At 35.4% G+C, this 72089-nt stretch overlaps 1 protein-coding gene across 4 annotated transcripts; it reads left to right on the forward strand.

Moving 5' to 3' along the window:
• Window positions 1–6876: 6876 nt before the first annotated feature.
• CDH9 (cadherin 9) lies at window positions 6877–59768 on the forward strand. 4 transcript variants are annotated; one of them, XM_059691872.1, is made up of 11 exons: window positions 6877–7145; window positions 34022–34316; window positions 38894–39013; window positions 39574–39741; window positions 42083–42270; window positions 43501–43754; window positions 51583–51719; window positions 52195–52328; window positions 54104–54221; window positions 54321–54572; window positions 59235–59768. In XM_059691872.1, the coding sequence occupies exons 1-11, from the start codon at window positions 6918–6920 to the stop codon at window positions 59720–59722; spliced, it is 2382 nt and encodes a 793-aa protein (XP_059547855.1). In that variant the 5' UTR covers window positions 6877–6917; the 3' UTR covers window positions 59723–59768. The 4 variants fall into 4 exon arrangements, with proteins under 4 accessions (XP_059547855.1, XP_059547856.1, XP_059547857.1 ...); XM_059691873.1 differs by having other exon boundaries at window positions 52195–52316; XM_059691874.1 differs by having other exon boundaries at window positions 52195–52316; window positions 59241–59768.
• Window positions 59769–72089: the final 12321 nt, after the last annotated feature.

Below are 72089 nucleotides of genomic sequence, written 5' to 3' on the forward strand. Positions count from 1 at the left end.
TGTTGGCGATTAAACTCTTATCGGTGATATAGTTTGTTTCCTTTGCTGTGCAAAAGCTTTTTATTTTGATGTAGTCCCATTTATTTATTTTATCTTTAGTTTCCATTGCCCTACGAGCAGTATCAGAGAAGAAATTCCTTCAGCATATGTTTGCGATTTCGCTGCCTGTGGATTCCTCTAGTATTTTTATGGTTTCCCGTCTTACGTTTAAGTCTTTTGTCCATTTTGAGTTTATTTTTGTGTATGGTGTGAGTTGGTGGTCTAATTTCATCTTTTTGCATGTATCTGTCCAATTTTCCCAACATCATTTATTGAAGATATTGTCTTGACTCCATTGTATGCTCTTGCCTCCTTTGTCAAATATTAATTGGGCATAGTGGTTTGGGTCGATTTCTGGGTTCCCTATTCTATTCCATTGATCTATATGTCTGTTCTTGTGCCAGTACCATTTGACAAAATCCAACACCCTTTCTTGATAAAAACACTCAGCAATGTAGGAATAGAAGGATCATACCTCAACATAATAAAAGCAATATATGACAAACCCACAGCCAACATCATAATCAATGGGCAAAAACTAAAACCAATCCCCCTAAAAACAGGAACAAGACAGGGATGCCCCCTCTCACCACTCCTGTTCAACATAGTACTGGAAGTACTAGCCATTGCAATCAGACAAGAAGAATAAATAAAAGGCATCCAGATTGGAAAAGAAGAAGTAAAACTGTCCTTATTTGCAGATGACATGATACTGTACATAGAGAACCCTAAAGACTCCATCAAAAAATTATTAGACTTAATAAATGAATTCGGCAATGTAGCAGGATACAAAATTAATGCCAAGAAATCTATGGCATTTCTTTACACCAATAGTGAACTTACAGAAAGTGAGACTGAAAAAGCAATCCCATTTACCCTCGCACCAAAAAAAAATTAAGATATCTAGGAATAAATTTAACTAAGGAGGTAAAAGACTTATATGGTAAAAACTACAGGACACTGAAAAAAGAGATAGAGGAAGACATAAACAGATGGAAGAACATACCGTGTTCATGGATTGGTAGAATCAATATCATCAAAATGTCCATAATACCCAAAGCAATCTATACATTCAATGCAATCCCCATTAAATTACCAATGGTATATTTCACAGATCTAGAACGAACGCTCCAAAAATTCATCTGGAATAAAAAAAAAAGACCTCGAATAGCTGCAGCAATCCTGAGAAAGAAGAACAAAGTAGGTGGAATCTCAACACCAGATATCAAGCTGTATTACAAAGCCACTGTTCTTAAAACAGCATGGTGCTGGCACAAGAACAGACATATAGATCAATAAGAGCATTCTTTTAAAAGGCACATTTCCTACAAGTTCAACTCTTTCCCTATCTCTATCAACTGTTTATGGAATAGTATATTAAATCAATGTATGTGATCCTAGGGTCAAGTTTGGGGTTATCCATTTTATGCATGAATCACTAACCAATTAATTTTACAAATACATGTTAAGTACCTACTGAATGTCAATAACTATTCTATACAGGACACGATCATTTACCAAATATCTCACCACCATAAAAGTTACATTATAATAAGGGGAATGAGTCAATAAATTTATAATCTACTAAATGAAAGAATTAAAATCATGGTAAATAATATGAAGAAAATAAATCTGTGGTATGACTGAAATGGGGTAAGCTATTTTTGAAAAAGTTGTTTAGAAGACTTCTCCAAAAAGCAGAATATTATATAGAGACTGAATATAATGAGAAAGAGATGGCTATGGATGACCCACATAGATAGTTGTAGGGGAGATTGTGAGTCAAGACAAAGACCTTGAGCTGGGAAAGCATTTGAAGCCCATGAAAGAGGCCTCCAGGTGAGCACCTGTTGTAATGTACCCCACGAATCACAGAGGGACGCCTCAAGAAGTCGAATTAAAGAGTCACATGTATTGCAATCCGGGACTATGATGAGGGGCCATTCCCCAAATCTCATAGTAATAAGATGGTCGAAAAACCAGACTTATATAGGCAAAGATCACAAAGGTATTGATTACATCCCAAGTTTTGGAATGAGGAACCTGGTTTGCAAAAAAGCAGTTTACAGAAGCAGAATTAAGCATGTTAATTACAGTTTTGGGTCTCCGGATCACTGAGTTGATAGAAACACATAATCTGGGACCGCTGGGTTGATAGGAACACATTATCTAGAGACCTCGGGTCTTGAGACCACTGAGTTGCCAGGAATTCGTTATCTAGAGCCATCGAGGCAATTTAGAGTAATTGCACTGTCCTGGTCTTGGGACCACTGAGTCAACTGGAATGCATTATCTGTGGCCACTAAGACAATTTAGGATAATTGTGCTGTCCTATTTCCCAGGTACAGAAGAAAGTGCTTCGATAACCAGTAAGATCACAATCAATGGGATAGTCACGTTACAATCAATAAGGCATTCAATCAAATGGGATGATTTGTACAATTCAGAAAATCAAAGTAACTTTTCTATTGTTACACAGAAGCCAAACAGCAGGGTTAGAGTTAAACTACAGTTTCTACCTGAGATGGTTGCTACCATACCTCATACCTATGGAGCAATGTTACTTAGCAGCAGTATAATTACTATATGCATTGTCATCAGTAACACAGAATTCAAATCCTCAGTTCCTTCTTTTTTCCACAGGCGCCTACCACCTTGTGATATTAGTAAGTTACTTCAATAAGAAAAGCCTTAATTTAATCCTCTAACATGGCCCTTCCCTCTTTGTAATATTACTGAGCTGAAAGTTAAAATTGTTTGAGGAAAGAGTCAGCAAATTGCCTAGAACACAGAAGGCAAGTTAGAATAAATGCTGGTTGCCAGCATCCAGCATCATAGAAGTTAGAAGGGTAAGCCCAAGTGCAATGGCATACCAAGATTAATTCTCAGTTCTTCTATCTGGCCAATCTTTGAACCTCTTTGAACCTCAGTTCCCTCATAAGAATATGAGGAGGAGTTGTCCTAGCTGGTTTGGCTCAGTGGATAGAGTGTCAGCATGCAGACTGAAGGGTCCCAGGTTCGACTCTGATCAAGGGCACATGTCAGGGTTACAGACCTAATTCCCAGTAGCGGACATGTGGGAGGCAGCCAATCAATGATTATCTCTCACCATTGATGTTTCTATCTCTTTCCCCCTCTCCATTCTTCTTTGAAATCAATAAAAATATGTTAAAAAAAGAATATGAGGAAATATAGAAGACTCTACTTTAAAAGGCTATCAGCCTATATAATAAAAGACTAATATGCAAATAGACCGAACAGAGGAATGACTGTTTGCTATGACACGCACTGACCACCAGGGGGAAGACACTCTACGCAGGAGCTGCACCCAGTGTTCAGTCCACTCCCAGAGGGGGAGTTCCACTCAGCCAGAAGCCTGAGCCGGGCTCATGGCTGGTGGCCTAAGCCATCAGTTGGACATCCCCCGAGAGCTTCCGGACTGCAAGAGGGTGCAGGCCGGGCTGAGGGACACCCCCGCCCCCCCAACCCCAAGTGCACAAATTTCATGCACCGGGCCTTTAGTAAATATATAAATTAAACGATGTAAAATCAGTAGAATAGTGAATTTTTCCTTCCTATTATTAATTATGCCAAAATGTTGTTAGCAATAGCAGTATAAAATTATTTATTTATTTTGAATAAAAATAACAAAAAACTTAATTCTTAATTTTTCTAACAGAACTGCTTTTCCACTCAATGAATGGCTCAGTTCACAAATTAAAAATCTAAAAATTATATTTCTTATTTTTTCCACTGCTATAATGACCAATACATGAGATGGTAGTATTTAATCTTGTAAATATACAGATTTTTATCTATGTCTTAGGTCTTGTTCTCCAGAAACAAACACTGAGGTGAGGATTTGTGTGCAAGTGATTGGCTAAAACATTGCTTCCAGACCAGAAAGCTAGGGAAAGAGTGGGGGGGGGGGGACAAGACAGGGTATAATCAAAATAAGTTCTAATGTTAGTCAAAGTTCCAACCCCAGCATGATTCTGCAGGGGAGCTCTGGGATGTATAGCACATGTAGGTTTTCATGTTTCTGCACCTGTTAGACAATGGCTCAGGGATTCTGTTGGAGATAATTGTCAAGTTGTAAGCACTTTAAGCTCCCTCTGCATATGGGCAAAGTGGCTCCAATAGCCAAAGAAGGTTCTCCAAAGAGAACTGCAGGTGCAAGCCATTAGAAGAAGCAAAACCATACAGAAACTGGAGTGTATGGTGTGTGTGTGTGTGTGTATATAATGTGTGCACGTGCCTTTCTGTGGGCATATTAAAATAGCTAAGGGAACCTCAACAGAGTATCATTCTCCACTTCAAACCATTTCTCTATATGCCATTGTCATCTCCTACTGGGCTAGAGTGATAGATTCTAACCGATCTCCCTTTAACCAAACCCTTTCCTACCCTCTAACTTATTTCAACTCTGTAGCCGGATTAACCTTTTATAAACATGCCATGTTAAAATATTCCAAATGCTTTCCAATGCACTGAAAATGAATGCAATATTGTATTCTAGCTTTAAGGACTAGGGGATCCTAGCCTCTGCCGAAGTCACTGGCTCCATCTAATACAATTGGACTTTTTTGCTTAAAGGCTTACATTCTATCCAAAGTGGGCATTGTAGTTAGAACAGACCTCAGGAAATGAAGAATGCTCTCCAATTTCTCTGGCAAGGGTTATCAAAAAAGACAATGGCCAAAGGAATCTCTCAGTGAGAAGAAATCACTGCCCTTGAGGCCCCACTGCCCTGCCCCCACCCACTGGTCATTCCAGTCATTCCAGAAGGTCATTTGAAAGGTTGTTCTGCTGTCCGGTCTAATTAGCATATTATCTCTTTATTATAGAGGATTGCATAGAATACTGTATACACACACACACACACACACACACACAGTGGGAGCAACCATGGTTGATGATGATATTAACATCTTGAGAATTCGTATACTAGCACTGTGTTAACTTCTTTACCTATATTATCTAAAAAATACTGTTTAAAGCCTTGGTTTTAAAACTATTTCTGACACTTATTTCCTATAAGATTTTTATCAAATTACTTATATTCTTAATGTGTATTTCCATAGATATATGTTGTTGTAAAAATAAGTCCTTGTACTACAAATGACTATTAAAAGTTCAACCAATATTAATGATAACTTGGGAATCAGGTATTAATTATATTCCTTTGATAGAAAGAGTAGTTAAGTCCTAGTAATGTGGGTAAATATCCCAAAGCCTCACAGATAATTAGGAATAAGCCACGCTAGAAGTTTATATTTGGTCTTTATGCCCTGATAAATGCAATTGAATTATAGGTGTACTAGAGGTCCGGTGCACAAAATTCATGCACTCAGGGGGGTCCCTCAGCCTGTGAGCCTGGCTTCTGGCTGAGCGGTGCTCCTCCTGTGGGACCACAGTGACCACCAGGGGGCAGCTCCTGAATTGAGCATCTGCCCCCTGGTGGTCAGTGTGTGAAATAGCGACCAGTCGTTATACCATTAAGTTGGTTTGCATATTAGCCTTTTACTATCTAGGATGTTCCAGCATTGAGCATTTGGGTTAAGCCAGGTAAATCTGAATCCATTACCAGGACTTTTCAAACAAGTTAGAAATAACTATTGGTTGTTTTCTGGATTGGAACATATTAAATCTGAACTCCATAAATTCCAATATTTCATCAGGTTGAGAAAGCTTGGTTCAAAGCAAGAAAGAGAAGAGAGACAGAATCAGAGACAGAGCATAGTACTCAAGTACTCAACCCCGCCGATTCTAGTTTTCATGAGCAGGAGATGCCCAGTAGCTCTTTACCTCTTTCATTCTTTCCTTTCCACACTTAATGTGATTGTATAATTCAATTAATTCTTCTTTTGCCTACCCTAGTTTGAGATGGGTTTCTATTGCTTACCAAATAATTATCATCATCATCAGCAGCAGCAGTATTATGATCTCACATCTACTAAATTAAATGCCTTATAAATTTAAACCAATATGCTAATAAATAAAATTAATTGAGATACCAATGAGTTACTGTTTTTACTTCAAGAAGATTCCACTTACTATCGCAACAGAGAGACATTCTTTGTTTCAAAAACTGGATCAAGGTATCCCACACCAAGTTTCACAGTACCCATCTGTGTGCTCTTCTTTCTTGTTAGGAAATGAATGTGTTGTTGTTTTTAAATTATTAGGTAAAATGTTTCCATTCAGAGCATGTTCAACTCATTCTCAAATAAATTTGAGTGACTCACTCATCTGATTGTCGGGGGGAATAATAGCTATCAATTGTAAAGATCAGCATGGTATGGCACTATGTATTGCAAGACACAATCCAAAGTATATTTGGTATCATTGAGTTTTCCTTGGGACACCATCTCAGCTTATTACAGAAGAACAAGAGGAGGTAGAAGAAAAACAAGAGGAGGAGAAAGAGAAGAAACAGCTAGTAAAATGTAGTAGATTGTGGGCAGAAAACAGTTTTCTGTAAAGTACATAGGTTCATATATATGCATATTTTAATAATATACTTACGGCCTCTATGATCTTTGATGTATTGTAGAGATTATTTTCTGAAAATATCTATTATTTTAAATTACAAGTATATTCACATTTATATGCTGCAATATAATTATATTTAAGTCAGTCATTAACTTCCTATATACTTTAATTGTGATATATATGTCTTCCGACTTGCCTATATAAGTTTTTAAGAATAGTTCACTGATGTAACATGGAAAATAATATAAATAACATTTAGAAAAGTTTTACAGTTTACAGATCATTTGAAAGTGAGACACAACCTAATAAAGCATTTTCTCCCCCTACTCCTCAGGGGAAATAGACGGTACATTGAATTTGATATCCTGCTGAAGCCGCAAATAATGAGGACTTACCATTGCCTACCACTATTCATCTGGACCTATATGTTTTATGCAGTTGATGCTATCCCATTACAAGAAAAAGCTAACAGTGATTTACCAAGTAAAAGGATGATGAGTTTGACAAAAGATGATGGTAAAATGCTACATCGCACCAAGCGTGGCTGGATGTGGAATCAGTTCTTTTTGTTGGAAGAGTACACAGGTACAGATACACAATATGTAGGCAAGGTAAGAATTTTTATATGATAATGTAGAGGCTGGAAGTGGTTTATATTTTACAGTGGCTTTTGACATCACTAATGATTATTCAAACAATATTTGACTCATTGCGGTGTGCAAAAGGCATGACATTTCAGTAGAGTATGGTAGGGAATGTGATTTGTTCAGGTAGCTCAGTGTAGGTCAGTATTCATAGTATGTCTCAAAATAAAATTAGTTATATGTAGAATTGATTCATTATTAATCAGGTAAGTATGATTTTAATTGTATGTGTATGCATCTAAAAGATTAAAAGTTTCTTTGAAATTTAATTTAAAGTCATGGGTAAATAATAACTAGTGTGCTATAGGAGGCAATACAAAGTACAATTATAATATGCCAAAAATTACTAAATTATGTTGGTCTCTACTAATGAATAATTTATTATAATTAAGAGTAGTATGATATGTATAAGAAAAAAATACTTCTAGATAGTCCTATTTCTTTTTAAAAAATATTTTTATTGATTTCAGAGAGGAAGGGAGAGGGAGAGAGATAGAAACATCAATGATGAGAGATAATTATTGATCGGCTGCCTCCTGCATGCCCCACACTGGGGATCAAGCCCACCACCCAGCATGTGTCCTGACCAGGAGTTGAACCATCACCTCCTGGTTCATAGGTGGACACTCAGCCACTGACCACTCCAAGTGGGCGCTTCTACTTCTTAATCTCAGTCAAACTGAACAACTTCCTGCCTACAATTCAGACCCACAGATTTGAGGAAAAAGAGAAAAAGAAGTAGAAGAAAGAAACTACCTTTAGAAAGCTTTAATAGCATTCTAGTAGCAGGATGATGTTGCTCATTCACCTGAAGTACTTTGTAGCTGCTGCTCATTAGCAGTTGGGAGCAAATGTCAATGGAAAATACTTAACACTTCTTGCATTCAATTTTCAGCAAACATTCATTCAACCTCTCTCCTTTCCTCTGTGTCACAGATTATGTGACATGATCTTTCTGATATCCAAAGTTTTCTACTTATCTATCTGCCCGTACCAATCTCATTTATGCTGTTTTATATACCAGCAAGTCCTATGTTCTCTGTGCTTTACCCCCCCCATTTATGCCCACTCATTTCAAATCATGAGAATAAAAAATAAACAATTATGAATACTAACATTGTCCATAGAAACGCATATATTTTTCTTGGTTCTTGGCATATGATACTAGAGGTGATTGCAATGAAATGAGTATTGTTTAGTTCACTGCAACATCAGTCAAATAAGAAGAGGCCAAAAATATAAACAAAAAGGTACCTGATATCACAAAAGTTATGCCTATTGCTTTTAAATCACATACATTTATCTGTGAAATTTCCAAAATCTTGACCAGATTCTTCTTTAGTGTGTGTGATATTATGTTTTTCCAAATGCAGCCTATTTTATCAAAAGCCTATTACTTTCACTTTCTTTGAAATATCTGTCCTCTGGTTCCATAGGTCATATGCATCTTGCCCCATACGGTTCACCTGATGACTCTTTTTTATCTCTTATTTCTCTTCAGGTTAGTCATATGGCATCCTACAGCATCCCTCACTTAACATCACTTTTCATTCCATAGTTAATAACTAACATCGTGATATTTCAAGTTCAACTGACAAATGTTTGTATCTAAGAACTTGAAATTGCTTTATGATTCTTTTTCTCAAGCTGTGTATAAAGGGCACATTCAGTTCATGGGGCCTTATATAAAAGGTTTCATCCTGGGAGATTCACAGATACAGAAGAATAACCACAGATAAAAAGAGATACTTGTAATCTTAAGGCAACCAAGGCTCCACTACAAGCATTTATTTTTGGCTGTAAACAAAAATTCTTTCTCATAAAAATTGAGTGTGTATTGATTGATTGACCACTATTACTGCATATACATTTTATTTTATTTTTTATTAAAATTATTGAGGTTACATTGATTAAAAGAACCATATAGGTTTCAAACATACATTTCTGTGCTACATGATCTGTATATTAGATTCTTTGTCCACCATAGATTCTTACACAGCCATAAGAAAAGATGAATTACTGATATTTACAACAACATGGATGGATGGACCTTGACAATATTATTCTGAAAATTTAAAACATACATATGCTTTAGATCTTTCCGTACCATTTTGAATTAGTTCTGTAATCTGTCAATGATAGCTACTAGCAGTGTGTATAGTTTTAACTACTTTTCATAAATTATTATCACTTCTCTTGAGAAAAAAAAAACAACTATTTTTTTTTAGCTATGGACAAGGTAAGGTGTTCAGTTTCCTGTGCCTATTTATTTTTGACATGAGTCAAGATGGAAAACCCATATATAGTATTCAGAAATTTTCTCAAATGAAGATAATCACATCAAATCTGCGTGTCCATTATTTTATAGTATTTATGGAAAACAATATGTATATGAAAGAGAACTTTTAATATAAACACCTGTACTACTTTCTGAAAAGCACACTTTCTCTGTTTTGCAATAGGATCTTGTCTTATATACGCCAACCCCACATATCTACTTCATTATAAAAGTGGGCTTCCAATTATTTTTAGCATTTCTTAAGTTCATAGGGTTTATAAACTCTCTCCTAACCTGCTCTCCTGGCTTTGACATTATTATTAATTAGTATACAGAGACTAGCTAGAATCTTGCCTCTGAACTTGGTTGAACATATGAATTGTAATGAGGATGGAACTGCTTGTACAATAACAGATTGTCTTTTTGATCACATTGTCCTGGCTGCTCTGTCTGAACACAAACCTAGTCTTCCCAGTTCTATTGCACTGGCAATATCCCATGTGAAATAAAGGCCTACCATATTTACCATATACTACCAGGACTGGGTAAAAATAGGTAGCTTCTAATGCAAAGAGATGTTCACAAATATTTTCTTAGTTTTACAGAAACTAGGAGTTCCAGAAAATAATGCCTATATTAATTTATAAGTGATATAGAATTTTATAATTTTATAAATTCAGAAAGGTATAATCCTTGAATGTAAAATCTAGGACTTAATTCTGAAATTAGAGGAAGCAGTTTTGAACAAATAAAGTAGTGCTAGAAATATTTTTTAAATATTTTTATTGAGTTCAGAGAGGAAGGGAGAGGGAGAGAGAGATAGAAACATCAATGATGAGAAAGAATCATTGATCGGCTGCCTCTTGCACACCCCCTACTGGGGATGCAGCCCACAACCTGGGCACGTGCCCTGACCCGGAATGGAACTGTAACCTCCTGGTTCATAGTTTGACACTCAACCACTGAGCGACACTGGCTGGGGAGTACTTGCCAGATTAATAAAATCTACATGTGCACAGACAAACATACAACTTACAAGGTTCAGTCCTGATTGCACCATTTAGTAATTATGAAGAAGTTAGAAGTCAATTAAACTTCACATACCTTACATTCTTGCCAGTTTAAATGAAATTATCATTAAAATTTCTTTAACTCCAAAGTTCAGATATTTTCTAAGAGTGTGAAGAAACCTGTCTGTGGGCAGGAGGGTCTAGTAAAAATGTAATAAAAATTTGCATGTGGATAATCCAAACAGGTAGAATTGCATATGACATGATAAAAGACACACACACACACACACACACACACACACACACACACACACACACACACGTCCAATGGGAAAAAGATAAGATCATTAATGTGAAAGGTCCAGAATACCATGCCGAGTTGTTTAGCACAGTCTAAGTTGACAAATTTGCTTTCATTGTCTGGATGGGATGGACTGGAAGAACAAGAAAATTAATCACAATGATATTTTCATAAGGAAAATTCTTTAGAATGTTTCCTTATGTCATTTTAGATGTTTGCAAGACAGGGAAGAAAAATCTGCAATGTTGAAATTAAGAGCAATTTTTGTTTTTCACAATGCCGTCTGAAATTTGGTTGCTCACTCTTGACAAAACTATCGGATATTTACCAATTCTGTTTTCTATATCAAGAGAAACCTTTGGTTCTTACAAAGAGGATTATAAAGTCACAGAAACTACTATGTAGTTTCCCTATAATTTGAATAGACACCTGTGATGAATTACTTATGAAATCTAGTAATACAGCACAAGAGAAGAATTAAAATATATTTGTTTTCTTTTAGTGAATTTTGGGTAATGCTGGTTAACAAAATTATACAGGTTTTAGGTGCACAATTCCACAATACAAAGAGCATAGCAAAGGCTTCTATTATTCTGTTAGAGAATCTTTATATGCATTTTATTTTTTGGATATTAGATCTAGATCTTGTGGAATCCCTAATGGTCAAGGATTAATAATTAACTGGTCATATGTCTATTAATATTGAGAATTAAGCATAATATAAATACTTTATTTTACTATCTGATTATTAAAACACATTTATTGTATGAAGAGTAGACAAACTTACAGGAGTAGTGTTTTTTTTTTTAAAGGAAAACATTAGTAGTCATAAAATAACTTTGACATATCAACTTAATTGACCATTATATTTTAATTCAAAGATATGTGTTTAGCACTCATTTTGCTTAGGGCAATCGACATAGTGTCCTAGAACTACGTATAAGTAGTCATTATCTAAATATAAAATATCATTTTGCAGACTTAGCTCTAAGTTTTTAATAGTTTTAATAAAGACATTTCATAGCTTAAATCATCATGAGTGTAATCATAGAATCCTAGAATGGGAGGGGATTTTAACATTTATTGGGCTCTTGGTTATAATTAGATACAATTAGTTTAGATGTTAACTAAAACAATGAAAATACAGATACCAACAGCAAAACAGATAGGAGTCTGGTTTATATTATATTGAGAAATCAATTTGTTGAGTAATTAAGCTTTTGCACTTATGTATGTTGACTTATGCCCTAAACATTGATATTTCCCCAAAACATACATAAAATAATGTATTTGGATAGGGAGTTTTCCCTTAGGCTTTAGGATATGGCAGTTTGAAGTATATAAACACAGAAATAAAGTCTCACATTTCCTGAGGATGTTTGATAAATTTTTATAGTGTTGCAGTGTTTTTCAGAACCAAAATAAATTACATTTATAAAGGTTTTATAATGTCATTACTTATGGTGCAGTACATGTAGCAGCTGCTTCTGATTTAAAAGCACATTGTATCCCAAAATTCTCTTTATAGGTTGTTTTTAAAAAAAAAAAAAAAAACTAGAAACACATGAGGAAAATATTAAGCATTAACCTAAGTCCTCAGGACAATGCACAAATACTTACTTCACACCGAGTTATTTAAAAGCCAGCTTTTATATTAGAGAGCTATTATTTTATTCTTACTGCCAGTACTGTATTATCACATCACTGCATGCTACACTAGCCTTTTACGTACTTTAATTCTCAAACCATACTACACACTGTTTCTTGAACAATACCAATATCTTGGCCAAAATGGCTATAGAAAAAATCAACAACCACCCTCAAATTTACTTAAATAGAAATCAAAGCATTCATTACCACTGTACATTCCAGCCTGTGTCCCCATAACTATGCAGCCTTAGCTCTAGGCATAATGAGACTTTTTTTCTTCCATATTCTTGACCTCTACTTTCATTATGTTCACAGGCCTTTTTTATAGGAAATTTCTAAGCACCCTTACCATAATGTCATCTCTTCTCCTTTGTTTTAAGTCTAATCTCAAATTAATCCTCTTACGTAAAGCCGATCTATCTCCATTCACCCCAGCTAGAATTCCCCATCAAAGTTATGTCACTTATCAAAATCTTACTTATGTCCAATTTTAATTAACATTGGTCTACTATCTAGAATCTGTGACCTTTGAATCCGTTTTGGGTTTCAGTTCTTCAAAATGTGTGACATCATATATTTACTCACAATTAGCATTCAGCTGCTCTCTTAAGAGAACTTTATTGAGCATATATAATCTGGGTCCTGAGAAACTGACATGATGAATCACACAGGAAGAGCAGATAAACTTTAAAATAAGTATATTCCCTTCTCCGGACACATGTTGCACCAAATTCAGTACTTTTCCTGTATTCCCATTATACTCAGTGCCCTGATTGCAACCAAGCCCCTCCCATTTTGTTCTATGCCCTTAAACAGCAGATATTTTAATTTCGCTTTCACTCCAAAATATGATATGTCCTTGATACAGATAATTAAAAAGAGGTATCCATGATTAAAAGATAGGATTAAACAAAGTCTGACTGAATATGAAATTGTAACTACTCCCAGAAACATTTGCATTTAAAATTTTAGAGAGCTTTCCCTGCCCCTCTGAAATATAAATAACTGTTAAACCATTCAAAAATGTAAGTGTGGTAGAAAATGTTCATTAGTATGATTACCAAATTATGTGTGATTTTTCCTGATGTCCTATTTCAGTGCTTTTGTACTATTTCAAATACTCCAACATTTTTTTCCTCTATTTCCAAACTTATAGAACATCAAGTCCACCCATACATACTCATCATTATTTTTAAAAAGTCACTTAGGTATCTAATTCCAGTGGCCTTTTTAAAAATTCATGTGTCTCTTTATGTTGTTCATGCATTTCTAGTCATTATGTTGACATTTTTGTTTATGTGGTAATATGAAGCTGCCTTAATTATTGAAGCAATATTTAATTTTTTAATCTAGTCATTTAAGTTCCCTAACTGTGTTCCTCTTCTTCAAGATCACTATGGATTTTGAGGCCTTTTGCATTTTCATAAATTTTTTAAAATTAGCTTTTCAGCCGAAACCGGTTTGGCTCAGTGGATAGAGCGTCGGCCTGCGGACTGAAAGGTCCCAGGTTCGATTCCGGTCGGGGGCATGTACCTGGGTTGCGGGCACAACCCCAGTAGGAGATGTGCAGGAGTCAGCTGATTGATGTTTCTCTCTCATAGATGTTTCTAACTCTTTATCTCTCTCCCTTCCTCTCTGTAAAAAACCAATAAAATATATTTTTAAAAAATTAGCTTTTCAATTTTCATTAGTCTCAGAAACTATTTCAGATTAAAGAGTTTAAAATGATGCCTCTGTAAGAAAAGATGTGATTCTGGATTAAATTCTGAATTTAAGTGGAAAGTTACCATAAAAATATTATTAGAATAATTGACATATTTAAAAATGGACTATATATATATATATAAAGCCAGCAACCAGAACACCATAAGGACCACAAAGACCTGTCACTATGATGCCCACTGTGGCCAATGGACAGGCCGATCAGGTGTGGAGCCGGCAGGCCAACCTCCCACAGCCCTTCTCCCCCAGCTGGCCCCACCCTGATGGGCCCCCATTACGCCAATAGGCCCACAGCCCCTCCCCCTGCTGGCCTGAGCCCTGATTGCCCCCCCTACCCTGATAGGGGGCGGGGATGGACAGTCAACCTTGTGAAGCCCCTCCCCATGGCTAGCCCCACCTTCAATGGGGCCCCACCACCCCAATCAGCCCACAGCTGCTCTCCCCGGTCTGCCCTGCACCTGATCGCCCACCCCCACTCTAATAGGGGGTGAAGCCGGCTGACCGACCTCCTACAGCCCCACCCCGCGATGGGTCCCCTACTCATTAGGGGGTGGGGCCAGCTGGCCCACCACCCATAGCCCCTCTCCATAGCTGACCCCACCCCTGATTAGCCCCCACCACCCCAATTGGCCTGCGGCCCCTCCCCCAGCCAGCTCCTCCACAGATCAATGGGGGGTGAGGCTGGCCAGTCAACCTCCCATTGCCCCTCCCTTGTCCGTTGACTCTCGATTGCCCCCCCACCCTGATTGGGGGTGGGGCCACTGGCCAATCATCCATGGCTCCTTCCCCCAGCCAGCCCAGCCCTGATCAGGGTAGGCTGGCAGGCTAACCTCCCACTGTTTCCTCCTCCTGACAGGCCCAGCCTTGATTTGCCCCGATTGGGGCCCGGTCGGCTGGACCCCACCCATGCACAAATTCGTGCACTGGGCCTCTGGTGTTATATATCATTATATTGTTATTTTTTTAATTTTGTGATTTTGCTATAATTATATTAGACAGTTTTCTAATTCTTAGGTTATAGGTGCTGAAGTAGTCATCTAGAGGTATAAATGGATATGATCTCTACAAATGGGAGAAGCTAACTTTAGTGCATATAATACATGTAATAATATATAGGACAAACATTCACAGGCCTACAGAAGTCTATAACACAATAAGAAAAATATGAACAGGTAAATAGAAAATTGGCAATAAGATTAGCTAAGTACTTCACAAAAAAATGATATCCAAATCTCCTGCTGGAATATATATATATATATATATATATATATATATATATATATATATATGACAAAGTGCTCAACTCATTAGGAAATGTAGAATTAAACCACTAAAAACCAGAATTACTATGAATAAAAATGCCCCAAATCCCATGGAACGCTCACAGATCCATGTTAAACTACAAATACTAGAGACATTAAAGGAGACTTAAATAGAGAAATACAATGTGCTTGGAGATTAGAAGACTAAAAAAAATCTAAGGATTAAATGCCCTCCCAATCAATACCCGTATAGTATTTCTTTTAAGTTTATTTTGAAAAAAATTAAATCTTTGGAGGATCACTCAAATTGTGCACAGAAGTTCTGTACATCATCCAGCAATTTTACCAATGATCACCATTTCATGAATTTGTTTAGTCACTTTCAGTTTGTAAAGATTTTATATTATGGCAGAACTATTTCCATCTTATTGCCACTTCTAGGACTTGTCCCTTCTTGAGAACTATATACTTGGAGTACTTGCATACCCACACTAACTTGGCAAGGATTCAACTCTCATTTTTGTTCCCTGCTGATGAAATCTCTGTTCAGTTTCTTAGCTTTCTTGCTGATGTTATCTGTCTTGCATGGAGCTGTATTTAGTGCACATCAACTAAACATTTGGGGAATGTTAAAAGACATTTGGGGGATCAACTCTCTGTGATTCCCTCCTCCCTAAAATTGTGTCCTCCAGTTTATAATCACTCAGGCAGACTCAAACTCTAACACTATCCTCTCAGCCCAACAATACTGCTTCTCTCTTTTTGACATCTGATTACATATTTTCCCCATCCCCATAACCAGAAAGCAGCCTCTGTAGGGAGAATAGGCACTGACTGTTTATTGATACAGAATTTCAGTTTGGGAAGATGAAAAAGACCTACAGATGGATGGTAATAATGGCTGCACAACTATGTGAATATACTTAATGACATTGAATTTTACACTTAAAAATAGTAAAAATTGCAAGCTGAACATTATATATGTTTTACCACAATTTTTAAAAAGTGTGTTCACCATTAGACTGTCATAAACTTCAGGATTTTATTATTATATGTTTTGACTTTTAGTAATGCCTTGTATTCAACAGAGTTCAGCAATATTTTGTTTAAATGAAGAACTCAGCTTTCATAGAAATAAATTAAATACTTATTTTTGAAAATTCCATCAATGCCAGAATAAAGAATGGCTAAAGCTTAACTTAGGATCATAGCCTTTTGCACTCCTCCTCTATGGGTTGATGTCCAGTGTTATCAAATTATCCTCAAACTGTCCAGTCTCATGTTTATCAGTCTCTATGTGTGTTTGTTTCGGCCATATGTTTGTAATTATTCTCTGTGAGTATAATTTTAATGCAACTACTTCATAAGGACAGAAATCCCAATTCCAAGATTGCTTTTGAGAAACATAGCAAAGTGTGAATATGCAGATTGCATGCACCACTAAGTACTGCAATATTGTAAGATTTAAAAAAGTTTCCTGAAGTGCTACGTCACAGTAAGCTCTCTTTGCCCCCCCAAAGCTACACTTAAAAATTTTGTTTCCTGTCTTATTATATTAAGTAGAGCTTGCAAGGGCTTTATATCATAGAAGGTAGCTAAATCAGTCACTTTTAAGGACGGAATTGTTGGCATTTGGATGTCCTCTAGCATGTCAAGAACTGCGAAGACCCTCTGTTTCCTTCCTGGCAAAGAACTCAAACTTTCAGGTGAAAAAAGGCAGGAGCCATTTGTAAACATGTTCTATTCACTTCTTGTCTGGACCGACACATCTCTACAGTCACACTTCTGCCCTGCCAGTCACAACTCCGCAAGCACCCATGAGATCCATAATCACTGTCTTCTTTCCAGGGCAATTTTGTACACCTCCAGTGCATCGGTGAGTGTAAGAGGGCAGAAGGCAGTCCCACCAGTTATCTTTTAAACTTTCTAAACTTTTATTATTCTGTATATAACAGTTATGTAAAATAAATATCACACCGCTACTTTGCTTTTACTGCATTTTATAAAAAAGTATTTCTGTCATATCTATTCAAACTGCTTATTCTTTGAAAATACAGATTCCTTTCCCCCTCTCCCTCTGCTCATATCAGCACTCGATTCAATGTTGAATTTAGGCAAGGTTTTTGAGCAGAGGATTCTGTGATGCTAGCGTCATTATTATAATTACTGCAAGAGAGAGATAAAAATGAACAGGCAGATATCTTCCAAACCCATTGAACTGCTTTAGCAGAGTTTTATGAAGGGAAAACAAATCACATGTTAGCGTATTTGCTTATTTATCTTTATAAGTACAAAACCATCAATCATTTTGCTCACTTGAGGTGGCCTTTCCTTAACATGAAAATGTGATCTTAAAAATGTAACAGAAAGGGAAAATTTAAATTTAAAATATGTTATATGGCATGCTTAGATAAAATTAAGCTGTATTAAATAATATAAACATTACATGTTATTTTGTTGATTTTTCGATGTATTTTAAATTGCAAAAATGCATTATAAACACTGTTTTGAACCTAAAATTTATTCATATTAAAATAGATAATATCATAAAACAAAATGAAAGGAAACCATTAAAGGAAATATTTATTAAACCATGTTCCCTGAAGTATATTAGCACAAAGACACACTCGAATCAGTGAAATTGATTAGAATCACTTGAAAAGCTTTGGTTCTAGAAGGGTTTGAAATTGATGGATAATATTCTATAATTAAATGTGACAAATATAAATTTAGTTTCAACTGTGAATCAACAGTGAATATGGTTCACACTGCCAAATGTCAGGTAACTTCTTTAGTAAAATAATAGAAAATATAATTGATGCCATACAGGTGATTGAAAACTAATGTAAAAAAAGAAAATAACATACTATTTAGGCAATGAGATATCCAGTAGAATTGTCCACAGATGTTTTAGATCTTGGTAGCTTAATTTTTTAATTTCTTATGCTATTAACATAAAACATAGTATAGAGCTAATAAAGAGAGCACATTCAATATTTGAAGCCATGTCTCATGAACAGTTATCACTTCAAAGTTGGATTAAAAGATAAACTTAATACTACCTTGCTGCAGTTAACAATCTGAAGAGGAGTGCAGGCAAATGTACACACACACACACACACACACACACACACACACACGCACGCGCACACACATGTAGAGCAATGAGAGTACCTTTTTTAAAAGATTAAGCATCACAAGCAAATATTACAAGGACAACTCTATTGTCAAAGTATCTCAGCCATGCAGTTGATTTTAGAAACATATGCAAATATGTTGCATAATAACGATTCATTCTAAATTCCCTTCTTATTGACTTGCAGGTTTTATATTTCATGAATTTTGTGCACTGAAAACACAATGAATAACGCTATTTAAAGCTGTTCCTACTGAGGAGGTATTTCCTCAAAGTTGGGGTGAAATTGCTATTGATAGCACTCCCTGGAATATAAAAATTGCCTCTTGAAACTGATGTATTCAAGGCTCTATCTTTGTTTGTGTTCTACGAGATATACGATGACCGAAGAGTGAATCCTCATTTTCTCTCATGTCATTCACTCGTGGTGTAATATGTGCTTCATCTTGACCGTTTTCATGGTGAACAATGCTGGAGTAAGGCAGCGCACATATCTTCTGACTTTCTGGTCAAGGCTAGAAGTAGAGGCTCACATATTAGCTTTGCATAAAGCTAAAAGGAAGCAGGGTTTGCATTTATGTCCAAAGGAACTACATAGAATAAAAGGAAACAAAGGTGTAAAAATTATGATAAGAATGGCCTCTCTTGTCAGTAGCATTTCTGAGCTTTTTACTGCTAACACCATACATTGGAATTTTAGAGAAAATGAAAGTGTTTGTTGCTATTTAATTTGAATTATATGTGAAGATCCAGGACCATTCATCCCTATTGTATTTACAGTTGGTATTTGAGTCACTGGAGCACTTGCAACATTTATAAGAAAAAAACATTTTTAATGTGTATACAGTATATAGAACAAGGTCAAATTTGCAAAATGTGTTTTCTTGGCATATGAATAAGGTCTAGTCTATGTAAATGTATGGAAAGAGAATTCAGTGAAGGCAAAGAAATGAAGGTTCTGATTACTAATGCAAAAACTTCAGGGTGCACTCAATTATCCTATCATCCTTCCTTGGAGTTGTTGCGATGGTTTAGTTATTTTCTACATTTATTTTAAGCTAACAAGCCTGATAAGTATGATATAACTTAATGAAGCTTGATCATGACTGTCCAAGCAACACAATATTGGGAAAACCACTTATAGGACATACGGAACCACACACAGCATGTGTATGTACATATATCGGTGCAGGGAGGTTGTTTTTCCTCACACATTTCTGAGGTTAGGTAAGCTGTTAGAAAAACTATGACTAGATCCATGGGGAGTATTCTTTACTGGTAAACAATGTGCCTCATGGTTATTTCTTCGCTAAGCTTTTTGAAAAACTTTAATTGATTATAAAGAAATATAATTTAGATTAGTAACTATAAGTTGACTTGTACGTCTAGACAAAAAGACAATGACTATTTAGATTTGTAACATTTTCATAAAAACAAAAGCCTAATGTATCTTAAATTATTAGAACTCAAGTTTTACTACTACATTTTAGCTTTATTTTATTTTAATCTTTTTATTTTTTATTTTTTAAACATATTTTTATCAATTTTAGAAAGGAAAGAAGAGGGAGATAGAAACATCAATGATGAGAAAAATCATTGATCAGCAGCCTCCTGCACACCCCCTATTGGAAATCAAGCTCACAATCCTAGAATGTGCCCTTGGCCAAAATCAAACCTGGGATCCTTCAGTCCGCAGGTTGATGCACTATCCACTAAGCCAAACCAGCTAGGGCTATAGTTTTATTTTAATTTAAAAGTGTCATTTGAATTTAAAATTGGTTTTGGTATTAAGAAATTGAGACTCATATGACTTACCTGGAAAAAGGTATTTGTATATGTATACATGGATATAAGATATATAACACACATAATATATCCACATATACATATATAAACTTTCTTTTTCAACCCACAAATAAAATCAGCAGAAGACAGAAAAAAAGAAATCTAGGATCCTTATGTTAGCAAAAAAAAAAAAAAAAAAAAAAAAAGGAAAAGGAGTGAAAAGAAATAATGAGCACAGGTATCAGGCAAAGGACATTTTGCTTTTTATTTATTTTTTTAATTTAAATTTTATTATTATTTTTTTTTAATCCTCACCTGAGGATATTTTTCCATTGATTTTTAGGGAGAGTGGAAGAGAGAGGGAAAGACAGAGAGAAACATTGGTGTGAGAGAAACACATCGATTGGTTGCCTCCTGCACTCGCCCCAACCATGGCCCAGGCCTGGAAGGAACCTGCAACCAAGGTACATGCCCTTGACCGGAATCAAACCTGGAACCCTTTGGTCCACAGGCTAACGCTCTATCCACTGAGCCTAACCAGCTAGGACCATATTGGGTTTTAAAAGTATCAATGCAGTCCAATTAAACTCTACAACTCTGTATTGATATATGTTAGTTCTAGTTATTATGCTAGGATATCTCAGGTTTACAATGAATGATACTTTACAAATATCAAAATGAGCAGGAACATACATACAAAGGTAAGAGCTAACCTTACAGAGCCCAGTTAAATAGAATTCCTGTTTTTGCCTTATTTACATGCTCTAACTTATCACATTGATATTTCAAAAATTTCACACTATCACCATTCCAAAAATCTTTTCTGGCTGCTAACGTAAGAATAGATTCTCTATTTCACTCAAAACAACAAAAATGATAATAAAGCAATTTGTTCTTTTTTAATGAAACTTGTAAAAAGGAAAAAGCTTGGTACTTTGTCAAGGGATTTTGAAGTGCATTTTTAGTGAAAAGTAATAAAAAATAACAACAAAAATAATAGTTGATGTAGCAATTCACTCTACCCAGTAGATGTACTCTTAGAAATATATGAAGATATATGTACAATAGTATTCATTATAACACTTAACAACCAATGACAATAACAAAGGAACCAACTTAAATATCTGTGCAAGTTTCTTTAAATACAAATGAATAAGTCTTTCACAATTATCTGATCTGCTTATATCCCCTCTCCAGAAGCAATGAGGGTAATTTTTCTTTATGTAGGAAAATTTCATGATAACAGAAGAGAAACAAAATCAAAGAGATCCAAATTTCTATGTCTCATTGCTTTATTTTTTTTCTTTTCCTTTTTTAAAATATACACTTCAATGAAATTCAGTACATTATTAATGTGCCACCATGATTTCTATTTCTAAAATGTCTTCATCAACTCAAAATCTCATACCTTCTAAGCAGTCACTTCCTAGTCTCCTAGACCCTATATTTTTGTTACATAGATTATTTTGGGGTTTCCAATTATCCTTCTTTTATAATGAAATGTTTTTACTTGGTGGACCTAAGTTCTTCATAAATATAACAAGCGTACAATTTAGAATTTATTTAAAATAATTTTGTCTTCATTGTACCAAGGTATTATCTTATGAGTTCAGTTTTCTAATCTTAACTTAGTTACTTTCTGGTAACCAATTTTTTCACACGTATCATGAGTTTATTTTGTTTGTTTATATCTATGAATACAATTGCCTCCACTATCCCCTAATTTAGAGGTAAACTTCAGCTTTGTGTTTAGGAAAAAATCCCTACAGAATGAGAGATATCTCAGCTGACACATGTAGGAATCAGACAGGCAAATAAGAAAAGCATCCTTTTGATAAATAAATAAATAAAAAAACAGGAAAAACTATGTAGGCCTTCTAATTTCTTAGAAAGCTTATATCTTATTTCAATGTGGATGTAAACCATCTCTTTGCTCCATGTTGGTTAGAGAAGAAGGGTAACAAAAACCAGCCAACCAACCAATGATGCCATTTTATAAACTGTTCTTATCTCCCTCAATGTCCATCCTACTTAACTTAACTTTTCATTTCTGTTAACCTCGGGGATTCATATGTACTAAGACACAAACAAACAAACAAACCCCAAACCAGACAGTTCTGTTCCTCACTAGAATTTTCTTTGTTGTTCACTGAGATTTATATCTCATTTTTCAGAATAATGTGTTAGTATATCCTACCCATTTGTTCTCCTCCAGGAATTCACTAAAATTAACTAGTGCATCAGTCCTTGTTCTCCACATTATTGTAAACTTATTCATTTTAATAGTTTTTCACTATATTTCAGTTTGTTTGTGAGAGAGAATGGGAAGCTAATTTGTTAGCTTAATCTGTCATTTTAAATCCAAAGTCTCACAATGATTTCCAGGTAATCTTTAAATAGAATCTTATGTAAAATAAAGGTGGTTTATTTAAAATATAGGCAGTTCCAGAATATATTAGTTAATTTGATGAAGAGAAAGCATACTGTGGTAGAGCATGGAATCTGCATAATGCCTATAGTTGTGCATAAAATTTGTAAGTTAAGTAAGTAATTTCAAATATTCATGGAAATAGCAATTTGGCAACAAAATAATATTTAATAACAAGATTTTATGCTTTTAAGATCACTTCTCATTGACTTTATACATAAATGTACCTTATTATTATCATACTAGAAGATCAGTGCACAAAATTCATGCACTGGGTAGGGGATGGACCCTCTCTCAGTCCAGAACCCCTTAGGGGATGTCTGCCTGCCTGCTTAGGCCCGATTCCCCAAGGGTCTAAGCTGGCAGTCAGACCTCCCTCTTGCAGTCTGGGGCTCTCGCTCCTTACCACCCACCTGCAGCAGAGATGGGAGAGGCCGCTCAGGATAAGCGCCACTCAGCCAGAAGCAGGGCTCATTGCTCCTTAGTGCTGTGGAGGTGGGAGAGGCTCCCACCACCACCACTGCGCTCTCCAGCTGTGAGCCCAGATTCTGGCTGAGCTGTGCTCCCCCTTGTGAGAGTGCACTTACCACCAGGGGGCAGCTCCTGGTTGAGTGTCTGCGCCCTGGTGTTCAGTGCATGTCATAGCAACCGGTTGTTCCATTGTTCAGTGTATTTGCATATTAGGGTTTTATTACATAGGATAAAATCTATTCAATTCCACTCTATAGCAAATGAGATTACAAATTTCAAAAATAAGTTTATTGCTCGGCCAACATGGCTCAGTTGTTGGGCATTGACCTATGAACCAGGAGGTCATGGTTCAATTCCCAGTCAGGTCACATGCCTGGGTTGTGGGCTCAACCCTCAGTGTGGGGCAGGAGGCAGCCAATCAATGATTTTTCTCTCATCATTGATGTTTCTATCTCTCTTTCCCTCTCCATTCTTCTCTAAGAACATTAACAATATATTTTTTTAAATAAGTTTATTTAGTTTAATATTTTAGATGGAAATTAAAAATGTGATATTAAAATTCAACTAAATGGATATTTTTGAAGAAAGTAAATGAAATTTTTAAAAATTTGATGTACAGAAATTATCAAATTAAGGAAATGTTAAAAGCTAAGTGCTAAGGATAACAAATAATTAGATGCTCATAGCTAAATGATAAAAGCAGAAGAAAGGCCAACTTTTTGAATTTGCTAATGATTATGTGTAATCTTCATTGAGCACTAACCATAGCCCAGATACTTTATTGTTTCATATATTACTAAAAACTTAACTCTTAATTCTAAGGATGATCACTACTATTATGATGATTTTATGGAGAAGCTGAAAGGCTAAATCATTTGCTTCAGTCATATAGTATCAATTGCAGACTTAGGGTTTTAAATTTGTCTGTCTCTAAGAATCCATCCTTTTAACCATTATATTACTAGATGCCCAGTGCATGATTTCGTGCATCAGTGGGGTCCCTCAGTCTGGCCTGCGGGATCAGGCTGAAACTGGCTCTCCAACATCCTCCAAGGGGTCCCAGATTCCGAGAGGGCACAGGCCAGGCCTAGGGATCCCACCCGTGCACAATCGAGGCCGGGGAGGGACGTGGGAGGTTGGCCAGCTGGGGAGAGACCACGGGGGGGCTCCAGGCCATGTCTGGCCCATCTCACTCAGTCCTGATCAGCCAGACCCCAGCAGCAAGTTAACCTACTGGTCAGAGCATCTACCCTGGTGGTCACTGCATATCATAGCAATTGGTCAACTGGTCGACTGTCTGCCCCTTGGTGGTCAGTGCATGCCATAGCGACTGGTTTACCAGTTGACAGCCTGCCCCCTAGTGATCAGTGCATGCCATAGCAACTGGTTGAGCAGCCTTAGCATATCCTTAGCATATTAGGTTTTTATTATATAGGATACTGATGGTTAGTGTAGCTTAGTCTATGATATATCAATCACACATCCGCTAACTGTAGAAAGATGGATTAGTATAAGAAAATCTACCTGAATATATGTGATAGGAAGAATTACATGCTTATTTCCTAATACCTAGAACCTATGACTTTGGTACATTGTATGGCAAAGGAGAATTGAGGTTGCTATTCAGCTATTCTTGAAATACAGACAGAGATAGAGATAGTAGAGAGATAGATAGATGATAGGTAAATGATAGATAGATAGATGATAGATAGATATATAGAGAGATGGTAGAGATAGAGACAGAGGCAGACAGAGATAGAGATAGAGACAGATATATATAGATATAGATATAGATATAAATATATCTATATATGTATATCTATATATCTATATATCTATATCTGTATATATATACATATATATGTATATATATATATATATATATATATATATATATATATATAGAGAGAGAGAGAGAGAGAGAGAGAGAGAGAGAGAGAGAGGAGATAGAGATAAATTGGTAAAGAAATGCAACCAAAAAATAATGTTCAGAGAAATACCACGTGAAAATCATTTGACCTGCTATTGCAGGGTTTGCAGCTGGAGGAAGGAACTTAAGATCCAAGGAATCCGACCCTAGCTGGTTTGGCTCCGTGCATAGAGCGTCGGTCTGCGGACCTAAGGGTCCTTCCTGGGTTTGATTCTTGTCAAGGGCACTGTACTTAGGTTGCAGGCTCCTCCCCAGCCCAGACCCCAGGCTGTAGTCCAGGCCTGTGCAGGAGGCAACCAATGTATGTGTTTCTTTCACATCAATATCTGTCTCTCTCTCTCTTCTACTCTCTCTGAAAGTTGTCCTCAGGTGAAAATTTAAAAAAAGACAAGAGCCAAGGAATCAATCAGGTAGGCCCTAGAAACTTAAAAAGTCAGGGAAATGGATTTTCCCATAGATCTTCCAGAATAATACAGCCCTGCTGATATCTTGATTTTAGCCTACTTAGACCTTGTTGGACATCTGACCTAGAGAACTGCACCTTAATAAATTTGTATTACTGTAGGCCTTTACGCTTGTTGTAAATTGTTACAGCAGGAATAGGAAACTGACACACGATATAAGAAAGAGCTTCTACATATTGTAACATTTAACCTGAGCCCTGAAGAACAATCAGGAATACTTCAAAGAAGTAGAGGGAAGACTATCTAGATAGTGGGAGTTAATGTTTGAAAAGTAAGAAAGCAAACAGCTAAAAAAGAATAGTTGAGAAATCACAGATTAGTGATGTTTGGTTTTAGTTGAAATTAAGGGTTAACTGCTTAGGAAAATATTCTAACAGTCCATTGTAAATTGTCATTTAAATTAAATTTATGACACATAACACAGATTTGATTTTTTAAAGTTTTGTCGGAATTATTATAACACTAGAGGCCCGATGCACGAAATTCATTCAAGAGCAGGCCCTCACAGCCCCAGCTGCCTTGGGCCTCACAGCCCTGCCCCCTGCCCACTGGTCATTCTGGAAGGTTGTTCCGCTGTCTGGTCTAATTAGCATATTAACTCTTTATTATATAGGATAAAAATTATAATTTATTTTTATTTGTACAATTTTTATCAGAACATCCCACATGTTTGTTTTATATGTAACAGCAATGTTAAAATCAACAAGTTTAATTCGTAACTGAACCAAGTAAACTAGCCATTTAAGTCTTTTAAAAGTTATTCCCTCCAAAAAAACTGAGGGAGCTTTTCTTTTCCACTCCACAGACTGGTTTCCCAATCGTTCTGTTTTTTTTGGAGGGCTTTCAATTGATGAGTAAACTGCTTTGGGTGTATTTCAGAACTTCTTTCCCAAAATAAAACTAATCTGGACAAATTGAATATTGCATAGATTTCTTTGCAGATGCTGTTCTTTAGACACCAAATGCAATTGCCATCCAGTATAACTTTTACCTATTTACCCCACAGTAAAAACTGTCTGAACTGAAAAATATGATGGATATAACCTGTGATCATCCAGCTAATACAATTGTTTTACCTCAATGACAATTTTTAGCTTATTTCAAAATAGCCAACTCAATATGGGGCATTATTTCAGTCTTTACTGACTCATAAGCATATGAACTAGTGCCCAGCTTCTACCTCTTCTATAGCCTCTTCCTCCATAAGAAGCTGGGAATAAAGTTTTATCTCCAAAGAGTAGTGATTTATTTTTTCCAAATGTGAAGAACTGGGCAGTTACCAAAAAGAAAAATAGCTCCTAATTTTCCAAAACTGTAGTTAGAAAGATAATTAATACTCAAAATTGATAATTAACCACTAATGAAGGAAACTGTGGAAAGTATTATTGCTAATTGGAATTTATGTGTTATAGAAAGAAATGAAAAAAGAATAATGAGGAGTCAGGAAACTTTGTTTTAAATGCCTTTCTGCAATAAAATTCTAACATGACCTTGAGCAATGTAATTAATCTGTCACTCTAAATTAAAGAGTTTGTGCTCAACTATATTGAGATCCATGGTGAAGAAAGCAAGCTGATATGGATATAGTTTAGTGCATGAGGAGGGAAACAATGAGTAGATACTTTTAAGAGGAACAAAGAGGGAAGGTCACATAGGTTCTTGGAAGCCATAATGATCTTTTGGTTTTATTTGATTTTTTGGTGTGTGTGTGTGTGTGTGTGTGTGTGTGTGTGTGTGTGAGAGAGAGAGAGAGAGAGAGAGAGAGAGAGAGAGAGAGAGAGAGAGAGAGAGAGTTACTGGAATGAAAAAAAAATGAAAACCATAGATCTGATGTAAGGAAGTGATTCATATAAACTAATTCTATTTTGGGGAAAAATCACTCTGGTTGTTATGTGGAACAAGGGTCCTAAAGGCGAGAGAGATTCAGAGACACTGAGTAGGAAGTTACTAAAGTAATCCAAGTGGTCAACAGTGGTGGTTTGAACTAATATGTTAACAGAAAAGATGGAGATTATAGAATCTACAGATAGCTTGGATAAAGGGGATGAGCAAGAAATAGAGGAAATAATTTTGATGCAATCAAGCATACAAAAGGTAGCTCTGTTGACCACTGTAGAGTATGCTGGAAAAGGCAAGATGAGAGGATGGATAAATAGTGAATTGCTCAGAGAGAAATAGAGTATTTTATTTGGACCATAAAAAGTTTTAAATGGCTTATTTGGCATAATGATGGCTAGGAAAGGCAAGCATTTGAATATTAGCTTTGAAAAGACAGTGAAAAATTGGGAATGGAAATGTCATTGTGAGAGTGTTTACCTGTAATTTGCCTGTAAACCCATTTGACTAGGTAACTATGTAGAAAGTACAGATAGAAGAAAGAAATAAAGACTCATTATGGTAGAATGGTAAATTCACTAAGGCAGTATCCATGGCAATGTCTAGGAAAATATGCTTTGTGAGTTCACTTGTAGTGTACTGGTGCATAAGTTTATTTAAAAAATAGTTTGAAGTATAATAGAGAAAATGAATAGAATGATAGTTATAGTTTCAAATTTGCACTGTATAATTGAAGCAAAATTATATAATGGCTGTATATTTCAAATTACTGCCCTATTAGGTTTTGATAAGAAAATATCTGATGTATTACTAAGTATAAACTTTAATGTTTTGCAGCAAAAAGGAGGAAATAGCTTCAGAAATATAAACATTTCTATAAACACTGAGGGTACACTGAAGTTAATGTGAAGAACCACTGTTGTCAGTGTGTTTTATGCTAATACCATAGATTATCAATTATACAACGTTTTCTAATTGCATATATATTTTAGTTTCCTTACTGTCTTTAAACAGTCTCACTATTCGACTTTTCTCTTCTTAAATTGTGTTCTTTAAGGAATGGAGACATTTGTGGTTAATGCAATGAAAATTAGTCTTAAAAGTGCATAAATTTAAATTAATTCCTAGGGAGAATTGTTGTTGTTTTTTTTTTAAGACCTGTGTGTTGAGGATGAAAGTTTGTGGGCACCATTGAACCAAGATATCTGTGAGACCAGCCTTGGGTTGTCACTATTAAGGAATGATAAATGATTGTTCTTTCCTTGTCAGTGAAGACAAATGATAGGGAATTATCAAATCAGATTCACATAGGTCAGAGATATTGCCCAATATCAAGCTTTACTGATAATTTCAAGGACACAATAATCTATGGAAAAATCTAAAGGAGAAAGACGTTCAGGGTATTCAGTACAGCTTCCCAGTTCCCCACAGCATGCATCTCTAGCCCACTTCTAAAGAATGGATCCCAAGTAAGATGGACAGTCACTTGTTTAAAAAATGTTTTATTTAGAGTCTGAAGCATCCCCATTATGTACTCACATAGCTTATGAGACATTTTCAAGAGAGCATGCCTCATTAATCATAGGTTCTAGATTTAATAACCAAAGGCAACCCTAAACCATGGACAGTACACTAAAGAATTTTAAAGGTAAGTACTACCTTTCTATCAAATAACATTGGTTTGTCATAGGGTGTTTTTGTTTTTCTGCAGAATGCTTACAATATAGGTCATGTTCACATCCCTAATTTTAACCTCTCTCTAGTAATGTGAAGGAAATATGTTGTAGGTGAATTACTGAACTCCCTAGTCAATCATCTGTTCTAAGTCAATAGTTCCACACTATATACTTCTAAGATTTTTTTCCAATTTTTGTCTTATAGTTTGTGTTATATTTTTTACTAAGATTAAATTTAGTAACACCCTGACAATAAATTGGATTTGACTCATACCATTTTAATAGGATTGTTCTCTGCAAAGCTTTTTAAGATGATGATATGCCTACAGAGTTATTTTAATATTCTGTCAGTGCAATTATTCTTATTACTCCAGTGGGTTCAGTCAGTTGAACATTTTATATATATTAATATAAGTATTTATTGAATGTGTAATTTTTATAAGGCCAAATTTACTTCCTTTTCTGTACAGCTTTCAGAAGTCTTTTATCAAGTACTGACTTCAATTTAAATCATAATGTATTTTCTCACTCTGAAGAGTTATTTACAAAAGTCTGGTTTTAATTTAATTCTATAAATTAATTTGCAAACCATTTGTTCATCCTATAGCTTTGTCAGAGAGATTAATGTAGTAATTTCCTGTTGTGCCATACATTCTAACTGACTGAGATGGTGACCAAACACTATTCAGTGAATTTTGGATTATATTTGTTTTGTAGATATAATAATATCCCAGTTAATAGAGGGAAGGGTTTAGGACACTGGCTTCCAGGTGTAATGACAAAATTTCACATCTCTATCTAATAAAACCCAAAATTTAAACCATAATGAAGACTTTTTAAAATGTTTTTGTAATATTCTGGACTTTAAAAACTGATAAAAGTCACACTTTTTGTGGTGTCCTACTATTACTAAAGTTTAATATGGTGTTCATACGATTAAATTGCCTTTGTTTGGCTCAGTAAGCTACACAGTTACTGGCCTTTGAAGCCACCAGAAAATAATGACGCCTGATAGTCTTTCCTTATACTGAATAAGCCCTTTTCTACCACTGTTGACAGCTCTGTTAAAGTTTTTACTGATTTTAATTGATTTAAGTAGGGCTTTGTTTTCTCTCTAGATAAATGTCCAGGCATTAGAGAACAGCTTTTTCTAATGTCCGTATATATGTTATTAAGACTTTTTCATCACGCCAACAACATTCTAGGAATATTATTTTACTCCTATTCAGAACCCACCGAGCTCTTAATATACCCACAGAGCATTTGAAACAGTGGGGCCAGTGTTTATCAAGTCAACACATCTATTGTTGTGATGGTAAAATGAGAAGTTCAGGGCTTCTTCTGTGGGGGCAACAAGTCCTGAGGCTTCTCCCTCCACTTGCCATTGGTCATCATTAGATCTCAAAGGGATAACTAAGAGTATAGTTCTGTTGCCAAGTCACTCACTTGGAAACTGCATCGTTGCATCCCTCCCTGGTATACTAACCTTTCGCTTTTGTTATATCTCTCATTTCTATTTATTACTTTTTTTTCCACCCAAGGTTGACTATTAGCTTAGCAGGCATGTTATCTACCTACAGAGATGGTAATAAAAGAAGCTTTACTCACACTTCTCAGCCATTCTCCACCCCCATTACTCACACTTCTCAGCCATTCTCCACCCCCATCTCTGGGCAGATTAGGGATTTGACAGGTAAAGGATCCAGGACAAGCCTGTTGCTTGGTAATGGAATTGCATTTATAGGTAGCTGTGGTAGGCCATGAGGGTTGATGTTATGACTCAACTCAAAATACCTTTAGACATAATATGCTGGAAAATTTAATTACAACAAAATTAGGCCTTAAGCATTCACTACATATATAAAAAATTTTAATGCATCTGGCATTACTGGATAAGGAATAATGGGGAAAATGTTTCATACATAGAAAAATGGGGTGTTTCATAATTGCATCCCCCACTCCTCTATTCCTAGCTCTACATTCTAAAAACAATTCAGTGATGTCTCACTTTTCCTCCTCTGAATTTCAAATTTAGAACATGTTCATTTAAATGATTAAGCCAACCCATAGAGCCTTTTAGTCACCCATTTTTAATACCAAGTCTTTCCATTGCCTGTTGAATAGAGTACTACACTGTGTGTAAGTTTGGCTGTGGGAGCGCACTGACCACTAGGGGCAGCTCCTGCATTGAGTGTCTGACCCCTGTTGGTTTGTGCACATCATAGCTACTGGCTGGTCATCCAGTCATCTGGTTGCTTAGGCTTTTTTTTTTAAAGATATATGAATATTGGCTGATAGTAACAGTTGGGCATTATGGAATACTTTCACAATTAAAAGCCCTTAAAACAAAATTTAAACAAGCAAATAATAAAAAAAAGTAAACAAATAAAACCACACCTAACTTTTAAAGAAAAATTGATTAGGAATGAATTTGCTTTGATTTTACAAATTTTACTTTAAAACGTTGTATTAGTCTGGGTTCTCCCAAGAATCAGAGAATCAGGTATATCTTATATATATACTAGAGGCCTGGTGCACAAAATTCATGCACTTGGGGGGACAGTCCTTCAGCTCTGCCTGAGCCCTCTCGTAATCTGGAGCCCTCTGGGGATGTCCAACTGGTGGCTCAGTAGGACATCCTTAGCACTGCCGTGGAAGTGGGAGAGGCTTGTGCCACTGTCACTGTGCTCACCATCCATGAGCCCAGCTTCTGGCTGAGTGGTGCTCCCCCATGGAAGTGCACTGACCACCACAGGTAGCTCCTGCATTGAGTGGGATTGGGCCGAAACTGGCTCTCTGACATCCCCTGACAGGTCCCGGATTGCAAGAGGTCATAGGCCAGGCCAAGGGTCCCCACCAGTGCACAGTTGGTGAGGGACACAGGAGGTTGGCCAGCCGGGGAGGGAACATGGGAGGTTTCCAGGTTATGCCTAGCCATCTCACTCTGTCCCAATTGGCCAGACCCCAGCAGCAAGCTAACCTACTGGTCAGAGCATCTGCCCCCTGTTGGTCAGTGCATGTCATAGTGAACCATTGAGCAGCCTTAGCATATCATTAGCATATTACACTTTGATTGGTTGAATGGACAACTGGACACTTAGCATATTAGGCTTTTAATATATTTCTTGTAAGAAATTGGTTTATGTGCTTATGGAATACAGGAAGTCCCAAAGCCTGCAGTTGGTGGACTGGCGACATAGAAGAGCCAACATATAGTTCCGTGCTGAGTCTGAAGGCTTGAGAAGCAGGAGAGCTGAAGGTTCAAGTTCCAGTCTGAGGTTGAGTCTAAGGGCAGGAGAAGATGTATGTCGCAGAACAAGCACACCCAGACAGAGAGAACGTCTCTCTTAACTCAGCCTTTGATTGTATTCAGGCCTCCAATGGATTGGATGATACATGCCCACACTGGGGAGAACAATCTGCTTTATGTGGCTCACGAATGCAAATATTATCTCACCCTCACAGACCCATCCAGAATAATGTTTAACTGAATATATGAGGATCACATGATGCAAATTGACACAAAATTAACCATCACAAGTCTGTTCCTTGAAAATTTCATACCATACATGCTTCCCTGATCTCCAAATAAAGACAATAACAAGATGTGTAATTTCACATAACATGATACAACTATCGTGCATACTGAAATCACATAGATCCCTCCCCCAAAAGAGGTAAAGTTATGTGTACTCTTCCCCTTGATATCCTGTAACTTCAATATAATTATGTAATATGAACAATTCTTAAAAACTGTAATATAAAGTCAATTCATCTTACGTTGCATGATAAAAGAATATGAGAGGAAAAAAATAATTGCTTAACTTATGCAGACATACAAATATATTCCTAACAGATAAAGAGGACATATTTATGACAATTTACAGTTCTCATTTCCTGTAACTAGTCATGAGATCATAGCTCGAATTTGTAACTACTTTCTTCCACTACCAAATATTTGCCTTTACCAAGCACCTCATCAGGTTCAAAAACAATATATAGCAGACATCAGCTAGTTAAGACACAAGTTTCAGAATATTGTTAGGTTTGCAAACACGTTAAGATTATTTTCCAATGTAAACATGTTTTATCTGTTGTAAACACCCAATGAACAGCCTTATACACTAAGAAGTTTATTTCTAAGATGGGTATGGATCAGTAGAAGAAATACAATTTATGAAAAAAATCTTCATAATTTCATTAAATTATTAATGGCCAGTGGAAAAGTCATGCATGTTTTATATCACTTGAAATTTCATATATACACAAAATGTCAATTTAAAAAAGTAAATGAGAACACTGTGTTTGAAAGAGTACCCTCCCAAAATCCCATAGAGAATAATATATGAGATTAAAATTCTCTCTCTGATTGGTCTCTCTGATGACAAAACCTGTGTATCTACAATGTTATACTGAAAGGAGGTAAAATAACTTCAAAATCCAATATTTTTTCCTAAACTTATCTCCATAAAAAGTTGAGAAATTCCTTATATCCCTTCTTTTGAGTTTAGTAATTTTAAATGTAATCAAGTATATATTAATATTTTATACTCAAGATCTAAGTTAATAACCTTATTTTTGTAAATGTACTAGAGGTTTAAGTGGTGGTAACATTCTATTAAAATATTTTGGAAACACTGTTTTGAAAAAGATATATTCATTTTTGTTATATTTTAAATTTGGTCCATTATGATGTAGAATTACAATTGTTTAAAATTTTTGAGAATGATAAAACTAAAATGCTTAGTTTTCCCACAGTGAAAATTAAGATAACCATTGCAATCATTGTTCCAGTGCTGCTATGTGGAGATAAATTGATTTGTGCCAACATTATTTTTCTGTAATAACAATGCATATATTTATAGAACTCTTTTTTCTTCCTACTTATCTGAAGCTTCACACTGACCAAGATAAAGGAGATGGAAATTTAAAATACATATTAACAGGAGATGGGGCTGGCAGTATATTCGTTATAGATGAAAATACAGGAGATATTCATGCTGCAAAGAAATTAGACAGAGAAGAAAAATCCCTGTACATTCTTCGTGCCAAGGCTATAGACAGAAAGACTGGACGGCAGGTGGAACCTGAATCTGAATTTATCATTAAAATCCATGATATAAATGACAATGAACCAAAATTCACAAAAGACTTATACACTGCAAGTGTTCCTGAAATGTCTGTAGTAGGTAGGTATATGCTAATCCATGTAAACTAACTTGTTTGTTTGTTTGATAAGATAAATATTATGAACATTCAGTCATGATACGTGGCCTTTTTCAAGATAAGAACTGTAGCCCTAGCTGGTTTGGCTCAGTGGATAGGGCATCGGCCTGTGGACATAAGGGTCCTGGGTTCTCCAGGGTTCAATTCTGGACAAGGACACATGATCTGGCTTTGGGCTCGATCACCAGTAGGGGGTGTGCAGGAAGCAGCTTCATTGATGTTTCTAACTCTCTCTCCCTCTCCCTTTTCTCTGAAATCAATAAAAGTGTATTTAAAAAAAGATAAGACTTATAACTGAAAATTACTACTTAATGTTAGCTATCTCACTTCTAAATATTTTCAACAGTTTATATCTTAATGTTTCCTGCTATGCTGTAACTGATATCTAAAATGATCACTATTGAGAATAATTATTTTATTGCATTTCAACTAACATTTTCACTTCTACTTAACTGCCCTTCAAATGGCAGTCAAGTTGAGTATTTTTGTGTGAAATGAAAGGAATACAAATAGTATTAGCAGTTTGGGCAGTTTTATTCAAATTATTTTGCATAATAACTAATGTTCTTGCATTTGACAAATTTCTTTTGATCATCTCATTTGATCACTGAAACAACTTAATGTTGTAGGCATGGGAAATAGAACTTCAAACCCCCATTCTGTTAATTAGGAACCCAGGATTCAGAAAGATTAAGCAACTGAATTAAGATCAAATAACCTGGTAACATAACAACAACATTTCAAGTCTTTTTATGTTATTTAGTTACTATTGTGCAAACTGGAAATACCTGCTTCATTTTTAAGGCTGCCCATAGTTTTAAATACCATCAATTAGGCAATAATTTTTATCTGCATGTCTGACTACATTTAGCTCTACTTTTGTGAAAGATTTAGATTTGTTAATGAGATAAGAGCTGACTCTTAAATCATATATTTCTAAAAAAACAAACCTATAAAACTCAGTGAAGTAAGCTTCCATAATATCTGAACTATGCAACTGATTTTCACAATTGATGCTATTTAGTTGAATACTATTTAAAATCAGCTTTAAGTCTATAAGTTTGACATTATTATAATTAATACATGTTTCAGTCTGAAATAAATTCTTTATGGGGAAAAATAAATTTATATCCACCTTTACTGAGTGATTGATGTTAAATGTTTTGTGCCATGTAGTCAGAAGAACTAAGAGTTTGTATAAAAGTTATAATTTCCTCTAACATCAAAGGAAATCTCATCTGTGTGAGAAAACTGCAGTTCTACTGCCTTTTCAGGCATTCATTTCAGTAAAATGAAAGAGACTTATCAAATTAGACAGGACTTCTATGCAATCATAAAGCCTAGAAGGAAATGTAGCAGTTGTTTTCTCTTTAATACTTTTAAATATCTATTATCCTGGTACAGTTCCATGAAAAGTCCTGGACTGGTCCACAGGGGTCAACCAGTGGGCCAGTGCAAACCTACATACATCATGATCTCTGTGTGGGCTTACATTTGAGATGAAGATATATCTAAAAATTGTATGCATACAAGTTCTTTGTTTGATCTTCTCCCACCCACCCACCCCTAATAGGGCAGTGAAGGCCTGGGGTGGAGGGGTGGGGACAGACTAGAAGAGGTCAATGGGGTAAAAAAGGGGACATGTAATACTTTCAACAATAAAGATTTTTTTAATGGAAAAAAAAGATACATCTAAAATTTATACTCTCCATCTCAACTTCCTATTCATGAGCATTCTAAAGCAGTTTGATTTTCCAGTTAACATCCTTTAATTTTTAAAAACTATATATTTTTTATTGATTTCAGAGAGGAAGGGAGAGGGAGAGAGAAATAGAAACATCAATGATGAGAAAGAATCATAGATTGTCTGCTTCCTGCAAGCCCCCGATGGGGGATCGAGCCTGCTACCCAGGCCTTTGCCCTGACTAGACTGTGACCTCCTGGTTCATAGGTCAATGCTCAACCACTGAGCCATGCTAGCCAGGAGACACCTTTTAATTTTTCTAAAACGTAATTGTTTTTCTCGTATATATGTTATTTGACAGATATTTTGAGACTTAATTGTACACAAACTTTCATTTTTCCTTCTCCAAAAACATGATATACCCATAGGAGTAAAAAGTATAATTGAGATGACAGAAATATTTGAATATGGTACATTTTGATAATAATTGATTTAAATTTGTACAACTTCAGATTTTCAAAAGATTATTTCATTTTAGAAAACACAATATTTATTAGAGACTGTTTTTTAAATTGACACTATAACACCTTCACCCAACCATCACCCCCTCGCCCCTGGCCTCCACCACACTGTTGTCTGTGTCTATGGGCAAGGTATATATGTCCTTTGGCTAACCTGATATTTAAACTGAATAGTACGTGCTTTCTCTTATATTGTTTTGCATATTCAATGGAATATTATTATCTGTACATGAGTAGTCAAAAGTAGGTTTATAGTTATAATACAAATAGATAATAGAATAAGTAATAGATAAAAATACAAGAATATACTGTTTCAAGAACTCACAACTGTAAGCCTACTTTTGCCAACCGCTGCATACCTAATTCAAATATTTTCCTTCTCATATGAAATACAAATACAGTCTAGATAGATCCTATGAGAATTTATTACAGGACTGGAGTAAGCATGTCTGTACAGGTTTTTTTTTTCTTTTTTAAAAGTCCTTCTCTTGTTCAATAGCTATAATAAAATATAGAATATGTAAGTTTATGAATGGAAGAAGGCTTACAGCTTTTCTTATTTAAAAATATCTTACTGTGAGGCAATCTATATTTCATTTACTTTAGACAGATTAAAGGCAGTACACTTTTTTATTATTGCAGATATTAAAAATCAGAGGGAAGGTGGGGAAAGTGGGAGAGCAAATGGGAAGAGATCAACCAAAGAACTTATATGCATATATGCATAACCCATGGACAGAGACCAATAGGGTGGTGAGGGCCTGGGGAGGGGGTGTAGGGGGCTGGAAGAGGTCAATGGGGGAGGGGAAAGGACATATATAATATTTTCAACAATGAAGATTTTTTTAAAATTAAGCAAAAAATATCAGAATTTGGACCACTGCCAGTTGCATTTCCTCCATCTCTAAATTTACAAAAAACAAAACAACAAAAAAAAAACAACAAAAAAAAATACAACCTGAAAAACAAAGCAGGCAACAGTATGGCTCTTGTTGCAGCTTTTGGTACTAATAAATACAGATAAGAACTACAGGTAAGTCTTGGTCCCATTTATAGAGGATAATAATTATCCTTTATTGCTAATATTGACATCACTGCATTAATTACTTCCTCCTTGGCCCACCCATAGACTTTGCATGTGTATCTAACTTTAAATACATACAATATTTACATGCAGAATATAAAATACTCGGTATAATCATTTATTTTAATTCATAAGGATGAGCCCCAAAGAGTTAAACTGACTTGCTCCAAAATACACAGAGATGGCTTTTTACTGCACTGGTTTTTTTTGTTGTTGTTAAGGTTGATAAATACAGTAATAGCGGGGTAGATATAGTGCTTTACTATTTTTTCTCTACTGTAAAATAGTTATGCTTAGAGAAAACCTAGTTTGAAAAACTAATTTTATGATATTCTTGGTAACTACTCAAAAGCATCACTTTTCATCTTATTATTTAATTCAAATGCCCCCCATCAATAAATTTAGATACAAATAAGAGTAATGGAAGGAGGAGACTGTATTTTACAATAAAATTTTCTAGAATTTTTTGCTGATTAAAAAAATAATTATAAATTCATGATAATTTTGAAGATGTGATTTTTCTTTGCTTTTTCCTGTACAAATAACCATTTATAGAGGGAAACTAAAGGGGGATACTTACAAAGTCTGTCAGACTATGGGTAACTCATATACTGGCAGTTAATCCCATGCATAATCAAATAATAAAGCTGCTCTATAATTGAAGTAGTACACAATGATTTAATTCTAATATTAATTTTATCATATTAGTAATTTTATTTAAATTAAAGAGTTAAAAGACTACTCCTATTAACTTTGGGGGTAAATAACATCTAATAAAAATGAATTTTTTTTTTAGAATTTACCTTCTTTTCATTATTTTTCTCTAATACTCTATATACTGTTCTCTCGCTGTTTATTTTTGTCTTAATATATTTGTCTCTTCTTTTTCTCTCACTGACTCTTCTCCTTTGCTTTTGCCCTCTGCCCATGTTTCTCTCAAAATCATGTCATAGTTCTTTTTGATTCTCAGAGTCATGTGCATATCCCCCTTTTTAGTGAAGATCTAATATTTCCAATAATGCTTGGAAGCTGACACACATTAGCGTCTTCAACAATAAAGATATTTTTAAAGTTACAAAAATAAAAAGGAATGAAAGAGAAAAGTAAAGTTTTTTGGAGGTAGTATCATTTAAGGAAATGTCTTACAACTAACCATGGTCTAACTCACTACATTATCAGCAGTCATTTTTCAGAAGGATAGCTTCTAATTGAGATGCATTTAAGTGTCTGTTTGGGTGGGCATTTGTGTAGGAACATCTGTGATACAAGTGACTGCAACCGATGCGGATGATGCCAACTACGGAAATAGTGCCAAAGTGGTCTACAGCATATTGCAAGGACAGCCATATTTCTCAGTGGACCCAGAATCAGGTAACCATAGTTAATACTTGGTCCCTTTCTCATTACATAATGCATCTGGATGCACAGTTAATTTGTATATATTTTTCTGGTATTTTAAAAGCTATCTATTTAGTATCTGTTTCTATGTACTCCCTACATTTATACATGGGAATAAAATCAAATTTCCTGTAATTTAAATAGATTATTTGAATCAACTCTGGACTATTTATTGAGTTTAAATTTATGACTCTAAGTACAAAATGTCAGCACTTTCTGTGTTCTACTCAAACTTTAAGAATGTGACAACCATCAACATTGAACTTATTTGTCTGATGGTTTTTGGAGTAAAATTTTTTGTTCACCAAAAGAATACATTGATTTAGAAAAACTCATTTCCTAAGCAGTAGCCAATAGAAGAATTCTTTCTGTTCTGTCAATAATGTTAAAGTGGTTATAGATTGAAATATGTATTTAGGTACACGAACATTTTCTCTGTTTGTTATGATTCACTTCTGTAAAATGGACCTCGAATAGCTCCATTTTAAAAATCAGTGATTAAATGATAAAATATTTCTTTACTTTTCCAAAAGGTATAATAAAAACTGCATTACCAGACATGAGCAGAGAAAACAGAGAGAAGTACCAAGTGGTTATACAAGCCAAAGACATGGGCGGCCAGATGGGAGGCCTTTCTGGAACCACCACAGTGCACATCACTCTGACGGATGTCAACAACAACCCACCTCGATTTCCCCAGAGTAAGAAAGGTCTCATGTTGGAAGGCTTCTCCAACACACTATGAAGAGAGGCTAATACTTGTAATAGTGGTTTCACAGCTAGTTTACACATCAAGGCATAACACGTGTCCCCGAAATATATCACAATTCCCCACAAAAGTGAAAGTCATTTTGATCATTTTCATCAGTGAGTAGGTAGTAAGAAACACACACACACACACACACACACACACACACACACGCACGCACACACACGGTAATGATGTCCTTTTGGCAATTTTAATGATCCTCTTCTACCTTTAGAAGAGCTGTAAAGTTTTCCAGACCACCATTCTCAACCTTCACTAAAATCAACTTGCTTTGTTTCTTATTTCTTTCCTGGTTAGGAGTGTGGACTCGCAAATCTGACTGCCTGGCTTCAAATCCCATGTCTATCATGGGTCTTTCCTCCATTCTCTTGTCTGTACATAAGAATTATAATTCCTTGCTTAATTGATTCTAAAACACAGACTGGGTGCTTTCACAGTCCTTGAAATGAAGCACTATTTTAAAATCACTGCGTGTTGGTTCAATTACAGCATTTTTCCCCTTTTTTAGTGGCCCCTACAGTTATAGTATACCTTGGTTGTGATGGCACTGTGAGACAGGTTAAAGTTTGCTGGTGTCTGCTACCACTGGTGAAAGTTAAATCAGTCAGTGCTCTTTCAGTCATCACCATCTTGTATGCTATGAGGTCCTACAAAAGCAGATTCCCAGGCTTTGCTAAAAATGTTTTTATTCTGCAGGAAATAAACATATAAAGGCCCCTATCTTAAAATGTTCAGTTAAGGATCTCAAATTTAAATTTATGACATTGATTCCAATATAGTAAAGCATTTTTCCAGGCTAAACAAACTTAAAATATTTGATGATTCAGCTTTGGATGATGGACTTAAACATATAATGAACGTTAAAAAAATAAAGTTTGCTAAAAAACATAATAAGCTGAATTAACATAAATCTAAACTTTGTTTTGAGTTTCCTTCAATATAAATAAAGAGTATGGTTTAATGAATTCTCAAATGGCTTGCCATTCTATCATTCTATAATCTATTGTAAACTTAGCAAAAGTTTTGGAATTATAATAATAATAGTTAAAAATGTTCAAGAACTAGCCCCTGAGCTAAGCATTTTAAAGACATAATTTCGCAATCCTCATAATAAACCTATGAGTCTATTGCTATCATTATCATTTTATAGATATTGAAATAAAGGGTTAGAGAATTTAACTAACTTGGCCAGTGATGGCAATTTAAGTCCAGGCAGTTATATTTAGAAGTTCCTCTTCTTTAAAATATAAATATATATTTGTATTCACTTCAGATAGGAAAGGAGAGGGAGAGAGAGAATCACTGATTGGATGTCTAACTTCACACCTCACACTGGGGATGGAACCTGCAACCCAGGCATGTGCCCTGACCCGGAATCAAACTGTGATCTCCTGAGCCACACTGGCCGGGCAGATATCCCTCTTCTTAACCACTAACCAAACTTAAAAAAGAACAGACTTTGAAGTCAGAGAGCTTTTGTTCTGCATTCTGTTTTCCCTAATTTTACAGGATGATTTTCTTGAGCTCTATTCCTGAGGATAATATACCCACCTTGGTCCTTTGAAAACAAATTTTAGAAATAAATTAACATAGAGGGCCTCTAGCCTTATATAGAGTTCAGCACATATTAAATGTTTAAAAAACATTTCTAACTTTCATTGACAAATTTTTGTAAGTTTTTTTTTCTATTTCTATTTTGAATAGTCAGAAACTAAAATGCTTTCAGAGATAGCACATAAAATATAATGGTTGGCTAGAACTGCAGGAAACAGAAATATTCAGATTCCACTTGAAAGAATCAACAGGTTAAAAATTGCTGTGTATAGTTAATTTTTTCTATCCCTGATTTAGAATATAAAAATAAATGCTTAAGAGGGCAAGAAACCTAATATGCACTGCTTATCGAGCTCTTTCAACATCTTCATTACACATTTTTTATGTTTATTAAATTATTGAAAAGATTTATTTGGTTCTTGCCCTAAGTCAGAGTTCTGGATTCTGATATTAGGCCTGTCATCAATTATCTGAATGACCTTGGGACATTCACTTAATCTTTCTGGAACTTATATTTCTCAATTACAAAATGAGAGTGTTCTGCCTTTATAAATTATGTTTCCAACTTAATAAATCTATAATTTTTGACAGCTTACAACTCAATATGATGAAAAACTCTCCCAATTTAAAATTAATTTATTTAAGCGAAAAAGGCAAAGGAAATAAAGGATTTTTGTTATCGAGAGATGAAATGTCAAGAGCTCTGATTTAATTTTCAGGTACGTATCAATTTAACTCCCCCGAGTCTGTCCCTCTCGGAACACATCTTGGAAGGATAAAAGCCAATGACCCCGATGTGGGGGAAAATGCTGAGATGGAATACAGCATTGCTGAAGGAGACGGAGCTGACATGTTCGATGTCATCACTGACAAGGATACACAGGAAGGGATTATAACTGTCAAACAGGTTTCTTCTCGCTGTCTTCATTTTATCATTGAGCGCTGTATGGTTGATTTTTGCTTTTCAGTTCAGGGAAGAAAAAGGCCTAGGATTTATGTTTCCATCCTTTACATGCTGTCTATCCTTCATGTAAGCGGGGATGCTTGTGATTACACGTCAAGTAAGTTAAGCGCCTTCATCATTGACACTTAAAAACTGATATAAAAACTTGGCTGCTTGTGCTTATAAAGGCAACAATCAAACCAGGGTCAGCTAACCTCTGAAGCACTATCTCATGGTTCTCCATGGCATGCAAAGTAGGCACGCAGCCCTCGCTTTATTTCATGCACTTTTTAGCATATTTAAATTGTGAAATGTGATGTTCTATTCACGGTGACGAGGCCTGAAGATGCTATGTGTTTTTTGTTGGATTTCTTGATTTTTAATGCAGCATGGGAGAAGATTATGAAGTTTACATGGGATAATCCAGCTAAATATTGATAATATTGATTATTTTCTATTGCCCCAATCGCTTGCTTTTATTTACCTCTTGCTTTCCACCATGTTCAGATGAATGATATTTTTTCTTTTCATAATACCAGTTTTAGAAATGTAGGACCTACGGAAGTGACATATGAATAGTTTGAAAAATCTCTAATTTTCCCCTCTAGTTTAAAAAAAAAAAAAAATATATATATATATATATATATATATATATATATATATATATATTATTGATTTTTACAAAGAGGAAGGGAGAGGGATAGAGAGTTAGAAACATCGATGAGAGAGAAGCATCGATCAGCTGCCTCCTGCACACCCCCTTGACTGGAATCGAACCTGGGACCCTTCAGTCCCCAGGCCGACACTCTATCCAGTGAGCCAAGCCAGCTAGGGCTGCCCTCTAGTTTTAACTTTGTATAAATTTAGTAATAATAATAATAGTAATAGAAATAATAAATAACCTATATATCCATGAGGTAACAAACCTGTGACCACCAAAATGTGAAATGTATTACTAAGAGGAGATCAGTACTAATGTGTGTACGATGATATTTAGTTATATGCTATAAATATTGTGTAAAGTTTAACCATACTTACTGACTTATTTGATAGATCGATGAAGCAATAATTGGGGAAGTTATTTAACCAGAATTACTGGTTCCATTAAGAGAGCGAGTTATTACATATTGAATTTTCCTTCCATTGTTATGCCTGCTATGCTATACTAATTTTTCTTATTTTATTTAACTTCAGAATTTAGATTTTGAAAACAAAATGCTGTACACTTTAAGAGTGGTTGCAAGTAACACACACCCAGATCCACGATTCCTACACCTGGGACCTTTCAAAGACACAGCTGTGGTCAAAATATCCGTGGGAGATATCGATGAGCCTCCTGTGTTCAGTAAAATTTCTTACTTAATAGAGGTCGATGAAGATGTAAAGGAGGGCAGCATCATTGGGCAAGTTATGGCATATGACCCAGATGCCACAAACAATTTCATACAGTAAGTATTTTGAGAAAATGTAAAGTTTGCAGGAAAATAATCTCACCATTTACAAGCTGTGTGAAAAAAATTACATTGTATAATGCATGACCAATTGCAAACATTTTCATAGCTCAGACTCTTAACTGGGCTGTCTTCTAAGTGCTCTGCAAATATTATTTAGTTTGACTCATCATTTTATAGGGTAGGTCCTATTATTATACCTTTCTGAAGATGGTAAGATGAAGGCACTGAATGTCTAAATAACTTGCCCAATCAGTCAGTGGCCAAACAAGGTTTGAAAATTGGGCTGTCAGTCTTCAGAGTCTGTGATTTTTAATCCCTCGGCTGTGGTGATTATATCTCATTGTCCCTCTTTGCTAAGTGATTGTTCAAATAATAAGTGATCTAAACAAATAAATTTTAAAAATGTTCTAGAAATGTTCTTAAAAGATACCTTGAAAATGTTGAAAAGCTTTCTTTTGAAAACACTCAACCAGTTTGTACTGCCCACTCCTGCAGGAATGCCCACCGAATCTCCTTGCTCCTCCACACTGAGGGCAGCGCCCCTACACCCTGATTCCTGCCCTCCTGGCTGAGCCCCGCTGTGAGCTTTAGGCTGTATGGCTGCATCCATGGCTTCGCTCAGCTTTTCTCCCTTCTACCTCCCTTTGCTCACAGATTTCTCAGGCATGTTTGTGCATTGATCAGGAAACCATGTGTTCAGTGACAGCAGTTCAGATTGTTGAGACTTCAAGGGGAGAGACCACAGGGATCTCTCAGGCCACCTTCCTCTAATGCCCCACCCACTACTTTTGAAACATGGCTTTTATCCCACAGAATTTGGTCTCATTTCTCTTTGCTTTTTCCCATTGCCCACAATATGGAATTATATAAGCTCACACTATAAACATGTTTGCTTAGAAAGTTATAGCTCTATTTTTATTCTTCTCTTTAAACATATGTATTGAGATAGTACTGACCAAGAAAGGACTGCAGAATTATAAACTGATTCAGTAAACTCTGAGATTTTAATGCATCATTAACACATCACCCAAATCAGTATAACGTACACATATCTGATCCTTTCCTCATGTTCCTTTGCAATACCTTCCTCTCAAACTTCTTGGAACCCAACCCAGGCCCCAGCCAAACACTAATCTGCTTTCTGTCAATATTGATCTGACTAAATTAGATTTTCTTGAGTTTATACAAATGAAATCATGCAGTACTTATTCTCTTTTGTGTAACTTCTTTCACTTAGCAAAACTGACATATTGTCATGTAGGTGATACATCATTAATAAAAATTCAGCTTGTTTGCACACACACACACACACACACACACACACACATTCTGCCCTATATCTGACATCATGAGGACACATTTTTTAGGAGTAAAATTTCTGGGTCAAAAACTAATAGTGAAAGTTGCGACCTTGCTTCACAGTATATAAAAGTGGCTGATAAATTTTTAAGTTCATAGCTATCCCAGAATCATTTGCTTTTTATGTGGTATCAACTCTTGAAAAAAAATGAATAGCAATTTTACCTGTAAAATCTAAAGAATTATGACAGAAGAAAAATATTGAGAACAAATTAATCTAAAATCATGTTCCTAAAATTATGCTACTAAGTCTGCCAATGTATAAAGCCATCCTGGAAATATAGCATATAGGTTGCTTTCTGTTAGCATAGAAATGTATGAAATAAATGCTTTAGCGATCCAATCATAGTGTGAAAATGCAGCAATAAAAGGGGGCAACATTGTCATCCCAAGCATTTAGGAGGATGACTGATCCGCAGAGCAGAAATAGGCTATAAGCATCATGAAGAACCATTTTCCAGGGAAAGCTTGGGAACTAATTCTCACCCACCAGTAAATCTGTTCATCAAACATATTTTCTGAAATACATCTGCCACTTGCAACATGTGATTATGGGTACAATTAACAGCTGTTGTTAGCTCTGCTTCACCTCATTAGTAATCATAGATTCCCAAGTTATAGGGTTGATTATAGCTTTACAGGTTCTGAAAAAAACACGTCTCATTTCACACCTATTTAATGCTGAACGTATTTAAAGTTCAATGAATTTTTGAAGAACTCTTTTTGTTTTTACTGAAGTCAAATTGAGAGTAAGTCCAAAACAAACTTGTAATGATAAATTAGTTATGCCTCAATAAAAAAATACATGACTCTGCCATAAGCTAGAATAAGTGAAGAAGTGCACTCATATATTGCCGGGGTCCTGCCCCAGCGGGTCCAGGGGTTCCCCAAAGGTGTAGACGGAGTCGGCGAAGAAGGAAGGACACGGAGACAGGGTTCAGTTGATCAGCAGCCTAGCCAGGATCTCCAGCCAAGTTCTGGTCTCGATCTCCAGAGAAGTTCTGCTTAGGATCTCCAGCGAGGTTCTGTAGCCATGTTCCCTCGCTAGGTTCTCCAGCCAGGTTCTGTCCAGGCTCTCCAGTCAGGTTCAGTGTCCAGGTTCCAGTCATGTTCTCCTGCCAATCTCTGTAGTCAGGTTCAGTCCAGGATCCCTTGCCATGTTCTCCCACTAGGCTCTGTCTCTAGGCTCCGAGGCCAGTCCCTCTCCAGGATCCTCCGGCATGCTCTCTCCAGCGAAGTTCTTCTGTCTCTAGGCTCCGTGTAGGTTCTGTCTTCTTGATTCTGTTCTAAGTTCTGCGTTCTGAATTCTGTCTCATGAGTTCTGTGTTCTGAGTTCTGAGAGTTTCTGTCTTGTTACAACTGTATTTATACCAGTTGATTCAGTCCTATCAATCTCTATTACAAAGGTTAGGGCGTTTCTTATCTCCATTCCAGGGAGAAAAGATTATGTAGTTTAAGCATGATTGTTCATAGTTAAAGGGATTAATTACCCGCCTGGCACTTAGTTGAGGGGTTTTATTCCCTCCCTAACTTCAGGGGAAAATCCCTACCTGGGGATTCAACCTTTCTCGGAGAGGTGACCTTGGTTAAAACACAGCGCCAAGAAGGTGAGCAAACATATTAAGAACCGTATGCCATATATGCCAGGTCCCTTGAAACAGCAAGCATGGACCGGCTCCCGGCAATATATATGTGTCTCCCCAGTACCTGCTGATTTTATTACGCAGATTAAAATAATAATAATGAGAATATGTCACTAATATCTGAAAAAAAATTAAACTATTTGTTCAAACATATAAAACATTTGTTCAAAGATTTAAACTATTTGTTCAAATTCATAACTATAAAACACATTTCTGAAAAGCAGTAGCTGGGAAGGAGAGAGCAAAGCCACAGCCTAATTGTATTGACAGTTGGTAATTGATGTGCCTGGAATTCAGTAAAGAAAAAGGAATGCTATCTTTGACATATTTCTTCATATTATCAATTTGTTCTGGTGTCTGTAATATAATTTACTTTTTCATATTAGATGTAAATATAGGGATCTGAAGTGTGCTTTTCAATGGTAGAACATACAAAACAAACAGAAAGCAATACAACATAACAAAGAGCAACCAACTAAACCAGATTTCAGCTTTTGCAAGCTCAGTTCTATTGTAATCTTTTTACTTGCTATTCTCAGCCTTTATGACTGGATCCTATCCCTGCAGAAGATATTCATTAAAAAATTATGCCAATAATATTTTTTAAAAGTATTGTTCAAATTCAATGTAAGGAGATCAATGAAATGTTGTTTTAATAAGCAATCTGCTGGAACACAGAGGTCGCTTTGTTCCTAGGTAGAAGACGTTTATCGGTTCTTTCTGGTCATTTGTTGTAATCTGGTGCATTTATTTTTAATAGGTACACCAGAATAGTCTATTCAATGTTGCAAATAGTGCCGGGAGCCGGTCCATCCTTGCTGTTTCAAGGGACCTGGCATATATGGCATACGGTTCTTAATATGTTTGCTCACCTTCTTGGCGCTGTGTTTTAACCAAGGTCACCTCTCCGAGAAAGGTTGTTTCCCCAGGTAGGGATTTTCCCCTGAAGTTAGGGAGGGGATAAAACCCCTCAACTAAGTGCAAGGCGGGTAATTAATCACTTTAACTACGAACAATCATGCTTAAGCTACATAATCTTTACTCTCTGGAATGGAGATAAGAAACGCCCTAACCTTTGTAATAGAGATTGATAGGATTTGAATCAACTGGTATAAATACAGATGTAACAAGACAGCAAGACACAGAACTTATAAGACAGAACTTCAGAGATAGGGCTTGGAAGACAGGACCAAGAGAGACAGAGCCTAGGCACAGAACCTACACAGAACGTTCTCTAGAGACAGAAGATGGACCCCAGCATCTGAACCTGACTACAGAAATTGGCAAGAGAACCTGACTAGAACCTGGTGACTGAACCTGACTGGAGTACCTGGACAGAACCTCTCTGGGGAGCCTAAGCAGAACCTCTCTGGAGATCGAGACCAGAACTTGGCTGGAGATCCGGGCTGGAGATCCTGGCTAGGCTGCTGATCAACTGAATGCTGTCTCCGTGTCATTCCTTCTTCGCCGACTCCGTCCGCACCTTTGGGGACCCCTGGACCCGCTGGGGCTGGACCCCAGCAAAATAGAATATAGAATATTGGTTGCTAAAGAAGAGAAAACGTATCCCTGGGCTTTGAAAAACTGCAGGACATTATTTGCACTGGGGCAAATTCTGAATATAGACCCGAAAGTTTGCAGCATTAATGTTAAACTGAGCTATTTCTAAATCCTTCATGAATTAACTTGAAAACAGTACTTTTCAAGTTTGAACTTAAAAGTAGATCAGCTGAAATTCCAAACTATTTTGATTCCACATAAGCTCCAAGTGTGTCAAAGCTAGATTTGTATGTTAGAACAGTTAGCTATTCCTCAGTCATAGAAACTGTCATACTAATCTCTAGTCTAGGCCAAGTAGCAGTGGGCACAAAGGGATTTTTATTTTCCTCTTTGATATTCATTGTGAACAGTAGTAAGAAATCCAAGATCTATTCAGCTATAAGCAGATAATGTTTAACTATTGACCTTTCCAATAATGGAGATAAATATATGTAGGTGAATATTATGCATTGAGTTCCATTCAATGCATATTAGTAGATGTGACTATGTTGTTTAACTTTGCTGTCTTTGTTTTCATTCCAGATTGTTTTATTCATAAGCAGAATTAAGGAAAATACTAGTAAGCCATTTTTTAATGTTTCAGTGATTTTCTCAGCCCAAATTAGGAACTAAATTGTAAATGGGTTGACAACTAGAAATAAACACTATATCTGATTTCATTTTAGCACTATTAAGAAACAGATTAAAATTATATGACTGTCACCCTCAATTTTGGTACATTAATAGAGATCATACAAATAAGCCCTATCTCAGATTCCTGTCTGACAAAGAATTCTTGGTTAAAACTAATAGAGCTTTTGCTTCTATTTTTTAAGGGTTAATGTGATTAGTTTAGGCTCATTTAGATAATCAAGGATAATATCTATCTCAATTTTTTAAAATATATTTTTATTGCTTTCAGAGAGGAAGGGAGAGAGATAGAGATATAGAAACATCAATAATGAGAGAGAATCATTGATCGACTGCCTCCTGCACAACCCTTACTGGGGATCAAGCCCGCAACCCAGACATGTGCCCTTGACTAGAATTGAACCCAGGACTCTTCATTCCACAGGTCGACACTCTATCCACTGAGCCAAACCAGCTAGGGGAATTTTTTAAACCTTAATCACATCTTCAAAGCAACTTTTACCATGTAAAGTATCATAATCATAGGTTCCAGTGATAAGGAGATGGATATCATTTAGGGAGTGACATTATTTTGCCAACCATAGAATGATACAAATTTCATAGTGACATCTTTCATATCTGGACTAATGAGAAATACTCATAGAACTCTGTGATAATGTCATCTCCTTTTCATTTGTAATAGATTAGATAGACAGATTGGAGGAAGATATTCAATTCAGCTCTATTCTTTGAATAGTCATTCAAAAGCAATATTTTTACAACAGCCTCTCCACATTCATTTATGCTCATAAGGACTCTGGCACACATGTTCTTATGTGTTCTCTTAAACATAATTCCTATTTATCTAATGCAATTGACTCTCTCAAGTTTAATATAACTGCTTAGTATTTCTCAAGTATTGCATGGGTCTATACTATAACAAGTAAATCAAGTGCAATTAAAAACTTACTAAAAGCTGCCACAAGGGCTCCTGAGTATAAATAATTAACAAAGTACACATAATCATAGAATTGTAATAATGAAAACAGCCAAATATATCACACTAGTGACTCAGTGAACGATTCATGCACATTGAAAGGAAATTATTTAGCAGGTGGCCAGTGGGTGGGACTGAGCAAGAAGGGCCATACACACCCAGGAGCCAACCTCCCAGGGTCCCTCCCTGGTGTCTGCAGAGTGAGTAGGAGTCCCTCCAGCAGGTGAGGTCCTTTATTGCCTAGCTTGTGGGGATCAGGCAGAAACTAGCTCTCCAACATCCCTCGAGGGGTCCCAGAGTGCAAGAGGGCACTCTGCAAAGTTGCCGTCATATAGGGAGTGGAACGCAAATGCAAGTGTCCAGTAACCAGATTCTGGGCCAACAGTTCAGCAGCAACAACATAACCCATGGCCGAAGGTGGAATCACATTGCCCCATGAGGAATCGGGCTCCCTCCTCTCTGGTTTCGGTGTGCGTCACCCAAGAACCACTGCTGCCAAGTCACTGTAGCTCAGCAGCTCCTGCATTGAGCGTCTGCCACCTGGTGGTCAGTGTGTGACTGGTCATAGTGACCAGTCATTCCCAGTTGTTCTGCTCTTAGGGTCAGTTTGCATATTACCCTTTAATTATATAGGATAGAGGCCTGGTGCATGGATGGGACCGGCTGGTTTGCCCTGAAGGGTGTCCCGGATCAGGGTGGGGTTCCCACTGGGGTGCCTGGCCAGCCTGGGTGAGGGTCTGATGGCTGTTTGCAGCTGGTCTCACCCCCTTCAGGGTGGGGGTCTCCACTGGGGTGCCTGGCCAGTCTGGGTGAGGAGCTGAGGGCCGTTTTCAGGCTGGCCAAGCCCCCCGGCGACGGAAGCTCCCAGCCTCTCCTTTTTTTCTTTTTCTTTTTTCTTCTGGGATTTATTTACCTTCTATAATTAAAACTCTGTAGCCTTGAGAGTAGCTCAGAGGGAAGCAGGCAGTTGAAAGCAGGTATCTGGGGTTTATTTACCTTCTATAAGTGAAACTTTGTTGCTTTGAGTGGAGCTCAGAGCCAGCCAGGAAGCTTGGCTTCCTCCATCATTGGGGCAACCACGCCTCCTGCTTGCTCCAGCTCCGTGACTGCTGCCCGACATCTTGGTTGGGTTAATTTGCATATAGTCACTCTGATTGGCTGGTGGCCATGGCTTAAGACATAGCGAAGGTACGGTCAATTTGCATGCTTGTCTTTTATTAGTTAGATATATAGTCTAAATGACAGTTACTTTTTAAAATATATTCCCTTTAATAAGGTATTACAAATGTGTCCTTATTCCCCCCACACCCCGCAATCCTGCCCTTACCCTCACTCTCATCCCCTGTTGTCTGCATCCATTGGTTATGCTTATATGCATGCTTACAAGTCCTTTGGTTGATCTCTCCCCTTTATCCCCACCCTCCCCTACTTTCCCTCTGAGGTTTGAGCATCTGATCAATGCTTCTCTGTCTCTGGATCTGTTTTTGTCTAAATGACAGTTACTTTTTAAAATAAAAATTCAAAACAGCTCTCAGCATTGCACTGACCATGTCTTGATCAGAACATTTTGTTAATCGCCTCTAACTTTAAGAAATATTAGATGAACTAATCATCTTCAGACAATGCTTGGATTCATGAGTCGCTTTTCTTTCAGATACTCTGTTGATCGCCACACTGATATGGACCGGATTTTCAGTATCCACCCAGAAAACGGCTCTATTTTCACTTTAAAACCCCTTGACCGGGAATCATCTCCATGGCACAACATCACCATTATAGCCACAGAAATAAGTGAGTTGAGCATGCATCCAATTTAACATAGTATTTTCACCAAAGTAGTAAAATAATGGCATTAAATAAACTATTTTTCTTGAGGGGAATGATTTCATCATTAGAAATTTCTTAGAGAAATGATTTAGAATGCCTGGATTTTATAATTGCTTTAATGATTATCAAATATTCATCTATTTTAAACTTGATTTTCTGCATACATACTTTACTACAAGATAGAAATATAATCTAACCTCATAAAATAAACAGTCTAAGAAAATGATCTCTTACAAATAATGGCTTATTATCAATCATATTCTCCTATTTTTATCATATTTTCCACCTGGACCATGTAAGAAAGCTGAGATATCCATCAGCAGTCCAATCAAGTAGTGAACACCACAGAAAAGATCTGTTGCTAAGTTACAAATAGCGAGAGTGGTATCACCGCTTCTCTGTGAATGAGACTGAAATCTTATATATGTTCTTGTTGCAGATAACTCAAAACAAAGTAGCCATGTTCCTGTCTTCATCAGAATTCTAGATATAAATGACCATGCTCCGGAATTTGCCATGTACTATGAAACATTTGTTTGTGAAAATGCAAAACCTGGGCAGGTAAACAAAGTTGTTATAAACTTTAAAAATACTGTTTCCTCTTCACAAAAGCAGATGACTTTGCATTACTTGCACAAGTTTGTGGGGTTTTTTTTCATGCAATCTATTGTCAGCCCTTCTTGTCACATTTTTATCTCCTTTTACCAAAAATGTCACAGTGATCTGAAAAAGATGACTCTTAAAATTGTTTTTATTATGGATTCCATGCTAAAATAAGAAAATGTAATATATTTAAGCTATTGATATGTATTCTCTCTTAAAATATGCTTAAACAATGGTCCATCTAATTTCAAAATCTCAGAGTCATATAATCAAAGGACCAATGATGTTTATGATTAAAAATATTACTAAATTTTATATAGTGTTCAGCTGTTCTGCAGCCGGATATTGAGCAAGAATATTAAGACTTATGTACATTTTTTCTGTGTAATTCTCTACCCTACTAAAGAGAAACATTGGGTTCAGTTTGTATTAATAATCACGCACTTTGAGAACCATTACATAAAAAATACGTAAGGCTACATGTCATTCTGTCAAAACGAAAGAAATTATGGTTAACATCAAAGTATAGAGGAAAACTATTGGACTAGTGAGCACCTAGAATAGGATGTTACCTGGAGGTGGTGCAACTGTTTGTTTTTGTAGAGGAGATATTTGAAAGTAAGAATAATTAAACGACTGTGATTTCAAATCGCACAGATGGCATGCCCAGTACTAGAAAAACAGGCACCCCAACGTGTAGCTTAGCGACTTTTCCACTATACAGTGCTCAGTGGAACTTCTGTGCCCAATCTGTCCTTTGGTGCTCTAATCATGCACTCCAGCACAGTCCTGACTTACAGGGAGCATAGCTAAGAAGTTCTGTACTTTCTCCACTTTGACATTGATTTTACAGAACTTTGGAATCATTTATTTGTATTATATCTTCTTAAACTTTTCAAATACCATTAAAAGAAAGCTAAATATAATCGTTGATTAACGAGAATAGATTGATCTAGAGACAAATGGTAGGGGAGGGGTGTTAGAGAGCAACCAAAGGACTTGTATGCATGCATATCAGCATAACCAATGGACACAGACACTGGGGCGGTGGGGGCTTACCCAGGCTGGGAAGGGATGGGGGAGCGGATCAATTGGGGAAAAAGGAGACATATGTAAAACTTTAGACAATAATAATAATAAAAAAGAATACTTAAAAAAAAGAAAGCTAAATAATTTGAATAAAATAGGCAGTAGGATTATAGTGATGGTGCCCCATAGCTTTAAAATGTTTTGACTTCTGATATTATATGACCTACTGCTCATTTTCCAAAACTATATTAATAGTGTTTTTAGTCTATAGAAGGTGGTTATACTAAGCACTTACTTTTTTTTTTTTTTAATGCATCTGTTCTCTTCCTTTGAAACCACCATTATGTAGTGTAGACAGATTGGTAACCAATTAATAACAAAAGAGACCGGTGCTTTCTAAAAATGTTCAAAGTGGATTGAGTTGGACTGATCACATTTTTCTTTAAGGTTGGGCACTGCACTGGCCAGGAATCAGACAACAATGCATAGAGATACCCTGTTAACGAATACTTGATGGAGACTTTTTATTCTTAACTGAATCAGCTGCATGAGCTAGAACCATAGAAAAACCTTGGCATAATTTTCTGAAGATTGTATATTTTTTTTGTTTCTTTAATTTCAGTGATATATTTAAAGCACAAACACTTATTCAAAAATGCCTGGTAATAACAAGAGTTGCTTTTTGTTGGGCTTTATTTTAATGTCTTTTGTTGTAGTTGATTCAGACTGTCAGCGTCATGGACAAAGATGATCCTCCCCGAGGCCACAAATTCTTCTTTGAACCAGTGCCAGAGTTTCCCCTCAATCCAAACTTCACCATTGTCGATAACAAAGGTACAGAGCGCTTTTGAAAACAGAACATTATGAGACCTGAAGATGCTAACTTAAAAACTGATCTGACTTATTTTCTCTCCACCTTTTTCTCCCCCGCAGATAACACGGCAGGGATCATGACTCGAAAAGATGGGTACAGCCGCCACAAAATGAGCACCTACCTACTCCCCATTTTAATCTTTGACAACGATTATCCGATTCAAAGCAGCACCGGCACGCTCACCATCCGCGTGTGCGCCTGTGACCAGCAAGGAAACATGCAGTCGTGCAGCGCGCAGGCCTTGGTCCTGGCCGCGGGCCTGAGCACCGGCGCCCTGGTTGCCATCCTGCTCTGTGTCCTCATACTGCTCGGTAAAGCTGCACCCCCAGGCTATCCAGCTCCCACAGTTCCCTCCTCATTGCCCAGTGAGCCTGCCCTGAGACGCACTCTTCTCTATAGCTGAAGATTTAATATCTTAATTTTTTCTTTGATTGTCCTTTCAAGTAGAAGAGAAAAAGAGTGTCTGTGGGGATAGGTCTAGCTTTCTAGAGATCAAAAACAAGGATAAAATAGCTAATGGTATATTATATTTATTGGTTCTTTTATCTTATACTGTTTAGTGCTAAACAGAGTCAGTGTCCTAATGAGTTTTAATATAAGAATTGATTAAATCAGCGGTTCTCAACCTGTGGGTCGCGACCCCATTGGGGGTTGAACAACACGTTCACAGGGGTCGCCTAAGACCATCGGAAAACACATATATAATTACATATTGTTTTTGTGATTAATAACTATGCTTTAATTATGTTCAATTTGTAACAATGAAATTGGGGGTCACCACAACATGAGGAACTGTATTAAAGGGTCGTGGCATTCGGAAGGTTGAGAACCACTGGATTAAATTGTTATATCAACTCTGTAAAATAAATACTTGTATTCTTCTACAGGAAGGTTAAATCACTTACACGAAGTCATACATTTAGAAAGTGTTTTAACCACCATTAAAAAGCCAGATTATTTGAATTCAGAATTCTCATTTCTAACCATTACAAATGGTTAGAACCAAAGAGTGCCCTTACGAATAACATTACTAACAAATACTAGGTTATGCATATCAGACAGCAAAGGTATTTAAGTTGTCACAATAAGATATTTTTTTTCCATAAAATGTATTACATGTTGTTGAAATACAGCAACTTAAAAGCTTATGTTCATTTTTAAAAATATCACTATGGAATATCTAGTCCTGCAAAGTTTTCTAAATAAAGTCATACTTCCAATATCAAATGTTTTATTTGAGCATGCCCTAACAGGACAATGATTTAATTCAATTAAACAGTTGTTCCACTGCAAAACATTACCCCAAAATTGTTTCCAACAAATATTCATCCAAAATGCTTGTGCTTAGGGCAGGATAGCTAGCCAAATTTATGTTCCAGTGCCCATATGTGCTGGCTTCTTTTCATTGCAAATCCTTTCAAACTATCTGGATGAAATCCCTTTGGCCAGATATCCTTGCAGGACTTCAGTGGGGGATTGATGAAAGTGAAGGGAAACCATTATTTTTCAGTTAAAATGATCCAACTATTTAGAAAAACAGTTTCTCAGGGTGTTAGAACATACACACTACTACCATCTCCATCAGCCTTTGCATCTCCGCCTGCTGCTAGATAGTTCAGCTCTTCTGGAAAATATTTTTTGTATCCCCCATGGAGATGACATGTTGGCTTACCCTTTGAGCAAAGTGCTACTTTTATGCTTTTCATGTTGTTTTATTTGTTCAGATAGTTCTACTTCCCTAGTTAAGAACGTGGAACCATGTATATTTCAAACTTGATTTTTTTATTCTTATGTTAATACTAGAGGCCTAATGCACAAAGATTTGTGCAAGAATGGGCCTTCTTCCCTCTGGCTGCCGGCACCACCTTTCGCTTGGCCGGACCTGCCTTTCTGCCTTTGCTCAGGCCTAGAGCTGCCTTTCCGCCTTCCCACACTGCCCAGAAGCCAGGAGCGGCTGGGGCGGTGTGGAACGCCTATGTCGTCACCATAGCAACAATGCTAGCGTCCTGCCCTGCCCCTGGCCGCTAGGTGCCTATGTATGCAAATTAACCCACCAGCTTTGTTGGGTTAATTTGCATACTCACACCTGATTGGCTGGTGGGCATCACGAAGGTAAGTCAATTTGCATATTTTTATTTTATTAGTGTAGATAATACAGAGACATACATAAAGGCATGCATGCATATGAGGGGGAATAAAAGCACCCCCCAAGTAAGTTTAGATATTACAGCATTATCAAACTGAGCACCAGGGCCCTGGTTGCCATCCTGCTCTGTGTCATCATACAACTCAAACTAAACTTCATCATAGTTTCCTCTGCAGAAATCCCTGAAACTTCTTTCATTTTGAAAAGCTGGCCACCTTTCTTTCCTGAGCAATATACTAGTAGAAGGCACACTCTTATGCTCGCCTCCCCAACTTATTGTCTAAAGGTGGAGTGATTTTTTTATTATTTTAGTAAAAAGTGGTTAGAACCAGATCCTAAAACCTCAGAAGGTTTCATTTTCTAAGTTCCAATGCAGTGTTGCTGCTGTTTTGAGGTTGTATACAGACAGCTGGACAGAACTACTACACTATAGTTAAGAGTCTGCCCTTTGCAACAGTGATATGGCCTGGGCAAAGGTATTTTAGACATACCCTGTTACAGTTGGAAGAAAGGCATTTCTTAGTTTATATCCATGTTGTAAGGCTAAGTAGGGGATAAACACCTAGAGCAGGTTTGTTTGTTTTTTTAATCTTTTTAGTTCCAAGGACACCTTTGGCAGTCAGGTAAAGCTTATAGATCTATTTAGAATAATAATTTAAATTTATAGAAATGGAAAATATAAGACAAAACATATATATTTGTCAATTGTACAAGAAACAGCAAAATGTTCTTGGTTATTGTTATATTGCCTTGTGGTACAAGTCTAATGATCATTTGAGATATGCTGTAAATATAATGCAATATAAAATAAGTGATTTCTACTGATTTAATAGTCACAGATATAGCTACTATCACTATAGATTATGCTAAAGTTCATAATAGAAAGAAATGCTAAATTCCAGTTATAGTTTAGTGTAAATAATGATACACTTTTTTCTGTCCCTAATCTTAGCTTCTCTGCATTCCATCCACATACCCCAGCTTAGTAGCCTCAGTCTAGGGAAAGAAGCAGATACTTGTGACCTGGCAAAGGACAAAACACTCAGAATAGGTCCCAAGGACCATTGGTGAGAATCAGTAAACATTAAATTAGCTAATAAACCTTTCAAATAATTTGACTATATCATTGTGCTTTTATTTATAAAAAGTAGAAAATTATAAATTAATGCATTGAATATTAAGTTTAGAAAGAACCTTTTTTTCCTACTGCACAGTTCACTAGAGTACAGTTATATCTCATTTTTACTGAACAGTCTCCATGATGATTCCGGATGTAGCTGAGCACTTAAAGCCCTTTCTGTGGGGGTTAACTAAAGATACTTCTAATGATTTTTAAAAAATTCTTTCTCCCAATTAGTAAGAGCTGCAGAATGTGTGTTGGCTAATATGACAATAGCATGGCTCAAGTTTTTAAGGAGTTATAAAGGCCTCAAGAGCCAATGTGAAGAATGATCCCAATGTAAATGAGTGCCCTTTGTACAATCTTGAAAAAAAGACTGAGAAAAAAAATAGATATTTTTGAGGCAAAATTTCCTTATTTTTCAGTGACACATGAATAGTATTGACAAAACATTTAGCTGCCCTAAAGTAAATGACCCATTTGTTATTTTTTCAGGCAATGTAAATGTGCTTTCGGGAATTTTCATTATTCTTAATTTTTCATTATGTATAAAATCAGCAGTGTGGTCCATTTTCAATAGAAAATTTATAGTTGCAAACAATATGTTTTTTCTTGTTTTTAAAATGTATTTTAATTACATAATGTATTTATTTTGCATTTGTTCATTATAAAATTTATATATTAAATTAAGTAATATAATAAAAAATAAGAAAGTATAACATATGTGGGAATATTTACAGTTAACTTGATACTATAGGTATATATAGGTAAATGTATAGGTAGTGATATAGGTAATAAATAAAAACAACACGGAGATTACAAGTAGTACAATTAACATTTTCACCAAAAAGCTTGACTGCAATTGTGAAAGTCAAGGAAGTCCTCAGTAACAAGATATTATCTGAGACATCTTGTAAGATGAGTATAAGCTTAAAATGTGTTTGTATTTTATATTATAAATATAAAATACAATAACATGTTATATTTCAGATCTTAAGCAGGCTTTCAAAACCAGATCAATAAAGGAGTCTAAGAAAACATATATGCACTATGGGAAGGAATGAGATCGGTAGCATATCCATATTTGTGTGTATATATATGTTGTATATCTGTTATATGTTGTATATGTGCTGTATATATTTATGCATACATATACCTATGTACTATATAGACATGTAACATATGTATAGAATGCACATATATGCATATATGAGCATATATGAATAATGTTTTACATATATTCCCTTGAGCTATTAAGAAAATATTAAATTGGTGTTCAGTTTTTCTTGGCATAATAATTACTGTAGCTTTAAATTTTTAGTATATTTAAACACACTATCATTTTGGAGGAATGAAATATTAAATATTTACAGTTGGCTAAATGCATTAGCTGTAATTGAATAAAGCTTTTTCAATATCAGGGCTCCATATAAGAGTGAATATTGAAAGTAGATTAATGAAACTATAATATTTACTTCTTTATCATTTCAGTGTATCTAGTCATTGGCCCAAAGACTCTATATTTGCATATGATACTTAATTTTTTTATCCAATCTTAGCACTTCTCACACCACCCAAACGTCATTTACAGAAGTATGCTATATTTAATTTAAATCTGAATTATGGATCTCACTGTATATATATTCTCTCTCTCTCTCTCTCTCTCTCTCTCTCTCTCTCTCTCTCTCTCTCTCTCTCTCTCTCTAGTTTTAGTTGTGCTGTTTGCTGCATTGAAGAGGCAGAGGAAAAAGGAACCTCTGATCATTTCGAAGGACGATGTCCGGGACAACGTCGTGACCTACAATGACGAAGGCGGCGGGGAGGAAGACACACAAGCTTTCGATATTGGCACGTTAAGGAACCCGGAGGCAAGAGAAGACAGTAAACTGAGAAGGGATGTAATGCCAGAAGCGATTTTCCAGATCAGGAGGACGGTGCCTCTGTGGGAAAATATTGATGTACAAGATTTTATCCACCGAAGATTAAAAGAAAATGACTCAGACCCCAGCGCACCTCCTTACGATTCACTGGCCACGTACGCCTATGAAGGGAATGACTCCATAGCAGACTCACTCAGCTCTTTAGAATCACTCACAGCAGATTGTAACCAAGATTATGATTACCTCAGCGACTGGGGACCTCGCTTTAAAAAACTGGCCGATATGTATGGGGGTGATGAGAGTGACCGAGAATAGAGTATTGTATGACTTGACCCATGTTAGTGGAAGTACTCTGTGTTACTGGATTGAGTGGCCTGTATTCTCTTCCTTGAAGGAACATTTAAAAAAAATCAAAATTAAAAACAATACGTAGGTGTTGTCTTAGTAAGGGTTTGCTTAATCAGTAAGTTTCTGTGAATGAATATGAATGACATAGATTTTTTTTTAAAGTAATAATATAATAACCAGTTCACCCTCTTTGCCTAACAATCTACGAAGGAAAGTATATCACATCAATAATCAACAAAAATACATAAAGGCTTTTTGTGCCTTTCCTTAGATATAATAACTTTTTAAATGTTTTCTTAACCGACTTAACGTCACCTTTACTATTAAATGAATCATTGTGCAACTGCTTTGTAAATTAAAATGGAAAAACATATCCCTAAAGAAATAGGAATGACTATTACTGACATATTTATTTAGTTTAAGAATGTATTGGTGTTAATTTATTCATATTTTTATAAATGTATATTTATATTTTTGTATTTTTATGAAATAAACTAGTATTTATAAAAATAAATTTCATTTTATGTAATTCTTAGAAGCTGTTCTGATTTCACTTATAATAGAAAATGTTTACATATTTAAAACTAAAACATGATTTACTCAGGGAAAAAGCAGTTAGCTATGTTATTATATGTGATTTGGAACTATGAATGAGCATTAGTATAAATTGTGAAAATCTATTTTGACCATTTAAAAATGGACAACTGTTTATTGAGCCACTGGTACCTACCCATCAATAGGATATGAGACACATTTGGAATATAAAATATAAATATAATTGTGAATGATTAACTTCGTTTGTTTCTACAGTTCTTTACTATGGAATCAACCAGTGAATTTGCAGAGTAATTCTGGCAGTATTGTTATGTAGAAGAAGAAAAATATCTGAAGCACTCTTCCTCCATCAATAGTAGTTTTCAGAATGAGAGATAATAGTTCTGATTTTTTTCTTCATGATTAGACAATTCATGGAGTATAACTTGGGTAACATTTAAAGTATGTGTCAATAAACTAGAGAAGTTTTTTAATTGATCCTTTTATTGAGAAGTTGCAAAGTCATTGTATTTGAGTAAATCTTGGAAGACCTAGTGACAAGTAGACTGAACTCAAGAAATCTTAAGGAATATGAAATTTTACTAATTATTGGATTGTCCAGAAAACAGAACATAGATCATCCTCACACACAGGAAAGAAGGAAGAGATGGAGAATTGTGCATAATAATTTGTAATTATTGAAAGAATGACATGAAAACTTGCCCTGGTTTGGCCTGGAGAATAAATCCTAATCAAAATGATAGAAATTTCACAGGGAGATCACTTCTTATTCATTTTCTGAGAAAATAATTATCCTTTTGTTTTTCTTTTATTACTTATTCTTTAAGGAGAAAAATGCCATGCGCAGAATAATTCCTAGGTGAAATCTATACAGAAATTTAACATCAAACAGTCTGTTACCAAGACCTTTAAATAGCATATTCCTACTAAATCATAAAGAGGCACCTTTGTGTTCTCTTATATTACTGTACAGTAAAAGTTTTGAAAACTAAGACTATTTTAATACTTTTATGACCAATAGCTAACACACTGAAGATTTAATTTAATGCAAAGAAGAAAACATATTGGGCATTTAAGAATTTTTTTTCCTAATCATAGAATGTCTCAGAAAACAGAGTGTTTAGTTTTAGTTTAGAAAGTCTTAGTTTTTACCTAAGAAAGTAATTCTTTTCCCCACTGCTAAAGCTTTTTCAGCATGAATCAAATATTTGAGGAGGAACCATGGTAGTCCAAAAAAAAAATAGATTATATATCTATTAATACCTCTTATAATCCCTTAATTCTATAATCACTAGAAAGATAAGTGAAAGTAAGTAAACAGATTCTAAGGAAGTCTATAATGACTACATATATAATAGTTGGTTGATAAAGAAGAAATGATGTCAAGTCAGAAATGGAGAAATTGACAGTTACATCCTTTGCCTGTTTGGTTTTGCCATGCTTTAAATACTGAACACACCACAGAAAACCCAGCTATCCACAAGTTTATGTCTATAATTGCTTTGATAAAATAATATTTTACCAGATATTAGATAGGATTTTAAAACTCCATTTTGAAAACTGTTCATTTGACTACCATTTTTCAATCCAATAATGAAGTTAGATTCACAGTTTTCCCTTTTCTTGATCTGGAAATGACTGATTATTGGGACAGAAGAAAGATGTTTCATATTTAGTAGGAATATTGAATAATTATTTTGCTATTAATTAGAAGATCTAATTTTATCAATAAAATTCCAGATCTAGGTAGTATTAATACTTCCTATAATTTTCCAATAATGTAGGGAATTCCTATTGTGGGAAATATATAACTCTAAGAATAAATATAGGTTGATAATAGTTTATATGAAATAGAAACACCTACTCTTCATGTCTCTCTGGTCAAACATCAAAGCACAGACAATGGGTCTTATCTGACTTGCTATGTTTGTTGTTGTTTGGCAAAATAGTGTTAAAAACTGGGACTGAAAAAGCACCATGTTATTGCCAGAATTTTGCCTCTAAATAAACCCTCAGGATTTTTTTTGAAAAAATCTATTAGTGAGCTAAAGCCATTTTTCCCTTATATTTATGTCACTCAGTTAATTTCATAAGTTGCCAGCTCATGTGTGACAGTGTTCTTTTAGATAGTTATTGTTGTTTCTAAACATATAATTATCTAATTTGTATAGCAGTCATTTTCAATAATATATTATGAATGACTTTCACAAATTTGTGGCTTTGTTTTGACTATAATTAATTTTAATATTATCAAAGTTAACTATGCTACGGTTTATGGTTTCCCTGCTATTATTTGCTTGGTTTTCTATGTGCCCGTATTATTAATTCAGCTCAAACACTTTGTCAATCATCAAATTTTCTCTCAAGATTCTCAAGCACAAAAAAAGGAGTGAGCCAAACTCATCTCCTTGAAGAAATCTTATCCTCAGTCACTGAACCGCTCCAGTCGGATGGACTAATTGCCCTCTATTCCAGGTGCATCCTGGCGCCTCCTCCCTCAATCACCCAGGCCATTCCCTGGATCTCTCCTTCAGAGTTGCAGTCCTGAGTCCCGTAGCTCATGTCAAGCACTTTCCGTTTGCTTTCCTTGTTCCTCCTCCCCATTATATTGAACCTAATTTGATCTACATATCTCCCAAATGACATTGCTTATCTGTGTCTAATATAATAGTTCCATTATGTTTTAAACAAAAAATATTCCTTAATAATCAATCTGTTTATTTTTATTGTTTCTCTAGATGTATTTGTTACCCTGAAGTTTCATTAGTATTTCTGACGTGTTTAACTTCTTCGTGACCAGAAATTTATCTTTTAGACACTTAATTGTTTAATTTTTATGACCTGCCTGCTCCTCATAGGCATTAGGCATTTGAGTTTGTAAGTCCCATTATACAACACTGGCCAGAACTCTAAAAATTTATGAATGCTATTATTAATAAATCTATTTTTATTTTTAATTACTATGTTTAGTATATAATTATTACTGATACTAATCACTTCATACATATGGGTTATAAGAAAATATATTTTTAAGTGATCATATTCTTGAGAGGAATGTAAACATTCAGATCAGCTTTTGCCTCTTTCACCATACCCACTCAATACTACTTTTCAGTGTATAGCATCCTAGAAAATTTATTTACTATCTTTTGTATATTTGAAAATGCATTTCTCACATTTACTTGATAATCAACTACAGCATTATTTATATGATAGCAATTAAAAACAAATCAAGTATACAATGCCTATATGTTTATTAGAATTAAAATTATAATTACCAGAGGATGCAATATTTATAGCCACTCTTTAATACTTACTTTTTATGAATGCCTCAGTTGTGTGATAGATTTCAAAATTTAATTTTTATAGAAAATATTGGTACTTTAGTCTATTCAGTACAGGAATAATATACTAAGAAAAGTATGATTTTAATAAAAAGTATTGTTTTTCATTATATATTATAATTCAAATTATAATTTATTATAATTATACTAGAGGCCCAATGCATGAAATTCATGCATGAGGGGGGTCTCCCTCAGCCTGGCCTGCACCCTTTCTAATCCAGGACCCCTCGGGGGATGTCAGACTGCCTCTCGCAATCCGGGACAGCTGGCTCCTAACCACTCACCTGCCTGCCTGCCTGATTGCTCCTAACTGCTCCCTTGCTGGCCTGATCACCCCTAACTACCTCTGCCTCGCCCCACACCCGGGACCCAGGATTCCCTCCTCTAGCCGGTTGCAGTCACATGGAACCTGGGCTTCCCTCCCTCTGGCCGGCCGCAGGAACCCAGGACCAAGGCCAGCTTCGCCTGGGACGGCTGCAGCCGCAGGCGCCTGGGACCATGGGGTGGGCAGCTTGTCCCTCTCCCAGAGTGCAGCCCCAGCCGCTGGTACCCGGGACCGCTGGGCAGGCGGCTTGTCTCTCTCCTGGGCTGCAGGTTCAGCTGCTGGCGCCTGGGACCGCAGGGGGTACGGCTTGTCCTTCTCCCGGGCTGCAGTCTGGCTGGTCCCCGTTCCTCTCTCATGAGCTCATTTGTGCATAGCTGCTCCCCATTACTCTCTCTCCAGTTTTGAGTGTGTGAGCCATTACAGCGTGACGACATGATGGTGTGATAACTATTTGCATATTGGCTATTTATTATATAGGAAATTATAATAATTCAGTATATTATATCAACAAGTGTATTTTATTGAAAAGATTTTATATAAGTTAATGATTAATTGTCTTATTAACTTTGTAAAATCCTTATTAAATGCTAAAATGTGTGAGAGGCTAGTTGAAAAAAAAATAGTACAATGCTGAACCCATTTCTTTTAAGAGTTTAGAATTTAGTTCAATAGATAAAAGAAAAGACAAGTAACTAAATGGTAAAGTGGCATCTGATTAGGGATTTGAAATTATATTACGGTCAAAAAGGTAAGAAATATTTTTGGCTTCACATGTCTTTTACAATTATATCTTTTACAACTAGATGAGCCCTGGCCAGGTAGCTCAGCTGTATGGAGCATAATCCTGATGTCCCAGGTCAGGGTACATACAAGGACAACCAATGAATACATAGGTAAGTAGAACAACAAATAGATTTTTCTCTCTCTCTCTCTCTCTCTTTTTTTTTCTCCTTCTCTCACCTTCTTTCTCTCTCTCCCCTCTTCTCTGTCTAAATCAATCAATAAACATTTTTAAAAATGAATGTGAATTTTTGTATCTAGTAAAAATAAATCATATTCAAATAAAATATGGTAAGAAAATATTCATACTTAAACTCAGCCAATTTTAATATTAAAATTTGATGTCAATGAATAAAATGTATGGCTTTTTTGGTCATGTGCACTGAATTAAATCAAAGTGTACCTAGGACCAGGGAGGCATTTTGGTGGCCTTCCCATCGGTCCCCTACCAGCACTTTCTCCCATGTGTTTTTTAATTTGTAAAAAAGCAAACATTTTCTCAAGTACTGAGATAACTTTTCAGTGATTGAAAACTTTATCTATTGCCAAAGGTAAAATTAGGAAAACATTGCATTAAACAGAAGTTCATATATTGATTCCCAGTCATGGATTTCATCTATTTAATAATATGTAGTTTTAAAATGTAGAAGATTGTGCATTCATGTTATCTGAATGTATTTTTGTACTCAGGTTTTAATTTTTATAGAAAAAAAACAACATACTTTGAATTACAACTTAGCCAATCAATGGGAATAAACTATTTGTGAAGCTTACAGTATTCTAAATATTCCCCTTGTTTTCCTGTTTAATGGTAGATTCCTACATTGATAGCATCATACTATTACATTGCCTAACTTATAAAAATGTAGCTAACACATTCACATGTGTTTTAGTTTCAGAAATGTTGATGTATTTGCTAAATGATATAAAACATCTTATCAAGAAATAATCATGTAATATGATTGAATTCTTACTTAGGTATTATTTATTGAGTTATAATAACCTAATGAAATGATGGAAATTTTGATCTTGTGCCACTAAATAAGATGATATACTTGCTCTGAATAGAAGTGTTGATCTAAGCATTGGTTAATAAAATAGCAGGGAATTTATTTCCATTTCATGGTGTGTAAAATTAATTTCTTAACCTTCCAGCTATAATGAAAGATCATATTATGCATTTTTCATTATTAATCTACTCTTCATACTTATTATGAAATTATATTAAACATTCTCAACCAACCTTTACTCATTAAAACTTTAATGCAATAACCATCAGTTTTACTCACTGAATAACAAATAATTTAGGAGCAATGTTAAAATATATTTAAATGTAAGTTTGTTAAATAAAATGGTGATCTGAATTGCATTCAAAAATTATTTTATTTAAAATTCTATTCCAATGCAGTTGAAACTAATAGAACTAAACTGCTTGCTTTTAGCTTATACGTGACAAATTAATTAATTAGCATAATTATTGTTATTTTCAGCTGCTTATCAAAATATGTTCCATTTATTCTCTAAATACTGTATTCATCTTCCTTTTACAAATATATATTCATGCCCCTGTCAATATAAGTCTATTAATAAAATAATGCAGTGTTTCAAAAGAAAGATAAACAAACACTACTTAATTTTAGGCATCTATTTTTTATAAATTCCTGCATATGTGGAAAAAACACCTTTGAGAATTAGGATCACAGATGTGAACTTAAGATTAAGAGGAAATTCTGTTCATTTTTGAGAGAAAAAATCCTTTTACAAATTTTTATGAAGAGTCCAAGAGGAAAAGCAGTAAATGTAAGTGATCAAAAAGAAGAGCCCCAAGCTAAAATTTATGTTACAAATCTCAAAGGGTAGTGCAATTTCAATATTTTTTAAAAGTAGAATTATTTTATGAGGAAAAAAGGAGAAAGTTCATCTTTAGTCTTCTTTGATTTATGAGGAAGAGGATATAACTTCATTAAAATTTAATTTAAAATTAAATCCGAACGAGAATAAAATCAACCATACAAACAAGTTAAGTTCTAATCCACTGAGAGCAAAATGATAATGATTTAAGGACTATATGCTCATATAAAAGTTCTAATGTGCACTTATAGTATTCATCATATTTTGAGACAGTGTCCTTTATGAATACAAAGCCTTGCAATGAATATTGACAGAAGAGGAAAACACACACACACACACACACACACACACACACACACACACACACACAAAACAACAAAACGAAGGACATGTACCCTTCCATGAATTATGGTGTTTATCATACATAAATAATTTTTTTTACCATTTCCACTTTTAGAGTTGCCATGTGTTCAATTTCATTAGTTTATTCAGTAATATACGGGAGGGGGGGAACAGTATGCACAGTTATCTGTATAGAAAGCAATACAATAATAAATAATAAAAGAATAAAATATTTCACATATTCACAATTGTCAACCTACTTTCACCCCACTTTGTACATAACCAAAGGAGAAATCTTCAATTTGGAAACTGTTTGTAACAGAAAGGAACATGCATATGCATAAAATGTAATTCTATCAAGCACACTGGTACAAAATGAATTCTGTAATAAAAATACTAGTAAAACTTCTTAGACACTTATTTCCTTAGAACAAATATAAGATTTCCAATGGGAAAAGAACCAAGTCTATACAAACAAATGTAAATCTATATCTATATCTATATCTATACATATATATATATATATATATATATATATATATATATATATATATATATATATTGCATTTCATCATATTCTGGTTAGCATCTAATAGGTAGTTTCAGAGGAAAATTTTTAAAAAGTATTTATAAACATAGTACAAAAATCACTGTCAAGGCTGTTATGCTAAAATCATTTCCATATAAAAATGGAGACAATCATATGGACACAATGTTTAATGGTTTTGTCTCCTACAAGTGACAAATAAAGATTCAGAAATAAAGTTTGAAGTAGGGTCCCTAGTCAGCATCTGCGGGTAGCGAAATCTGCTTAATACCACACCATGGCAAGGAGAGGGAAGCACTGATATTTTTACTTCTCTCTCCTTTTGCTCCTTTATTTAATTCAGGTGCTTTCCATGGGCTAAACCCTATGGGAAACTAAAAATAAGAAAGACCTGTCATACAGTGTACAGATATTAGTTAGCATCTTGTACTACAGAACAGAGCAACACTGAACAGAACAGAGAAGCTTGGAACACTGATCTGGTGAGGCAACAAAAAAAGTCATCAGGTTTTTCCATTACAAGACCTTAGTGTAAGTTTCATTCAACATCCATAACACTCTGAACATGTACAGCAAGTGTTTCCTGGCAAGCTTTATGTCTATGATGCATATATTCCTATTGAAACACTACGCGGGCAGTATCACCGTTATCCCTATTTCACAGTTGAGGAAACCAGAATATGTAGAGATATTTTTTCCCAAGGTCACACGGGTAAAAGGAAGAGTGAGGATTCAAAAACATATTCTGGATCCAGAACATATTTTTTGATCACTTCTCTGCCTTACCTCCAAAAGATTCTATAAGTATCATTACGGGAGAAATAAATAATGCCGGCAGCCCTTCAAACCCAGAGCTAAAAAGCAACAATGAAATTAGTAGGCATACATTAAAGCAGATTTTTTAAAGGAACCTGAATATCTAGAGGTGCATAGACTACTTCCCTATCTATTTCCACAACTTTGAGCACTCAGCTAGGAGCCAACTTCATGCACATGCTCAGTCAGATTGGAAGAGACAGTCATGCTCATTCTACCCCTGGAGAGTGAAGACAAATTCTGTCCTAAAACCTGGAAACAAACTCAAACACAGTGCTTTGTACAAACAACAACAACATCAAAAACAACCTGGTTTAATACATACCTTGCAGCTCTTCAATCAGCAGATCACTCAGTTGACTGAAAGGCTTCTCCTAAGAATCCCTGAACGAGCTAAATAGCTGTGTCAATTCTTTCCAAAAGACCCAACCCCAGTGCTCATTCTTATAACTCACAGCAGACAGTGTCTTCTATCAGAGGCTTTAAAATTATTATTTCAATTATAAATCAAAGAATAATTTTAATAAAACATTATTTCAAATTATTTTTGAAAGATATTATTACCAAAATAATCAATCTGTATAAATGCTAAGATTTCAATTCTCAAAAGAAATTTTAAAATATAATTTATTCTCAAGTCTATATGTCTGTGATGGAATTACAATTTTCTAGATCAGTGGCAACAACATTCTGACTAATCAAAAACACATGAGAATGCAAATAACCTACATGGGTAGAAGTCAATTATTATAAAACAGTCTGAAGGTCAAGTTATGATTATACAATTATTCCATATTCCAAAAATATATATACTACACCAAAACCAAAAAGGTTACTAGACTTTAACATTATGCAATAACTTCTTGGTGTTAATAAACCTGTAAACATGTAAAGGCACTGGGTTCTTAAAGGATGAGGTTAAAAAATTCTCAGGAAATGTGATCTTTTTTATAATTTAGTTTGTTTTTGTACTTAATTCATCTAGGCACTGTTTCAGTTGAATACATGAGAGAAAAGACTCCCATATGTCTAAAATAAGTGATTCCTATTTCTTTTAAACAGTAATAGACTGTTTTAAAATACATTGACTGACAGAAAAATAAGGGACATTTGTGAAGTTCAAAAGTCAGCTGTATTAATATCCTGGGTAATGTATACATTTCTTTGTTTTTCAAAACTTAATACATTAGATCCCTCTAATATAAGCTTTAAGCTTCACTTTCATTCATCTCCCCAACTAAAGTGGTAGCACCAGGAGAACACAAACCAAATCCTACTTATTCACTTATCCTTAGCACAAAGCACATGCAACACTCAGGAATTATTTAATACATATTTGTTGGTTACCTGAATGAAGATATTTGGGATGAAGATGCCTTGTCTTCAAAGAGTAGAGCAGACTGAATGATCCTTACCTTATAGAAGTCAGAGGGTACTCAACATGATTCTATAAAGAGAAAATTAAATAAGAGATAGCAATCTTTCCAAAGGGGTTGTCTTAACTAAAAAGACTTATTGAATAATAATAATCAAGTCAAAGATGACTTGCTTTTCTTTTGTCAGTGAGATAATTAACAGAAAGACAATGAGTGTAAAAGATTCTGTGAAGACCTTTCTCAGCAACTGTGCTTACAGGATTAGTAACCAATGTCTGAAAGAAGTATTGCTATTCTGGGGCATGATGGCAAAAAATAATTCATTTCAATGAAGAAGGTATTTGGAGGAGACCATGTTTCTGAGAGGTTCCTGAGTGGCAGCCCTGTTAAAAGTCTATTTAAGGAAGAAAGACGTGAATAATTGATCACAGAGAAAATGGCTTACTTGATTTTATATCTAAAGAAAACTATTTCTTAAATCACTAGGATGAATCACCAGTTGGCATTCATTGCAGTTATATACTGAGAGCAGATGGAATATAAAGTGGTATAAAACATGACTGAGAAAACAAGCATTTTAAAAGTCAATGAAAGAAAAAAATCAAGTTTAAAGTATTCCTAGTGAATGTTAATGCAATTATAGCACAAAGAGAATCCCTATAATTTCCATGATTATCCTAAGGGTAAGCAATAATAGTAGTAATAATAATACTAGTAAATATCATTTTTCTAAGCAGTATCTTAAGCGTGTTAAACATATCATATTACCTGATCCTAAAATAACACTTGAGAGGTGTGCTTTTATTAATGCTAGTTTGTTGATAAGATAAATAAGTCTCAGGGGTTAAATAAACCATAGGGAGTAGAAGATCCAGCATTCAGATTAAACAGATTCATCCCAATCTGTTAGTACACAGACTCTATGCTGTATCAATTACATTAAACCATACTTGGAGTACTACCTTATTGCATTTACAAATTAGTAAATGATGTAAGAATATTTTGGTGTAATGCCTTGCGTTTTATTAACTCATAAAAGAATGCAGTGCTTACTAGCTACCGGGCACTTTGGGCATTAGAGAAACAATAGACAACAGTAAACAAAAGAGACAACACAAACTTTCTTTTTCTTTACTTTACCTCAAGGTACTTATTGTTTCAGTTTACAGTATTTAGTATTAGTTATTGAGCATTTACTATAGCTTTGCTACTATTCTAAGCTCTTTAAAGCTATTAATTGATTTAATCTAATATTGAGGTAGAACTATTGTTACATGCATTTCTGATACGAATAAACACAAAGGTATTGAATAACTTGTTTAAGTTCTCACAGTTAATAAATAATAAAGCTGGAAATAATCCCCAGGGAATCAGCCTCTAAATTCTGTCCATGCAACCACTATATAATAAGCCAGGAATATTTTATCAGATAGCTTTCATTATGAGCTTCTAAACTGCTTATTTTAGTCAACCCCCGAATCTGCTTCATTAAAGATGAATTAAATAATAGAGTCTAAAGATGGAAAAATTTTTTGAATAAGTTAAATACCATAGTTTATAATAGGAGATAAGCCAGCTTTCAATATCAGCCAGAATTTGTAAAGATGGAGATCAGAAAGAAAGAGCCATACCTCTATGGAGCAGAACTGTCAGCCAACTGTAATACTGACCTGAATTTAGTGCCAAAAGAGAAAGAAGTCTTTTTTTTTTTTTTTAGTAACCAAATTATTGTTGTATCTCTCTGTTACAGACTAACATTACCATGACAAAAAAGATGATTATTAAATAATTTAATTCAAATACACTCTTTAGAAAAAAGTATAATTAACAGTACCCAAGAAATCGTGTATTTAGAGGAAAAAACTGAATTTAGCTTATGTATTAGATGTCTTCCAAATACAGAAGAGTAGCAATTTTAGATTTGTGAACAATTCCCAACTGTTATCTTTAGGAGAACTGGAATCCTCGTGCCATTTAGACAAAATATCCCATACTTAGCAAGTTTTATCTGGACATTCGGCCAAGGCTATTTCTCAGCCTATGTCATTTATATGAAGATCAGAATAAGGACTAGTGCTTTTACTGAGGTTTTCTTAGGGCACTTTCTAATTTATAAATATTAAATGTCATTTATATCATTCTGATTTTGACTCAGACTAAGGGCACTCACTAAATTTGCCAAGCTGAGAAAAGAATTGAGTTCAATTATTGTAGATACTTCCAATAGTCTGTTCTGGTTGTAAATGTGTTCACTATCAAAGGTATTTTTAAGCGTAAGTATTTCATGAACAACTTGTAAGTTCTCAGTATTACATCAAATGAGATTTAAGGATATGAAAGGTGAGCATTATTAGTATTGACTTGTCTCTGCTTATGGATGTTGCATACCCAGCAGGTA

Source organism: Myotis daubentonii, chromosome 4 (genome assembly GCF_963259705.1).
Source record: "Myotis daubentonii chromosome 4, mMyoDau2.1, whole genome shotgun sequence".
In the NCBI taxonomy this organism is placed as follows: domain Eukaryota; kingdom Metazoa; phylum Chordata; class Mammalia; order Chiroptera; family Vespertilionidae; genus Myotis; species Myotis daubentonii.

Excerpts from the sequence above, each read along its gene's own strand:
- CDH9 (XM_059691872.1), top strand. The coding sequence starts at position 6,918 with ATGAGGACTTACCATTGCCTACCACTATTCATCTGGACCTATATGTTT. Across the intron at positions 52,329-54,103 it reads CTGGGCAGGTAAACAAAGTT|TTGATTCAGACTGTCAGCGT; the intron begins GTTATAAACTTT and ends CTTTTGTTGTAG. Across the intron at positions 54,222-54,320 it reads CACCATTGTCGATAACAAAG|ATAACACGGCAGGGATCATG; the intron begins GTACAGAGCGCT and ends TCTCCCCCGCAG.